General features: G+C 38.4%; 2 protein-coding genes across 5 annotated transcripts in view; one reads left to right on the top strand and one right to left on the bottom strand.

Annotated features, from left to right (window-relative positions):
• The window catches only part of CNIH4 (cornichon family member 4), a gene marked incomplete at its 3' end in the record, with an annotated part of 17,570 nt that extends 2,355 nt beyond the window's left edge, over positions 1-15,215 (top strand). The window contains exons 2-5 of one of the 3 annotated variants that reach the window (XM_082613259.1): positions 1,651-1,719; positions 7,107-7,219; positions 11,791-11,931; positions 15,022-15,215. In XM_082613259.1, coding sequence (XP_082469385.1) covers positions 1,651-1,719; positions 7,107-7,219; positions 11,791-11,931; positions 15,022-15,049 — 351 coding nt within the window. Of the gene's footprint in view, positions 1-1,650; positions 1,720-5,806; positions 6,097-7,106; positions 7,220-11,790; positions 11,932-15,021 lie in introns of those variants that run through there. The other 2 variants (XM_082613260.1, XM_082613261.1) reach the window with 2 other exon arrangements.
• A 7,568-nt stretch (positions 15,216-22,783) lies between these two features.
• Positions 22,784-65,916, bottom strand: WDR26 (WD repeat domain 26). Of its 2 annotated transcripts, none has more exons than XM_082615474.1 (14): positions 64,826-65,916; positions 62,878-62,977; positions 62,673-62,777; positions 56,932-57,068; positions 54,392-54,489; positions 52,534-52,690; positions 47,210-47,348; positions 41,161-41,301; positions 37,270-37,389; positions 34,973-35,118; positions 34,585-34,663; positions 34,181-34,310; positions 30,217-30,402; positions 22,784-27,539 (listed from the first exon to the last, which is right to left on the bottom strand). In XM_082615474.1, the coding sequence occupies exons 1-14, from the start codon at positions 65,245-65,247 to the stop codon at positions 27,514-27,516; spliced, it is 1,986 nt and encodes a 661-aa protein (XP_082471600.1). In that variant the 5' UTR covers positions 65,248-65,916; the 3' UTR covers positions 22,784-27,513. The 2 variants fall into 2 exon arrangements, with proteins under 2 accessions (XP_082471600.1, XP_082471601.1); XM_082615475.1 differs by having other exon boundaries at positions 62,721-62,777.
• Positions 65,917-72,089: the final 6,173 nt, after the last annotated feature.

The raw sequence follows: 72,089 nt of genomic DNA, 5'->3' as shown, positions 1-72,089 counted from the left end.
TATGTACATAGAAACATGTTAGGTGGAGTGTTGGACTTAGATATTAAGGTACATTCAGGATGTGTTTTGATGAAATTCAGCATATTGTATTATTGTATTTTTGGATAGTTGTACTAGCTTAATATTAGAGCCAAGAGGTGGAAAATCATCGGGTATACATTCTGTAGGGATAAGAGTTTTTCTGGACTTTGAACCAATAAGGAAACCTGCAGAGAAGGAAAGGGGTGGATATTCAAAATCAGACACAGGCAAGAGCAAAGGTGCAGAGAAAGGTGTGTTCATGGCATTTCTGGGTGATGGAGGAATAGGCCATCTGGAGCACAAGGTTGATTTTGGCAGCAGCAGGTCAGGTTTGGAAAGGCCAGATTAGATTAGATTTTGGAGGGTTTGAATGTTAAGGAGAGGAGGGCTTTCATTTTTATCCTCTAGGCAATAGGGAGCCATTGAAAATTTTTGACATAAACAAAGTGGTGTATTATGAAGATAAGTCTGTAGAGTGGGTTGGAAACAGGAAAGATTGGAAGGTAAGAAACCATTAGGGAATGGGTTCATTTGGATCTGGAATGGGATACTAATTGTGGACAGGTGAAAGAGGGATTAATGTGGGTGGTGTTAAAAAGAAATGATTGATAGGACCTGGTAACGATTGATTGATTCTGAGATACGAAACAGAAGGTAGAAATAACTTTCCATATTTTGAGCCTGGGCAAGTGATGCTTGTGTCATTGACAGAAGTAAAACAAACTGGAGGTGGAACAATTTGTGGAGAAAGTGATGCTTTTGACTTTGGCTGGGTTGGGGTGATAGGGGGACTATCCATATGCAAATGTATAGAATTTAGTCGAGGACATTTCTTTTTACCTATTTTATTGGACATTTTCGAACATAAAGGTAGAGAGAGTAGTGTAATAAACCCCATGTTTCTATTGCTCACCTTCAGTGATTTTCAACATTTTGCCATTCTTTTTCATTTTTTTCCCAACTATTGTGGGGAGGCTGGGGGTGCATTTTAAAGTAAATACCACACATTCAATTGAAGACTTTTTATGTCTATCTGTCCCTCACATTTTTATTTGTAAGTTTATATTTTGTACTAAAACCAATTTTTTGTTTAAGTCCAGTATAATATATGTTTACTATGGAAAGTTTGGTTATAGAGAAAAGTATTTGGGAAAACAAACCATCTGTAATCCAACTTTCAAGACATAACCACTGCTAACATATGACCAAGCTGAGTTTATAGTTTTGTATCCTATTTTTTTTCATATCTTAAGTCTTCAAAGACATTTTATGGATATATCATAAATAAACACTATTTTTCTATTGGGAAATCAGGTTTATAACATTTAAACTGTTTATATAGGTCATATTTTCCATTTCTTTTGGCCACTGTTTGACATTTGAGGAATCCAGGTTGAATGTTCTGGTATGGGTCACATTAGAATTGTGCATAATAAGAGGATTATTTTGTGAAAATCACTTGCTGAAGGAACATAAATGAGAAAATTTAGTTGTCTAATAAATGAACTTTAAGGAAATAACTTAATCTTTTCAAGTCAAATCTAATTCTGCTTTGCAACTGGGATTGCTTTCTGAAACTTAAGTAGTTGTTATAAAAGAAGTCTAATAATTCCTTATCTTGATTGTCAGATAATTACATTGTCTGATTTAGAATGTGATTACATTAATGCTAGATCATGTTGCTCGAAATTAAACAAGGTAAGACATTTCTTTCCTCATTTTCTGGCATTGAAGGCAGTTCTCCATTTTCTGTGTTAGAGATAATTATAGATAGTCAACATATATGTATTTGATATTCATTGGAATGTTTGTGGAACTACTGTGCTTTGCAATATTTTTAGATCATGAAACTATACCAGAAGACCTAACTTGAAATTTTGTTTCTTTACTCTTTTTCCTTGTCCGTTTGTCCACAATGGACAACATCATTACTCAGACTAGGTGAAGGTTCATTATCAGTTAACTGTTTTTGTCTTCTGTGTCCAAACCCCCTCCTCCCTGCTCATGGGAAAAAGCTCCATCTGTCTTTTGTTGAATGAAAGAGGACCTTTTTGTGGCTCCTTGAGAAATGGAATTAGTTGATTTGTTTTAAGGCCATTTTACCTTTAGTATGTAGTCAGAACTTTATATTGGCAATAAAACTCTGAATTTCCCAGCTCGTCTAGATATGGGGAAACCAGTTGGTCCTGATTCATTTTATGAGATGAGCAGACAGAAAAGTTTTCTGGATATAAACGTTCATATAAAAATACAGTACTGAGAAGTGCTTTTTGGCTTGACCTAAAAATGATTCTCATGGGTCTTTTCACATCTTCAGTCTACTTAAGTTTCTTTGGCCCATGACGGAAATGAAGTTACACTTGGAAAATTAAAATTTCTAGTAAATTATATTCCTCCTCTCCTCTTCTTCCTTCCTCCCTCCTTCTCTCCCTCCCTTCTTCTCTCCCTCCCTCCCTCCCTTCCTTCCCAGTTGTCCAGAACATGGTTTAATACAGTGATAGATTTAAATAAAAGATTTTGTTTATCTGCTATGCTTTCAGAGTTCTTTTTTTTCTTGAGATATAATTGACATGTAACATTGCATTAGTTTCAGGCCTCCTCATCTTTATTTTATTTTTAATTTTTTAAAGATTGAAATTTAATTAATTTTAAACAAATTGAGTTCCTGCTGTGTGCCAGGCAGGGCCCCCTGCTTTTTTAAAAAATTGAGGTATGGTTGATTAGGCCTCCTCATCTTCAGAAGAATGATTTTATAGTGATAGATCTATCTAATAATATATATATATATATTTTCAGATGGATGGTATTTCTTTTTATATTTCTTGCTTACTCAGTATTTTAGGTGGGTATTTTGTGGGTTTTCTTTTACAAAAGTACAAATCTAAACACACAAAAAAAGATTACCTGGATTCTTCTGTTGAGAAAGTTACTCCTTCAGTTTGAAGTTAAGTAGTTTTATTAACGTTAATTTTTGTTTCTGTGAAAGTTATACTTGCATACAACTAAAGGCAGAGATATTACAAAGCTTGTAGTGAAAAACAGCAGTCCCTTCCTGACCCTTTTAAATCCTATCTGTCTTGCTTTTTAGGGGCAACTGATTTCAACACTTGAGCTGTTAATTTTTTTCTGATATTTATATCCATATTTCTCTATGTGCTTGCACTACTATTTCTTTTTCATTTTTTTTGGCCATGCTGCGTGGCTTGCAGGATCTAAGTTCCCTGACCAGGGACTGAACCCAGGCCACGGCAGTGAATGCCCAGAATCGTAACCACTAGGCCACCAGAGAACTCCCACTATTTCTTTTTTATAAATTTATTTTTATTTATTTATTTTTGGCTGTGTTGGGTCTTCGTTGCTGTGTGTGGGCTTTCTCTAGTTGTGGCGAGCGGCAGCTACTCTTCGTTGTGGTGCGCCGGATGGTCATTGTGGTGACTTCTCTTGTTGCGGAGCACGGGCTCTAGGCATGCGGTCTTCAGTGGTTGTGGCATGTGGGCTCAGTAGTTGTGGCTCACAGGCTCTAGAGTGCAGACTCAGTAGTTGTGGCACACGGGCTTAGTTGCTCCGCAGCATGTGGGATCTTCCTGGACCAGGGCTTGAACCCATGTCCCCTGCATTGGCAGGCGGATTCTTAACCACTGTGCCACCAAGGAAGTCCCTCCCACTATTTCTTGATTTATCAATTTTACATATTACCTATTGACTTCTGAGTCAATATGGTAGATTTAGTTCTTAGGTACCCCCTTCTAAACATCTCTCCTATTTTTCTATTTTCTTTTTAAGTTCATATTGAGTGTTTATATCATTATGATGTACGATTATATAAACATTTTTTATTGCCGAGCCTTATGGTAGACAGTGATCATATTTTTCTTTCTAATTTTCATTTTCTGCATAGCTTTGCCTTTTCAGATAACATCTTTAAAGCCCTTCAGTACTATTTTCTGCGTGGTTCAAACATGCTAAAATAATCTGTCAGTTGTTTTTTTCTAGGTGACATTTCTCCTCAAGACCTACATCCTCTTGCTATAGTCTGGACTGGTTGCTCTTTAGGCCTGTTTCACAGCCTCCATCCTGGGACTCCTGGTTGGATCCCCTGATTCTTGGAAATCACGTCTTCCTTTCTCTTGGCTTATTACCTCATTTTGCTGGAGTCGCTTCTTGAGATTTGGTGTGTGGGAATTAAATTTTGAGAACTTGCATGTTTGAAAATGTCTTATCCTTTCCCTTGATTGATAGTTTCTCTGAGTATAGAATCCTAGGTTAGAAAAGATTTTTTTTCAGAGTTTGCTTGGTCAAGGTCTTTTAACTTCTAGTGTTGTTCAAGTTGGGAAGTCTGGTGCCATTTTGATTTCTTATCCTTTTGATGGGATCTCTCTCTTCCCTCTCCTCCCACCCCTACCTCCATCCTCTCCAGAAGTTTTAGAATCTTAACCTTTATCCTTGGTTGGGTTTATTTATGGTAATCCTTGGTGTTTGGGAATTTTGCAGTGGTATACCTTTGTTTAGGCCTTTTTCACTCATTGTTTTGGGCATCTGAGAGGTTCTTTCAATCTGGGAAATTTTCTTCTACTTCTTTCTTTGATAATGTCTTCCCCTTCTATTTTCTCTCTTCTCTTTCAGCAACTTGGATTTGCTGGATAATTTGTCTGCTGGATTGATCTCCCAGTTCTTCTTTTTTCTTATTTTTGTCCCTTTGTTTTTTTTCTACCTTCTTGTTTTAAGATTTCCTCGGTTTTATCTTCTGAATTTTCTTGTATGTATATCACTTATGTCAGATTTTTAATTTCTGAGAGCTTTTTGTTCTCTTGGTTCATGCTTGACTCTCTTCGTTCTCAAGGATATCGATTATAGTAGTTTTGAAATTTCCTTCTGCTTCCTACATTATATCTGTTTTTTTCCAAGTTCCTTTCTCTTTGTTTTTCCCCCCTTCTTTCATATTGAGGGCTTTCCTCAATTTCTGATACATGGCTATCTAGTCATACTTTAGGGTAAGGCACTAAAGTACTCATTGGAAGCTGATTGGGTGGTCCAGGCTGTTGACTGACTGGTAGGTAAGACTTCACTGAGGGTAGTTGGTGTCTACCTTTTTTGGGGGTACCTGAAATAGCAGGGTTTTTGTAGGTGTTTTCTCTTGTGCCATTAAGTTACTCCAGATAAGAATCTTTCAAACTCCTGCCTGGGTGAAATAAGCCTAGTGCTTCTTACCCCTAAGTTAGGGGAAGAACACATTATTAGGGAGAGAAGAGAAAGAGAACAGAGGGCCTGGTACAAAGTTAGTATCCAAGTATAATGAGGTCAAGTATCGCTTCCTGAAGCTTTTGTTTTAGGTTTTTGTACATGTAAACCAAAATGCAGCCCACAGTAAGAAATCCAAAGTTTGAAAGCTACTTCTGTGTGGGTCTGATAGCATGGAGGGGAGTAGTAGTAACATCAGCTAACATTTATTGAGTGCTTACTTTGTGTGTGGCTTACATATATTATTTTGTCTGATTCTCTAAAACAACCTCATGAGGTGTAAGTATTATTATCTCCATTTTACAGATGAGAAAATCATGATTTAGAGAGGGTAGGTAACTTCCTAAAATTGCACAGCTAATAAATAGGATAGAGCATGAGTTTTACCCCAGGTTTATCTGATTTTGCAGCTTACACATATTAGCATTATGTTAAATGGGTTACACTTTAAAAATGCATTTACATATTTTAAGAAGTTCTGGTTGATTGCAAATTAGGTTTAAGGCCCTTCTTCTTTGTTTATTAAGAAAAAGTGGGATAACCCTGGTGGTGCAGTGGTTGAGAATCCGTCTGCCAATGCAGGGGACACGGGTTCAAGCCCTGGTCCGGGAAGATCCCACATGCTGCGGAGCAACTAAGCCTGTGCACCACAACTACTGAACCTGAGCGCTAGAGCCTGCGAGCCACAACTACTGAAGCCTAGAGCCTGTGCTCTGCAACAAGAGAAGCCACCACAATGAGAAGCCCGCACACCACAACGAAGAGTAGCCCCTGCTCGCCGCAACTAGAGAAAGCCCACGCGCAGCAACAAAGACCCAATGCAGCCAAAAAAAAAAAGTATCTAAGGGAATTTCCTGGTGGTCCAGTGGTTAGGACTCCATGCTTTCACTGCCCAGGGCGTGGGTTCAGTCCCTGGTTGGGGAACTAAGATCCTGCAGGCCTCGAAGAGTGACACCCTCTCCCACCAAAAAAAGAAAAAAAAAAATCTGAAATCTAAATGCAAGAGACCTGGGGCCAGTGTGTCTGGGCTTCTGTTATATAGCTCTGCTAAGTAGCTGTGTGACCTTGGGCAAGTTACTTAATCTCTCTTGAATTTTATTTTCCTCATTTCTATAAGTTGGGAGTGCCAGTTTGTGGCTCCATAAACACTAGCTATTAACTTCCATTAAAAGAAAAATCTCTACTCATAGGAGAGGAAAACTATTGGTGAATTGAGAACCTGCCACAACAGCTGTTGATATATGAGAACTAGAATATTGCACAATAAACAAAGAACATAGATAAGGGCACTGGGTGCTATAAAGCCAATAGTCTGGGATTCTGTTATCCTGGTCCATTATCATATTTGTTTAACTTTGAGCTGATATTGTAAGCTGTTAAAGTACTTTTTTTTTTTTTTTTGGTGGATGTGAGATGATTTCCCTCAGGGTTCTGGAGCTTGGAAATGTTTAGGGTCGGTATTCTGACCTGAAAGGCAGCATGTATGTGGATATAAACCATCCCAAATTAGAGTAAGAGGCTTTAGCACAGATATTGGAATAGAAAGTAAATAATACTCTATTTTTTCTCTAGTTGTCATTTGTACCTGCTTAGAGAATGAATCTGAATCTTTGCTTAGGATAAAATGTAATTAAAGACTAAGTGTATTATTTTTAAGCCGTGTCCTGATTTATTTGCACTGGGTAAGCAGTGATAGCAGTATGCAAACCTCGGACATCCGAGCCTAAAAATAATCTTGAAACACTAGCTTGGAAGTTCTCTGTACTTTCTCTGATTTAACTTCCAGTAACGTGTACATTCCGGAAGGACACAGCAGTGAGATGTAATACTGTGTTCTTCCCTTGCAGTGGGTAATTCCAGAATTGGTTGGCCATACTCTTGTCACTGTACTAATGCTCATTTCATTGCACTGGTTCATCTTCCTTCTCAACTTGCCTGTTGCCACTTGGAATATATATCGGTGAGTACAGTTTGTTTATTTATACATATGAGTACTGGTAGCATAAAGTTCACCCATTTAAACTATACTATCCAGTATGTTTTTGGTATATTTATAGATGTAAGCAACCATCACCACAGCGTATTTAAGAACATTCTCATCACCCCCAAAAGAAGCCCTATGTCCTTTAGAAGTCACTCCCCTCGCCCAGCTCTAGGCAACTGCTAGTCTACTTTCTGTCTTTGTAAAATAACCTGTTCTGGACAGGCATATCATTTAAAAGATGGCTTCTTTCACTTAGCATAATATTTTCAGGGTTCATCATGCCGTGTCATGTATCAGTACTTTATTCCTTTTTATTGTGGAATAATATTCCATTGTATGGCAATACTACATTTTGTTTATCCATTTGCAATTGGCGGGCATTTGAGTTGTTTCCACTTTTGCCTATTATGAATAATTCTACTATAAACATTCATGTGCATTTTTTTTCGTTAAAATTATTCTTTTAATTTACCAAAAGGCAATGTAATCATGTGTCTTTTTTTTATTATTAATGTCTTTATTGGAGTATAATTGCTCTACAATGGTGTGTTAGTTTCTGCTTTATAACAAAGTGAATCAGCTATACATATACATACATCCCCATATCTCCTCCTTCTTGCGTCTCCCTCCCACCCTCCCTACCCCACCCCTCTGGGGGGTCACAAAGCACCGAGCTGATCTCCCTGTGCTATGCGGCTGCTTCTCACTACCTATCCATTTTACATTTGGTAGTGTATATATGTCCATACCACTCTCTCACTTCGTCCCAGCTTACCCTTCCCCTTCCCCATGTTCTCAAGTCCATTCTCTACATCTGCATCCGTATTCCTTCCTGCGCCTGGGTTCTTCAGAACCATTTTTTTTTTTTTAGATTCCATATATATGTGTTAGCATATGGTATTTGTTTTTCTCTTTCTGACTTACTTTACTCCGTATGACAGACTCTAGGTCCATCCACCTCACTACAAATAACTCAATTTTGTTTCTTTTTATGGCTGAGTAATATTCCATTGTATATATGTGCCACATCTTCTTTATCCATTCATCTGTTGATGGACACTTAGGTTGCTTCCATGTCCTGGCTATTGTAAATAGAGCTGCAATGAACATTGTGGTACATGACACATGACTCTTTTTTTTTTTTTTGTGGTACACAGGCCTCTCACTGTTGTGGCCTCTCCCGTCGCGGAGCACAGGCTCCGGATGTGCAGGCTCAGTGGCCATAGCTCACGGGCCTAGCCGCTCTGCGGCATGTGGGATCCTCCCGGACCAGGGCACGAACCCGTGTCCCCTGCATCGGCAGGTGGACTCTCAACTACTGTGCCACCAGGGAAGCCCCATGACTCTTTTTGAATTATGGTTTTCTCAGGGTATATGCCCAGTGGTGGGATTGCTGGGTCATATGGTAGTTCTATTTTTAGTTTTTTAAGGAACCTCCATACTGTTCTCCATAGTGGCTGTATCAATTTACATTCCCACCAACAGTGCAAGAGGGTTCCCTTTTCTCCACACCCTCTCCAGCATTTATTGTTCGTAGAGTTTTTGATGAAGGCCGTTCTGACCAGTGTGAGGTGGTATCTCATTGTAGTTTTGCTTTACATTTCTCTAATGACTAGTGATGTTGAGCATCCTTTTATGTTCATGTGCATATTTTTGTATGGACATATATTTTCATTTCTTTTAGGAGTGGAATTGCTGGGTCATATGGTAACTCTGTGGTTTGACCTTTTGAGGAACTACCTGAGTGTTCAAAAGCAGCTGCACTATTTTACGTTCCCACCAACTGTGTATGAAGGTTACAGTTTCTCCACATCCCTGCCAACACTTTTTGTTGTGTCTTTTTTATTTTAGCCTTCTTGTTGAATGTGAAGTGGTATCTCATTGTGGTTTCGATTTACATTCCCTAGTGACTAATGACGTTGAGTATTTTTTAATGTGCTTATTAGCCATTCATATATCTTCTTTGCTCTATATGTTTTTAATTAATTTCTTTTTTATTGAATTATAGTTCATGTACAATATTATATGTTACAGGTGTACAGTATGGTGATTCACAATTTTTAGAGGTTATACTCCATTTATAGTTATTATAGAATATTGGTTATATTCTGTGTTGTACAGTATATCCTTGTAGCTTATTTTATACATTTGCTGCATATGTTTTTGATTAGCTAAGTTGGCATGATATAAATTATGCTTTGGGAAGATTTTTCTGGAAGCATTATATAGTATTGATTGGATGGAAAAGAGGCAGGAGGTAGGGAAACCAGTTCAGAGACGGGGGTGATATAATATAGTACTGGAATAGAGTTGTGATAGTGGGAATGAAAAAGGTAGGGCTAGGGCTTCCCTGCTGGCACAGTGGTTGGGAGTCCGCCTGCAGATGCAGGGGACATGGGTTCGTGCCCCGGTCCGGGAAGATCCCACATGCCGCGGAGCGGCTAGGCCCATGAGCCACGGCCGCTGAGCCTGCGCGTCTGGAGCCTGTGCTCCGTGACGGGAGAGGCCACAACAGTGAGAGGCCACAACAGTGAGAGGCCTGCGTACTGCAAAAAAAAAGAAAAAGAAAAAAAAAGATAGGGCTATATAAGTGGTGATAGGAAGGAAGAATGGACAAGAGTTTAACCTACTGCCTGTGAAAAATGAAGAGAGAAGTCAGAATTGAGTAAGAGAAAGTTTTTAAGGACTACTGAGGAAGTGGTGACACTCCTGTTAGATAAGCTAGCAGTCAGAGAAGGATAAGACTCTTTGAGACTACAGATGGTCCTCGATTTACAATAGTTTGACTTTTGATTTTTCGACTTTATGATGGTGTGAAAACGATATGCATTTCAGTACAAACTGTATTTCGAATTTTGAATTTTGATCTGTTTCTGGACTAGCGCTATGCAGTATGAAACTCTTGTAATGTTATAAAATAGGCTTTGTATTAGACGATTTTGCCCAACTGTAGGCTAATGTAAGTGTTCTGAGCATGTTTAAGGTAGGCTAGGCTAAGCTGTGGTGTTCAGTAGGTTAGGTGTATTAATTGCATTTTCGATGGGTTTATCATGATATAATACCATTGTAAATCGAGGAAAATAGGTATTGAGTTGAGATGCTTCCAGATATTAATTTGTAAATACCGTATATACCGTTTATTCAGCCATAGATGGGCTGCTAAGATTTGGGGGAGAATTTAAGATTTGTGAAACTCAGAGAGCCATTTTCATTTCACAGAAGTCATAATTGAGAAACCAAATGTGTGGTGAGAGTGAGGAACCCAAGGTTGGACTAGAAGAAGCTTGGACATGAGAGAAGGAAGAGGTCATGATCAGTGCTAGGTTAGGACATGCATGCTGTGCAGATGGCACAGTCGGGATGCGGAAGCCTAGATGCTTAAACTCACTGATCCTCTCAAAGTAACCCAATTTTCTTACCTGTAAAAGGAATCATTTCGGGAAGAAGGAGAAGATTATCATATGTAATACTATATACACAGTGGTATTTAATAAATATGAAATGTTATGTGATATCTCAAGAGGCCCAAGACTCTATAGTGTGTTAAACACTGTATCTTCAAGATTTTTTTTTTTAAGTTTGAGTCTGAGTCTGTGGGAGCACTGAGTTGAATTGGTCTGGATTTGGAACTTGGTGTGTGCTTACTGTGCCCTTTAGGTTCCGTATTGACTTTGTAGCCCTGTTCTCATTCCCTCAGTGTGGTCATACCTCCATCACTATAAAATGTACATCTCTTATTTGTCAAAATATTATTATTTAATTTAAATTTACATTAAAATAAAATTAATATTTTAATTAAATTTAATCTGTATTTTTTAAGAGTCATGTAAAGTTAGGCACTGTGTTTGCATCTGAACTCTCCATTTATTGTCTTAACTGAAGAGGAGTTTTATTTTACCACAGTAGCATTTATTCTAAATCATTTCTGTCTTCTTTAAATTGCTCTTTTAAAGTAGGTACCGTTTATTAACCATGCAGATTGAGACATATCTGTTGATCAGCAGGAGCACCAAAGATGAGGATTCTATTTGGGATATAGAATCTCTCTTTTTAGTATCGTCTGTGAAATGGGAATAATTATGTTTGACACAAAGATGTAAGTGTTAAACATAAAGACAACTTGCAGAGATGTTGTGAAGGTGAAGGGAATTGCATTAATTAAGTTAGAACCTTGTAGATAAAGAAGTTTCTAAGAACTTGATAAAGTTGGTTTGGTTTTGGGGCCCCCTTCATTTGTATCTCATGGAAGACAGCTATAGGTATTACCGATTCAGTAGTTTTCTACAGAAGATGGGTAAAAGGGTCTCAGTGCATAAAATATCCTTCTCTAGAGTGTTAATGTATTTGTTTCAGAGGGCAGAAATTACACCTAAAATTAATAGTATTGTATTTTCAAAGGAAGACTAAGTCATGGCCTGTGACATCATTATAATACCCTGTCCATTGGTCATATAAGGCTGCTATGATTGGTTCATTTCTGAAGGTTGAATATTTATGCTGATGATTTGATTTTCCTTCTGATGCGTGTGCATCCTTTAATTTACCAGGTTCATCATGGTGCCAAGTGGTAACATGGGAGTGTTTGATCCAACAGAAATACACAATCGAGGGCAGCTGAAGTCACACATGAAAGAAGCCATGATCAAGCTTGGTTTCCACCTGCTCTGTTTCTTCATGTATCTTTATAGGTGAGTTTACAGTCCTGGCGTTTTCCTGGATGCCATATGCCTGCTTTTGATGGGTGAGGTATTACTATACCGTAGGATTTTGTATTAACATTGCAGAGCTTTTGGGGACTGTGTGAATTTCTTGTGGCTGTGTAGATTTTGTATGTCATGTCACTGAATTAGGATTCCATTCTGTCTGACCTGGAGTAGAATTACTCCGTGTTATTAGTTATTCCTTAGCTGTTGAGGCTATCAACCTGCTTCAAACTGTCTCTGCTGTTCTTTCTCTCCCCTGGTATCCAGCTGTGAGGTCCCACTGCCTGTTATAAACATTACTATGTGTACCCCCAGAGAGTTTCCCACTCCTGGGTCTCCTGGGGATCGGAGCACTGGCAGCAGCTCTCAACAACTTATACCCACGTTGGGCTGATCTTTCTTGGCATTAAGGAATTTAGGTGTGATGCCTTTTCTCCGGGATGCAAGTGGTCTGTTTGGGTAAAATTTCATCAGTCTTCCAGTTAGATTGGAAGTAAGAATTAATATGAAGGATTGGCTATCAGACACTGGAAGCCTCATGCAGTCCTGTTTAAACTTACATTTATTACCTTAAGTTTTAGAGATAAGATGCCACCTTTTTCTTTACCCATTATAGACCCACAGAATACAGCAAAGAAGAGAAAAAGATTGTCATGTGTGTATGATTTGATTAAGCCTTTAAGAGGCTAAAAGTCAAGCTTAACTTTTGTATCCAAGCTTAATCGTATCATTCCTGTTTTTTTCTGAAGTAAATTTTAATTTTCACATGGGCATAAGACTAGTAGGAAAAAACTTGTACTGAACTAAACTTCTGTCACTCAAAAAAGTCCTAATAATTAGAAACTGTACAAAGATAAGAGTTTTTAAAAAAACTGCTATTTTGTCTGAAATAGCTTAGAAGTCAGAGCCATTTTAGCCTCTGCCTGAAAAAGCGGGCTTCCTAAAATCCTTTTGCTATGCTAATTCCACCCACAGATTAGATTGAAATTAGAGTTTAGGTGGTTTCCTTTTTTACTATTTATCTTATTTGCTTTTCTGTATTTTAAAAAATAGGACAGAAAAACCACGCTAATAACAGTTTCTGGTTCTCATACCGTACCTCATTGCTAACGTGCTTAATTTTTAATCCTAGCATTAAAGATGGAGAATAAAGAGCAAAATTTAACATTAAGAATACAATGATGCACCTATTCTTATTTTTATTACTTTTTAAAGTCAAACCATATGAAGGTACCTTTCCCATCATATATGTTCCCTTCTACTTGTCAGAGACAAAAAGCAAGGTGGTTACCCTTTCTTCATCCTTCTCTCCCCAGGTTTTATGCTTTGGAGAGTAAACTAGAGTGGACATCCCCTAGGTCTTGATAACGTGAGCTTCTTGAGACATCTGGGAGCAAAGCTAATGTAGTCACACTTTTGGGTGTCAATGTAGGATTAGGGAGCAGTATCTTGCTTAGTAAGACCCAAAGTCTTAGGATTTAAAAATGGACAGGAGTTTCTTACCTCTCAGTTGTTGAATTTAAAGCAGTGGGAAGATGGACTGAAGACTGGGGACTGGAGGAATCAGGAAGCAATTTTGGGGCAGGTTTAAGGTATGGTTCTTTACAATGAAATAAAAGGTAGGCAACCAGTATAACTGGTTTGCCTGAGTAGCTGCATTGCTCACTGGAGGCATCCTTTCTTTTTCTTTCTTTTCCCTTCCCTTTTCAGCTTGTCATTTTTAGCCATGTTGCTATTTCCTTCCCCCTTGGCGTTCCTTGTAGCTCAAGGGATCAGGATGGAAGAGTAATCGCAGATGTTCTTGTAACACTTTTCTCTTAGCTTTGGTTGCTGTTTTTAAAAAGTGTTTACTATTCTAAATCATCCGATTTCTAATGTAGGGATTTATGCTGCTCCTTCTGTATCGCCTGCCACCACTTGCATGGTGCCTTGCACATAGCAGACATTCAGGGTTTGTTAAATAGAATTAAAGGAAACAATTCCCATCTTCTTTAGAGATTGGTGGAATCTATGCCTTTGGTGTTTGGTTAGGTGCCAGCCTGGTGGAATCTGCCACTCCCTCACTGTGTGACCTGGGGCAAACTTCTTATCCTCTCTGTGCCTCAATTTCTTTATCTGAAAATGGGATAATAATAGTACCTGCCTCATGGGGTTGTGATGTGGATTAAATGAGATAATGCACATAAGGCACTTTGGTTTGTGCTGACCTCTAGTGAGCTCTAACAAAATGTTCCAAAATATTGGTTCCTGCCATTCATTTGTGCTGCGCACCGCGTACCCTTAGTTTGTTTAGATTTGGACAACGCATCACTTATACCATTAGTCGTGTAAGGGTACCTCTGTGTTTTAGTCATTTGATCTCAGCATAGCAAGGCTGAGTTCAGTAAAAAAAAAATGATAGTCTTGTTACTCTTGTTAAGTGTGGTGGTTTTAACAGAGTATTTACTGAGTGACCGCCATGTGTCAAAGACACTGTAAGGCACTGCGTGTGACACAGAAGGAGCAGCGCAGAATCCCTGTGTCAAAGCTGGGAGCCTGCTGATTGCAGCACGCGGGTGTCATCCTGGAGAATGAAAGTGGGTATGAGCTGAGGTGTGTGGCAAGAGGCGGGGCAACGGCCCTGGGCCGACAGGCTGGCTTCCCAGGAGCCTGTTGGAGCCTGCCTGGATCCTGAAGTCTGAGAGGAAGTTACTGGGTTGATGGGGGATGAGAGGAGGGGTTCCAGGAGCAGGAACAACATGTGCAAAGATCTCCATGGAGAATTAAAGTTTTTTCCTAAACACAGCTTGTTTTCTCTAAGCCAGAGCCCAGCAGTGCTTTTAGCTTATGCTCCCTACCGCCACCTCTACCCCGGTTTTCTTTCTTTCTTTTTTTTTTTTTTCTTTTAGTGAAAACGTTAGGGCCTCTTGATACCCTAATATAGATATTCTTTCCTTTAGGTGTAAATGATTGCTTTTGCTTTTTACTTAAATGAGTGTTCCTTGCTGAGCCTTAGGGATGCAAGTCTGGACAGACCAGACTCTGTAGGAACATTCCTAAGGAAACATTAGTAACATTAATTTCTTCTCTCCACAGTATGATTTTAGCTTTGATAAATGACTGAAGCTGGAGAAGCCGTAGTTGAAGTCAGCCCACACTACAGTGCACAGTTGAGGAGCCAGAGACGACTTAAATCATCCTTAGAACCATGACCATAGCAGTATATTTTTTCCTCTTTGAACAAAAAATATTTTTGCTGTATTTTTACCATATAAAGTATTTAAAAAACATGAATTGAGTTTTTGTAGCTTTCTGGTTCTCAACTTTAGCCTGAACCCCCAACATGTGAAGGTGTTTTTCATCATCTGTATGTTGAAGATAGTTATTTGTATGTAGGAACAGGACTGTCATTCCAGCCTTGCATGCCAAAGAAATAGAGGACATGCTTTAAAGGGAAAATGTAATAGATGAGCAAAGTGGCTCTTCAGGTCTACTGAAAAGTCAGAGTACAAAGCAATACTGTTAGTCTGGGCAAAGGAAGAAAGAAACTAAACCACCCTTTTGTCTATATTGTGGCAGCTTCCTGTATTTAATATGGTTTACAGATTTATGGGACTGTAAGCCAAATGTCTTTTCACAAGAATGTTAACAGAAAATGACATTTCAAAAAATATATATTTCTTTGCTGAATTTGTGAACCCTTATAAGCCATTACACGTACGATGTAATTCCTGCTTATAGAAAGGAAAATAAACCAAAAAAGCAAAACTTTATCAAGAGCTTTCATTTAAAAGCCACTGCCTCCACAATCGCCCTCAAACCCATTTACTCCCACTGGCTCTAGCTGCGTCTTGGTTTTGTATTCTCATTGGTCCAGTTGTATTTGATCTGTCCGATATATTTTTTAATGGGTTTGGAGAGGTGATTTGGTAGAAGATGCTCATCAGATTAGAAGCAGGAGTAGCCAGTCATTTGGTGTCGGTGAAGCTGAGCCTGTCAGCGCTCTGTTTGGTGCCTGATTAACCATAGTGCTCCTGTCCTGCTGCACTGACCACTGTCCATTTCATGGACATAGCAGTATCCAACCAGACTTGATTCCTTGTAGGTATATTTGCCAATTCTTGCAGTGGTTGAGAGCAGTTAACCTCTTCGGCTCTGTTTGCTGGGTGAAGTGAACCTGGCAGTTTATTCTCAGTGCTCGTTTGTGTTTTAATGTGGCCATCTTAGGCGCTGGCATTTAGGCAAAACATGGCTGTGTTTTATGGCAGAGTCCAAAGAGGTTATTCGCTCTGTTGAGGCAGAATTGGATAGTCACATAAGGTGTGTGGTCACCAAATATCAAATGTTGCATGTCCTTTCGGCCCTGGACTGGGTCTAGCCTCAGCAGAATCCGAGAGGCACTAAGCAAAACTCCCTATATGGATAGACCCCCATTTTGAGGATGCTGGTATATCCTGGCCACATGTGAAAGGAAGGGTGAAATGGTAGGCAAAGTAAACTTGGTTCTGTTGGCCTCTTTGGAGCTTCAGAAATTGCTCCTTGAGGGTATCTTGTATTTCTCCCAGGCAAAGAGCCAAGAAGCTGTAACATAGAAGTTAGTTTGATGCATCTCTCTTACCCTTTCCTTCTTAGGCATCTTCCTCTATTTAAAAAAAAAAAAGTCACTTAACTCTGACTTTATCCCTAACTTCCAGTGCCTCTAAATGTTCTGCTCAAGCTTTAAAAGCAGTGAAGCTGTTGGAGAACTTAAATCCTTAGAACTGAGAGATAAACAAGCTACTTCAGGAAGCTGAAAGGTGGTGGAGGACTGTTGACCAAAATGTTTTATCTTCTCATTCAAGTATTCTTTTTTAAAAAAATTGAAATATTCACAATATTGTATTAGTTTCAGATGTACAGCATAGTGATTCAATTATTTTTTCAGATTATATTCCCTTATAGGTTATTACAAGATCTGGAATGTACAAGTATTCTTAGTAACCCAAATAGAAACCTGTGTAGTTGAGAGCATCTGGCTGTCAGTTTACATATCGTCAGGCACATATGTTGGTGAGGCTGAGCAGATCAGAAAGGTGCCTTGTTTATGACGAAAGACAGGAGCTCTTAACTTCTGAAACATTCACCGTGGTTAAAAACAAAACCACCTTTCTTGTATTGCTTGTTTGTAATCAAAGGCAGGAAAGGGGGTAACTCTAGTTTTTTGTTTGGATTTTTTAGGGGCTCTTCTACAAATTGTGAAAAGAGGGAAAAAGCACTGACTTTAAAAGCTGTGGTTAAGATGCCGAAGATTAATTTTCTGTGCTTTTAACTGATTGGAGAGTTGCAGAGACCCTTAGAGATCATTTGGTCTAACTTCATCTTAGAGAACTGAGCTCTGGGGATTGCACCTGGAATCCTCCTGGTTAGTCCAGTGTTCTTTCTCTCCCTTGTCACTTCTCGTCCCTGTCCATCTGTGAAGGGAGTACCCTGGGCCCAGCCAGTGCAGACTACTATGGCATGCTCCTGGGTGCAGAGTATTTTTATCTGTGTATCCTGTCATTTTCCTTTGCCCTTTTCCTTCCATTCCTTCAGTGGTTAGCAGGTGCGCTTGCTCATCACTGGACTCTCAGCTGAGAGAGCCGAGGAAGAAAGATCTAAGGTGCAGCTTGGTGCATCAAAGCCTGACAGCCACCTTTTCGTGCCACACAGATGACAATGGAATAATAATCCAAATCTGCTTCCTCTCATCTGAGCTTACTTTGAATTTGAGGGATAAGAAAGCTCCCCATGGAACTTTTTCTCCTGTGGCACTTACCACTTTCTATCTGGCGTTACGGCTATTTGTATGCAGTTAATCTCTCCTACTAGACTGTACACTCCTGGAGGGCAGAGTCTCCTCTTATTCATAATTTGTATCATTTTCCTATTGCTCCTGGCACCTAACGCAGTCCATGCCTTGCACACGGAAACAATACATGACTGTTGAATGAATACATCTGATTGTGTTGTTCTGTTGCCCTGTCGGCATGAAGTCTAACTAATGTCCTCTACATCAGGGAAGTAAGAAGCAATGGAGCAGCATAATCAAAGTCTACCATCTGTTTTCAGGCAGTCACATTATGGAATGTTCTAAGACATGCTAGGTTAGGGAAGGAAACTGCTGTATTTGGTGTACTGGAGACGTGTGAAGTCAACTTTACTCACAAGTGATATTTTGTCAGAAGGAATTGTGATGAAAACTATTATGTACTGGGTATAATTAATTACCCCCTGCGTGTAAGTAAAATTGTTCTAATACATGGAAACAGGCAGCAAGACAGAGAAGGGAAGTCTTGAAACTCTATGCCTATTATCTAGATTGCTGCCCCCTGAGTTTGTGTACTTTAAGCCAAAAATACTATTTTGCAATGTAGTGTGACAAAGATTGAAATATGCTCGGTGTAGTGAAACTGCAGTTAATAAGGCTGTTCAAAGAATGGGCTCTTCTATCTGAGCATTTGTCAGTGAAGCCTTTTGGTTTTAAGCCATACTTACCGTGAACATTCTAAAAGGTAGTAGTCAAATTGTTTTGCTCTAAATATAATCTAAGGACTGAGGGTCATTCAGAGCCTTAGGGTTAGCATTGTGAACCCAGTTATCACAGTGATAATCACTGTCAGGACATAGATATTAAAGGGATTGATCACTAAGAGCTCACGTTGCTCTTTAGAATAAAGTCCTTGATAAAAGCTGTTTTTGTTTTCAATGGCTTCCCTCTGAGGCTGGGTGAGGAGTGGGTGGTGGGTGAGTGGTCAGAATCAGCTAGCTGGGAGCTCAGAGGTTTGACCGTGGCTTCCCCTGCTGTGTATTTGGTTTGCTACATCCGTTATGGAACAGTCTTGGTTTCACCTGTATTAGTTCCCATTCAACATTAGCGCCTAGTCAGAATGTGAGTCAGTCGAACAAATACTGAAACTGCTGTTCTCCAGTGGAGCACCTCGTGTGTAGATGTTGAGAGGACTAGTAAAGATGCGGAGTTACACACTGCTATACCATCAGTCTCCAGCCATCTCTCTGATTCCTGGTTCCCTTCTAAGCGCCCGGTGCTTTGTCAGAATCCCCACTTTGTTATTTATCCAGGGAACTTGGCTCATCTTCAATCTGCTATTCTAAGTACCATATATTCTTTGGGCAGGAGGCTGGCACTTGAACAAGGAAGGAGCTTGAATCCTTCGTCTGTTTTCACAGCTCAATTCATTCAGATTGATAATCTCTGAAGGAGAGGATGTAACGTGGAATCACGTTGTAGAGCCTGATCTTATGACTTTATCTGATCAGCAGCCTATTTCACAGGTTGGATGCAAAGCGGGTGAGGGTTGAACTTGACAGCTCAATTAAAAAGCAACAAGTTTGGCTGCCACTGCATCTACTGTATCAGAGTGACCTGCAGGGCAAGGCTAGCTTCTGGTGTAGCTGTGTATAAAGATACTAACTTTTTGGAAGACAATAACAGGACTAATCCGTGTCAGTTGGTAATCTTCTATTTTACCAGTTACAATAATCAAACTTACGGGCATTCTTGTTTTATCTATAACCTACTACCTTCCCTCCCCCACACTATTTTGAAGCCGATACCAGACATCAGTACCTATGTAGTATTTTTACACATATCTCTGTAAGATAAGGGTTCTTAAAACACACAGTCCCAGCATCATACATAAATTGGTAATTACTTAGTACTAAATATACAATGGATGCTCCAATTTCCCCCATCGGCTCAAGGTTTACAGTTGGTTTGTTCACATTGGGATTCAGCAAAGATCTGTACATTTCATTTGGTTAATGTCCTTAAGTCTCTTAATCTACTAAATTCCCTATTATTTTCCTTGCAATTTGTTGAAGAAACTGTTTCATTGGACATAGCAATCATTTGTTGTGTAGAACCTCCAGTATTCTGGCTTTTTTGCTGACTGCCATAAACTCTTAAAAATCGTTTGTGATTTTACTATGTGCATTCTCACCCATCACAATGCTGTCTGGTAAGAAGATACTGTTAGCTTCTTTCATAGATGAGGGAACTCTGACAGATAAGTAATTTGTCTAAAGTGACACACCAAGTGATAGGATTTATATTTAAATCCAAAACCACTACTTTATAAAACAATTTAAAGACATTCAAATTTATTGTAGAGGTTTTCTTCTGTGAAACGTCATGAGTCTGTTTTATTGGTTGCTTTAATTGTATGCAGAAAAATCTGTGTAATTTCAAAAGTGTCATTTTCTTCTATGAATTACACAGTTAACTAGAATCAGTAAAGAAGTGTGCCCATAAATGTTTTACCTATCTTTGACAAGTTTTTAACAGTCAATTTTTAATCTAGGGTAATAAGTGGCCATCTACAGACCAAGGGAGGTTTATGTGTGCAGTGGCTAATAGCATAAGCTCAGGGGCACCTGGCTTAGAATCCCAGCTCCTTCATACCAGTTAGTTTATTTAAGCCTACTTCCCTCATTTGTAAAATGGAAATTAGAGTATTTGCCCCATGAAGGTACCTTGAGAATTAAATGAGAATGGAACGAGTGGCCCATCCACAGTGACTGGCCTAAAGTAAGCACCCAGTATATTAGCCCAAAGGAATACCTGTTCTGTACTCATGTTACTCAATGACCAAATAATGTGTGCGTTGTGGTTAGTCCCTCACATTACCATTCTTGCTCCTGCTTTTAATTCTTGGTCTCATTGCTGAAGTAATAACATAGTATAGTCCCACTGTTTTCAAAAACCACCAGTAAGTGGACCAGTGTCAGCTGACAACATACAATTACCTGACATGTTAACAAATCTGACTTGTGATCTGGAAGGTGGCTTCGAAATCTAAAAGTTAAAAAAGCCTTCAGTTGAGTCTCACATGCCCTTGGATTTAGGAGTTAAAAGCACAGGCTTTGGAATCAAACAGGGGTTTGAATCCCAGTACTACCATCTATTAACTGTATTTCAGTCTCCTTAAGCCTGAGTTTATCATTGAAAAAAAGTGAGCAATACTTGCTTACAGAGATAGAAGTTTAAATAATGTATATAAAGTGCCTGGTACCCAATAAGCACTCCAGTTATTTATACAAACACTAGGAGAAAGCATAGAAAGAGAAAGGAAATTAAAACCAAACCAGTTGAATAGTATCAGTTCTTTGTGGACAAGAAAACAAAATGTTACTGAAAAGTTTTTTTCATGCAAACCCATTAACAGGGGAAAAAGAAAACAAAATCTTACTGAAAAGTTTTTTCGTGCAAATCCATTAACGGGAAAAAGAGCCCATTAACACATGGTGTGAAATAACTTTTAGAACAAGTTTTTCATTGATAATAGAATCAAGACCCCTTTCCTGAATTCACAGGCCACAAACTGATATTTTCCCATTTGGGGGATGAGGGAAAGTTATTCAATATTTGGAAACTATTTGGTATACAACTTCCAATTCAATGTGTAGCTGCATTTTAAAATTATATTCAAAATGAGGAAAAAGCCACACAGGAGAACTTAAATGAAGAACATTAGCACATTCATTTATTTGAATTCTAGATATGGCCTATCACCATGGCTAATTATGTCTTGAATAAGATGTTAAAAGTCTTAAATTGTGTATGAGCGACTCCAGTTGCATCAATTTAATACAGGGACCAAAGAAGCCACTAATCCTCACATCAGAAAAGGAAATTAAAACTTGCTGAAAATTTGTTCTTGTTCTTCCCTGTTTCCAGCATTAGCTATACATTACATGCTGATTTAACATTTTGTTAATTACATGATTGTACTGTTTCCTATACAGCAAGCCCACGTTACCCACGCTCGTCAGGTCTGAGGGAGAAGAGCCCACTGCCACAAAACCAATGGCAGACACTTAAGATTCTTGGAAGTAGTGATAGGATGATGGGGTCATTTTGTTTGTTGAATGTTCTTTAACAGTTTTAAGTTTTTCTGGGAAAAATTTCAAGTAGAAGTCATGAAATGATGTAACTGAAGACCATCAACTTTTCTTTTGCTTAAATGAAAGGGAATTGAATTGTGTTTTTAAAATACAACTCTCAAGATTTATTAAGGTTGGGAAATTTTCTATACCTGGGGCTGGGATCTGGCATGAAACTTTAAGCTAAGTCTGCAAAGTATAGCTGTATTTAAAGACTCCAAGTAGAAAAAACTTCTCTCTTGCCCGTTGACCAGAGGAAGTGGCAAACTGTACCTTTAAGGTGGGGAGCAGTAGTGTGGAAGCATTACCTCTCTCTGCCTCATCAGTGGATCTGCTATCCTAAGCTGAGTCTCCATTGATTGCCTGCCAAGTACTAGTTTTTCACATTTGCACTTCCTTTTACTGTGCAGACCACCACTCTTAGTAGTAAAAATCATAAAGCCTACTTCTGTAATAATTCACCCTGATGGGCAATTGGTTTTCTTTTCCTTTTTTTCATAAATACAAATGTACTATATAGGTTTGTATACATTGAATACTTTCTCCAAGGGTATCTTTAAATAACTATATATTTATTTGTTATGAAATAAATTTTAATTTCAAACTGGAAATATATTTTCTCCCCTTGTCAGCATATCCACTGCCTAAACGCATAATTTCAGACGCAGCAATACTTTTGAACATGTGGCATATGATTCCTTTAAAAATGCAAATGTTCCTGAGAGTTTTCTAAATTAATCCATGATTACACACAATAGCTCTTTAAAAAAAAGATTATCTCAACTGGCAAAGCAGTGCTCCGTTAGACACCACTAAAAAAACTCCAGGTACATCTATGGATGTCAAATTCAGCAAATCAATTATTTTAGGTAAAAACAGTACTAGTTAGACACTCAGGCTAATGGCTATTAGGAGAATTTAACACAGCAACAATTACTTAATTATTCATTCTGTTTATTGGATTGAAAGGGAATACAAACGATTGGTTAAGTGCTATGCACTGACATGGAAAAGGTGTATTAAAAAAAAAAAATCCCAGGAAAGCAAATCAAAGTTAATGTAGATTCAATTGAACAAAAATTTAAAGACATTTAATATACTACACATTTATAAAATAAAAGTTAACAAAGGGTGTTTTGTAAATAATTAGTAGAACAAGTGAAAATAAATATATCAGAGACCTGAAGTTTCTTATGCTTTAATGAAATAATAAAGCAAAGAAATTTAAACTACTAAATATAATCTGAGAGGCAGTTAAAAAAAAACCCCAATATTTAAGAACACAATCCTTTGAAACATTTAATCAGTCCATAGCAAATAGTTATTATATATCAAAAGCTCTAAGTTTTAACTAGTTCCACCACAATGCCATGTAAATCTTGACAATTTAGAAATCTTGAGATCAACACTTAAGTTCTTTTCTTGATCTCTACAGCTTGGTTTGTAAGTACATACATGCTTTTGTGGATCTATTCCCCTCGCCACACACACACATTTTCAAGGAGCCAATAACATTTTTTTCCATCTGTGCCTAAAAATGTTCCGATTCAGTTTTTAGCACATTGACCCTGATGATGAAAATGTTTTAAGTTAAAGATGGGGACACAATTTCAGTCTTATAAAAATATACCAGTATTAACCAAACCTTCAATTCAGAGAGGGCACTTCACATGTGCACGAGACTTTTAGTGAAACTGACAAGAACCCAGAACAGCTGTTTCCAGGACTTTTTATGAACTAAGTAATCTCTTTCACACAGACACACAACACACACACGCACACATTTTTATTCTCTTAGTTTCATTAAATCCAGGCTATCTGGATTAAGTAGATAAGGGAGGGGTTTTTATAGTTTTTGTTTTTGCAACTATAGGGCAGCTACTATAACAATAGCTTAACAACACTGAAAATTTTCAATTAAGTTCACCCTGTTTTTAGAAAGTGTCTAAGTATAAATGCAGATTCACCTATTCTTTTAAAGTTAGCGGTTTAAATTAAATCCGATATGGTTTTTGAAATGGAAGTAATATTTTGGAGAACAACCCCGAAAGAGAAGTTGCTAAAATCTAAATGAGAAATTAAAATGAAATAAAGATATTTATACACTTTAGAGATGGGACAAAAAGGATATTAAGAAAAATGTCTTCTTTCCTCCCCATTCAAAAGTAGCCATTCTTCTGCTGTGAAAGAAACTGACATGGATATTTCCCTTTCAAGAGATGTACGTTATATTTACCACTGTGAGCAGAGGTGATAGGGTCAGTTCTTGTGTGCAGGAACCAACATCCTAAAAAAGAAAATTTCAAGATGGGGAGGGGTGGGGGAAAAAAGGATTTTCTATTAATGTCATGAAATGCCACTCCAGAGGGAGAACACTCCTAATAATAAAAATTACCATACTACTACATGTGATTTCAAATTAAGGAAATACTGATAAAAATTGATTTTCTTCCTTTCATTTAGCAAGTTATTTTAATTACTTAAGTTTATTTTTAAAGTTAGGTAATCCCTTTCTGTTCTCCCACCCACTGAAATGGGCCAATGTGTAGGGGCATTTGCAAAAAAAAATTTCCTCTGTTTAAACTACTTACCTGGTTAAATATAACATTTACCTGGCCAATAAGAGCAAAAGAAATGTAGCTAGCTAGAATGAACACTAATAACATACAAAAACCCCAACTGAAGCTTTGTCATCCCTCCCAGCTAATTCCCCAACTCTAATTCACCACCCACACACCAGTCTTAGGAATCCCCAAATCCAACACTGTACTACTAATAACCAGTTATTTGGAGGAAAAAGACATTTAATTTCATACGTGCTCTAGCCCTTCATCAATGAATAGTAACAACAAAAAAACATTTTTAAGCACATGGAAATGAGCCTACTAACCTGATTTTTGGAGCCAAAATTCTCCACTCTATTTTGATCTATGTGCAAAAAGTATTGGTACTTTTCAGTTTATACATTTGTTAGTATCTTGCAGCTGGCTTGGTAGTATTCTCACTCTGTATATTCTCACCTCAAGCCTATATAGAGACTACAACACTGTCAGAAGTTTTCAGTTAAGAGCTATGAGTTAGACCATCCTGCTTTCAGGTTCTTTGTACCATAAAATCCTAGGCATCTTCATTCATTTTACCTTTCTAGCACAGTCGCTGCATGGCACATGCATGAAGTAGACGTTGACAGCAAATTGGCACAGTAAAGTACCAGTATATATAGGAAGCTGCCAGTTAAGACAGACTTGGAACACAAACTCACCTAGCTGCTATAGAAACCTTTGCATAGTTGTTACTCCGTTTTAATGGAGTTATGTTCTTGTAAAATGTGCCTCACTTTTACTCCACTTTTTTAAAGTGTTTTTAACTGTACTTCAGAAGCACTCTGAAAACTCAGATCTAGGGGTGGCTGGGTGAAGTATAGTAGACTCTGAGCGCCAAATTGCCCCTGAATGGGCACAAATCTCCGTGAATGTTACACATGTACCATAGCACACTGTAACCAAATTTGTAAACAGCTGTGGAGTTTCTATGCCCACATTTTGTTAGTGATGTTACCATAGAGACTGGGGTGTATTAACGGCTTCAGGGTATACATGAATCGCTTAAAATATGAATGGATTTAACTGTACTGAGGTAAAGAGAAGTTGCCACTTAATTATATACAGTTACCAATGAAGATTTTATTCAAGCTTAAAGTAAAAAGTAATTTTAGTTAAGAAAAATGAAGTACCAGATAAACTGTAACATAGTTATTTTAACTTAGAAGTATCAAAACAGGAATTCTTGATTCTCTAAGTGGTGGTCTCTGCAAAATGGAGCTTAAAGAAATCTTTTACATTACCAATTTGATAAAATAATCTGCTGACCACGATCTATCATTTTCGCTTACTATGAGCTTCTGGGAGAATCCGAGCTATTTTAAGGCCAATTGTGTTTTTCTTTCTTCTCCCCTTCCCTGACTTTACCCATTTCTCCCTGCTACCTTCCCCTACCCACCCATCCCCCGATGGAAGAACTAACATCCAAGCCTTTCTCTTCTTTGTGGATCCTGAAGGAGTCTACTCATGGTAGTAATATATTATAGACTTGGCTGGGCCGAAAGGGAACAGTGTTAAGACTTTTTCTTCACCAGAATCTTATTTTGGGGGTATTCCCAGTCCTCTTCCCGACGTAACAGCTATGGTCACCATATTTATATCCTCTACTAAAGAGGGGAGGGAATTTCAAAGGAGACTAAGTATGTTGTACTCAGCTGTTACGGGGTTTAAAAGCACAACGTGAACATCAGGCTTTTGGCTTATTTTAAACGTGAAATCCTCAAAATTAAAAGTGCTTTTCCATGAAGGAAACCCTTCCTTAAACTAAGAGGGGAGGGGAGAGGGAGACTATCCACAGCACCAGTTTAGAATGAGGTTCAGTATGGCAAAATCTGAGAAGAAATATTCTTTAAATTTACGTATCCCTATATGTCAAAATATTAAGGGCAATTAGAGAAATGACTCCTAGGTTTTAAACCCAGTTTAAGTATGTCTGTAACCTGCTGAATTCTTCTAACAAGCTCAATTATACTATGAATTTCCAAAGTGGTTATATCTGCTGACTTCTACTCTCTTGCTAGATCACACCAAAATGATTCCCCAAGTTGAGAACAACTTGGAACAAGCTTTGTTGAAAACCTAAACTGACCACTGATCTCTCATGTTGGTATAAATTTAAAATTCTCGTTATGAATCTTGAATTTCTTGAACATCAGGTACTGATGTTCCTTCGGGAATAAAACAAAAGGGGGAAAATCTTCAAAGCACTACTCTGAACTTCCTGTGTGATGTCCTTCCAAGCACTGTTTCTGACCATGTCTCATGTGGTATTCCAGAAGAGCATCAGTTATACTGCGTATCTAAGTCATAGAGGAAACTCTTTTTAAGCTGGTTTAGATTCCAAATGTATACAAATGAAGTCACTTTAATCCTATAAATACTTCTTAATTTATTTTTAAAAAATTGTGCTGTTAACCCTTTTACGGGGCAACAAGCCATGTGAAAAGTACAAAACTTTTTGTCAAATGTAATATTGAGAGTGCTTTTGACATAGTTCACTGGTTTATCATCTGGATCAGTATATACTGCGCAACGGGCAAGGCTAGAATCCATGAACCAAGCTGCAAAGATCTCAAGCTAAATAAGGCGGAAAGATTTGGAGAAACAAAAGAAGGAAATTCTTTCCTATCCAATGTATACTCTTCAGACTAATGCACTCTTTCTATCAAGCCTTCTAAACTGTTAAATAAAGTTTTCCAAACAAGCATTTAAACTTCATTACACAGAAGAGCAACAAGAATGGATCCTGCCCGACAAAAGGCAGGAGGGAAAAAATTATATATACTGAGTTCAATGGGTAAGCCTGAATGTAGCACAGTTCTTCACAACCGATGGGGGGATAATTCAACATGGTGTCCAACAACGTTCTAACGATGTGCTTCATCTCAACTGGTTACTATGAAGCAAGGTGTAAATGTTTGGCCCCAGTCGGGCTTCAGAAATGGTTCTTTTTTCATGACGAGCATGTCTGTCCAGCTATCAATCATGTTTGTTTGCACCAAATCCCAAGCCATTAAAATACGACTAATTTTAAGTTAAACAGAAGTCGTCTGCTCCAAATTCGCCATCAACTATCCATGCTACTGCATTCCTCTGAATGAAGACAAGATGACATGTGTATTGGGGGAAAAGAGGAAGAAGAGGGGAGGGGGAGAAAAAAGTTACCAGTTAGAAAGTTTTACCATCAGCATCATGCCATTACAAAATATCGTAACATTAGAAAACGATCACATCAAGGCAAATTCTTGAGACTTTCATCATTACTCTTAAAACTGGGTCCACATCACATCTTAGGCTATATATTACAATCTAAACTCAGGATTATTTTGAATATTGGAGAACCCAAGAGAATAATCACATTGGAATCTCATACTTTAAACATGAACCTTGAAATACTTAGGCAGAATAGAAAAATCTTCATGGTAGTTTACAATAGAAGAGAATAAAGATCTGGCAGTCCAAGGTAAACTGTGCATTATAACTATGTATTTAATTCTCCTTCCAGTGGCTCAGTTTGAAATTCTGCAATATCACCCTACTCTTCTGTGTGTGTGTGGGGGGTAATGTGTCAACAGCTCTACCGATACAAATTCACACACTCTACAATGCACCCATTTAAAGTGGACAATTCAATAGCTATTAAGTATATTCACAGGATTGTACAACCATCATGACAATCAATTTTAGAATATTTTCATCACCATTAGCAGTTGTAAGCAAACCCTCACCCCCCAATCCTAAGCAACTACTAGTCTACAATCTATGGATTAGCCTATTCTGGACCATTTCATATAAATGGAACCACAGTAGGTGCTCTTTTGTGTCTGGCTTCTTTCACTTAGCATATTGTTTTCAAAGTTCATCCATGTTGTAGCATGCATTATTACTTGATCCTATTCTATTTTATACAGTCCTCAAAAAAAAAAATGCAGTATGGAACTTTACTGTTATAATTAAAAGGTCAGCAATTCTCTTTTTTGAAATTGAGTTAAGTGAAATATTTTTACTTCAATGACTTATAGTATCTTAGGATATCATGATTTTTGAATGTCATTTCCTTAGCTTCATCTATATTTTTCCAAAACGTCTATTCCAAACAGGTATTAATTAGAAAAAAAGTTTTCAAGTGTGGGAAAAAGAACCCAGAAGATGCCTGCCTAAAAGGCATTACCCAAATTTCTAGTTATACAGAAGCTGTTTTCCTATTTTAGGTATAAGAGAAATTTTAGGGCTATACCTATGTTGCAAAGCACAACTGAAAATTGCTGAATTAGACCCAGTTCTTACAACGGGGCCAAGTTTGGCTCACCCACAATAATGAGTATCCACAATAGTTAAGTTACCAAATAGCAGTGTAACTTTTGTTTTACAGTAGTAGAAGCATAAACATACCCTTAAAGGTATGTCTAAAATAAATCCACCTACAAGGTAAGTCTGTTACTATATACCTAATGTTTTCCTACTTCTTCAAATCAAATGTTTATTTGAAGAAATAACTTCCAAAATGACTAATAAAATTAGAAAAGCACATATAATCTCAGTTATAGATCTCTAAAACATCTAAGAGAGTGGGGCTTGAAACCTAAAAACGACAACGAACAATAGGAGATCAACCAGATTTTTAGTTTTAGCTGATCTCACAGGGGAATGTTAGAACGTCATGTAGTGATGTACAAATACAAAAAGGTCCTTGAAGGTTCTGAATAACTGAACAATAATTCTCAAACTTTTTGACCTGTGTGCTCTTCATGCTTTTTACTCTCATCTTTGGCTGTACATCCTCACTGACAGGTGAGATCCGGTCAAGTCTTTCACAGTTTGTACCACAAAGACAAAAGCACAGAAAATATGCTTTTAAACCACACATGCTACCCTGACAACCCTCCTCCTCTAAGAATAACTTAACTGAGAACAGTTGGTCATCTTTCTTACTAAAAGCATTTAGGTGGGACACACTGTGAACAAAAAAACCTGTTTATCTGTTTCTAGGTAAACTATGTCTTTCTAAGCAAACTGAATATTTTTGCTCTCGTTATCTCCTCTCTCTAGTACCAATATCTTGCTCAATTAAGCTATGTCCTTAACTGTTAAGCTTTTTGGCTTTCTTCAAGTATCTGAAAGTAGGGGAAAAAACCTTTCAGACCTAGATTTGAAGACCTGGCAGCTCTCAACAAGTTAACTAGTCTTGCCATGCTTCAGTTTTTACATCCACAGAAATGAGGATAAAAACACTTCTTCTACTTCTCTTACAGGGCTGTGAAGATGTTACGCAAGACAGTGTATATAAAGGGCCTAGCAGGCCGCCTGGCACATAGGTACATGATAAATTTTAGTTCCCTTCTTTTTCTCTATTGGTATTAACAGATATTTATTTTTAAGGGTAAAACTATAATCAAGATCATTCTAAAGTTGTTCAAATTTCATATACTAGCTAGTTTTCATGGGTATGAAAGTATAAAATACTTCTTGCTTGATGAAGTGAGATTTTCAATAAAATTTTGAAAGTGGCAATACTAACTGGATGTAAATGAGGTGGCACATTCCAGCTTATTCTCCCCACTGTCACCAATAAAACAAACAAAATACTGCTGTGTCTTAGATTAATTAAACTTCTGTGGAGTAAGATATAGTGTACAATCTCTAAATGAGGGAAAAAAATCGATTGTATCCTACACTTTAAATAAAGTACCGCTTAAAAATGCTACAACTTTATGATAAGCAGGGCAACGTTTCGTCTGGAGAAAACACAGGGATACTGTATGATGGTTACCTTCAATATTCTGGTGGTCTATAAAAGGCGCTGGTCCCCATATTCTAACGGTGCCGTCATCTGAGGCGCTGGCCATCATGGATGGGATCTGTGGGTTCCAGCTCACACAGTTTACGGTGCGTGTGTGCCCTGTCAGCTCCGCGATTGGCAGTTCACTACGTTTGTGCCAGATGTAAACCTTGTGATCTGAATAAACAGTAATTCAGAGAAAAGTCAGGGAGTTGTTACATATTAACAAAACCAACTGATTTTAAATTTATTGCTCATTACACATGGAACGTATAACTTATTAGAACTTGAAAGGACAACAAAAACAATGTGAACAATTTAACAAATTACCTTTTGAAAAAAGCCATTTTAATAAAATACACATTTTTTTCCCTGTTACTGATGACTGACTAGCTTGCAAGTCACCACAAAATCTATCTGTAATATTCTGTAATACATAATATATAATCACAGTCAAGATCTTTGAATATAAACAAATCTAGGATAGAGACAGATTTTATGGAAATGAGAGGTGATAGAAAAGCAATGTATCCAAATTCAAATATAGCAATTATGATAGCTAAATATTGAGTGCTTATAATGTACTAAGTATATTACTTAATCTTCACCACCATCATGAGGTGGGCACTATGCTTATCCCTTTTACAGACGGCGACTGAAGAACTGCAAGTTTAAGCAATCTGCTCATGGTTAACAGCCGGTAAATGGTGAAACTGGGGTTGAAATCCAGGAGGCCCTGCTCAAGAGTTTACTTGTGAGGCTAGACAGCATAATAATATGACTTTGTAGTAGTCTATTTGTAATCTCATGAAGTGACCATAAAAAACAAAAACCCTGACAACTTTGTGATAAACTAATCTTCAAAAACAAAACAACGGACTAGTACAGAGTAGAAGTTCAGAGTACGGGCTGTAGAGTCAGACTACCCAGTCCACACGCTCCCTGTATCACTGACCAGCCATGTAACTTTGGGCACATCACCCACTCTTTGCAACTCCTCTGTAAACGGGGATCTTACTTACCTCATCACGTTATGAGGATAAAGTAAGTCTGTACATGAAGAAGTGTTTTGAACAGAGTCTAGCACGTATTAAACAACATGTATTACCACAAGGAGTTAACGAAATAGAAGTGATTGCTTTTCAGCAGAAGGCAGAATCCCAGGGTAAATCAGAAAAGTGTCCTATCTGGAGATCTGTCAATCAACTATGTGATCAATGTGGGAACTTTCAGTGGATGTGCTGCCAACTGAGGAAACTTCAGAGTGGTGAAAAGGTAATAAACTTGTGGTAAAAAAAAAAAACAAAAAAACATGCCCTGGTTTCAACTTACAAGGATAAAAAGTTGGAACTGTTTCTGAACATTTTTTTGAGTATGTGAAGCAAAAGCTAAAAGGCACTCACTGAAGTACTGAATTTATCTTTCCTAGAGGGTACTTATTGTTCAATCATTTCTGAAAATAATTTTCTTCAATAAAATAAAATTAGCAAAAGAAAAAAAAAAAAAAAAGCCCAGACTAGCTATGTTTCCCCTTGGACAGAGCAAGTCCAGAAAGAAAGATTACAGGCTTGAAAAGTGTGACTGCAACTGAAATCTACCTACATTTGGATTTGTGAACACATACCCGAGGAGGATATTTGCTGAACAGTCAGCAAAAATTAAGATTTGATGTAGTCAAGGTCAGAATGACAGGCTTTACGATCAAGCTCTGCTTACTGTACCAGTTTAGGGAATCCAGTGCCTATGCAGAGGTAAAAAATAAGTTTTTCTATATATTTCCAGCACAATGAAAAGGCTGGAGTAATGGCATAACTTTTAGGGGGAAAGTTTTCCTAATTGCTCTATTTTATACTGACATTCATATATTTGGGGATTTGGAAGGTTCTTGGAATATATTTCTGACAATAAATGACAAATGGATTACTGTGGTCATCTTGGGAGATAATATAGTTGCTATATCCACTTGGTGTTGAAAACACTTTTAGAACCATTCTAGACCACCTGAATCATGACAATGCTAATCTCTTTCCATCATAGTTATGTTTCATTTTATCCCTAAGCAGAATATAATGTGTGGCTTAATTACATTATTCATCAGGCTTAATTCTAAAGTTTGGGCTTAAAAAAAAAGATTGGCATCACTAGGGACAATGGTAGCAACACATATTTTTAAAGCACTTCTAGGCTACGTATTATTTTTAGAAAGAGCTATAGGGGATTGTGAGGCATAATTAAGAGGCAACCGCCCCCCGCCAGGAGCAGGATTAAATAGAGCAAGGGGAAAGAGATCTTTGAGTAGGAAGAGCTAAAAAGCAAGTAGAAGGCTTATTAATATGTTTAGATCATATCAAATTAGAAGCCAATGGAGAACCTAGAAAAAACCAACATGATTAAACTAACAGAGAAAAAAGACTTTTTGACGGGAAAGAAGTGAACTCCCAATTGTTACCTAGCAAACCACTCTTCACTTTTCTCAATCTTATCTGACTGATTTTTTTGGGGGAAAGAAAGGATAAATTCATATGCTTCATGTTAAAATCTAAATCCCTAAATGTCTCTTTGTCTTAATCCTTAAATACACTGTATACACAAAGGAAAAACACATGTGTCACTTTGTGATCCTCTTAGCTACTGAGATCGGTTTTTTGTCAAGAAAGGGATAACAGAAACATCTTACACAGTAACTGAACATTACCAGGTGTTTACCAATATAATCCAGTTCCTTGGTCTACCTTGGAAAACTAGATTCAGTTTTTTAAAAAATGACTTAAATAATTTGCTGCTGTAGTACTAGAACAGTATAGTGGGTACTCAAGAAAATGTGTTGAATGAAAATTTCCAATAATTTGCCATTATTTATGTTTCTATCACCTTAAAACATACACCAACTTTTAATACTGCCTCACTTACTTGTGCTTGCATATTTTAAACCATTTCTATTTTAAATCAGACTGACTAGTTTAGGCACATGCCTGCCTGAAATACCGACGTTATTAGACCAGAGAGTAAGTTTATTCAAAAAGGTAGTAGACACAATTCTATAATTTCAGCTTCTCTGAGACCATAAGCATCCTAAATTATCTAACTATAGTCAATTTTGTCCAAGATCAGGTAAAACAATTAACCTTGATTTTTAAGATACTACTAACATCTGAAAACCATCAGTCTCATGAAAAAAAAAGTCGGGGCTTCCCTGGTGGCGCAGTGGTTAAGAATCCGCCTGCCGATGCAGGGGACATGGGTTCGTGCCCCGGTCCGGGAGGATCCCACATGCCGCGGAGAGGCTAGGCCCGTGAGCCATGGCCGCTGAGCCTGCGTGTCCGGAGCCTGTGCTCCGCAACGGGAGAGGCCACAACAGTGAGAGACCAGCGTACTGCAAAAAAAAAAAAAAAAAAAAAAAAAAATCCGCCTGCCAATGCAGGGGACACGGGTTTGAGCCCTGGTCCGGTAAGATCCCACATGCCACGGAGCAACTAAGCCCGTGCGCCACAACTACTGAGCCCACACGCCTAGAGCCCGTGCTCTGCAACAAGAGAAGCCAACACAACGAGAAGCCCACGTACTGCAATGAAGAGGAGCCCCCACTAGCTGCAACCAGAGAAAGCCCGTGTGCAGCAACGAAGACCCAACGCCAAAAAATAAATAAATAAACAAATAAAATCTATTAAAAAAAAAAGTCAACATACAAGAGAATAAAGATTTAACTAAATCTTGATTTGACACATGCACCAAACACACCTCCACATAGCCAAAACAGGCACTATTAATTTGTGACAACAGGAGGACTCAAACCATTCCAAGAAAAGGAAATTAACAGTGCACTGGATAAACAGCTCATACAATTTTTGATTTAACATCTTGAATTTGCTTGGAGACATGACTATGTTCACAAGTTGAGAGAATTATAGAACTTTCAGTCCATCAATATATGTGAACCAACAGAGACACAATTTACCTTCACTGCCACTAGCGATGAAGTCTTCATTATGGCCTCCAAAACATGAATGAATTGTATAAAACCCTTGTGTAACACCTTGATACTTTCTTACTAAAACTCTGTCTTGCAAGTCCCATAAATGAACTCCCTGTAAGCAAAAGAGAATTTAGGTATTTATTCTAACTCAACTCAAAAGAATTTTAAAAAGTTACCTGTGACTATCCCTTTGCCTGATGAACATTTTCATTTTCTATTTATGCGAAATGCCAACTGAAAAATTTCTAGTTGACTCTGCAAACTTAAGGATCAAACACATGCAGTGAAATTTAAGAATTCACAGAATCACTTGTTTATATATACTAAAAATCACAATAAACTTTAACTAAGCTAAATTTTTCTGAGAATTATCTTAATAAACTCACCTGAGTTGCTACATTTAACAAAGCTAATCGGCCGTTCTTTGAAATAGTAAAAGACATAATGGGATGATCTTCTTGTACTCTGTAACCAAAAAATAATTTGTCAAAAGAAACATACTAAGAGTCAAGACATTCAAATTATCAAAATACAAAATGTTCTAGCTTAAGTATCACAAATTTTGTCTGTAATCACTATTATATACTATATTTCAATCAAGAAAAAGAATGTGAGTTAATAATTACTAAGCACCACCTGACTATCCACCCAAATTACCAATCAAACCAAAACCAAAAACATAATAACTCTTTTTCTGAAGAAGCAAGTTCCACTACACTTTTATTTTAACATAAATCAGATAACTGTTGTTTAATGGATACAAAATATAGTTACATGTTCCTATCTGTAAGGTCCTCGAAGTTATATCCCCGAATTCGCTGGTGTGTATCTGATGCCAAAACAGTCTTCCCGTCACTCAAGCACCAAAGGCATTGCACTCTCACCCCTTCCCAGGAGTCAAGGAGATTACCATCTAAATCCTGAGGAGAAAATTACTATTAACTCCATTATTTAACAGCACTCAGAAAGCAAACAAAACCAAAATAATCTCTTAGCATATCTTTTTGTAATGTTTGTCTTTTCCTGAGACTGATCTCAACCTAATTGTTCCATAAGTGTTTTTAATCATCAGAATTTGAATATAGGTCAAATTTCATTACAACAATACCTAAGGGGGAGGGGGAGAATCTTAGTAAATCTATCTTCCCTTCAATAACCTACCATGCATAGATAAGTACAATAAATACAAAGAAAGAAAGAATCCTTAAGTTTTAAGGTCTCACAACTTTTGGAAAAGAATTCAAACATTCCTTTAAAATTCACTATATTGGGACTTGTCCTATAATATTCACAAGTCGTGATATGGAAGACGATTACTAAAACATTAATTATAACTTTACAGAGCTTAGCAATCTGTTATGACATTTTTTAAAAAGTCACCAAATTTGTAACGTGATGAGCAAAGCTCTTAGGATCATTATCTTACTGAACATTCAAAGCTCTGAGAGGCATTCCCATTCCCATTTTACACATTAGGGAACTACCAAAGTCCTGTGTCCTGAAGGTTTAAACAGTGTATGGGATGGCAAAGTCAGCAGAAACATATATGCGTCTTGAACACAGGGAATTAAGAACTAATGGCTTAAATGCTAAAATGTACAGCATGGTGACTATAGTTAATAATACTGTATTGCATATGTGAAAGTTGCTAAAAGTAAATCTTAAAAATCCTCATCATAACAAAAAAAAATTTTTGTAACTATGTATGGTGATGGATGTTAACTAGACTTATTGTGGGAATCATTTTGTAATACATACAAATACCGAATCATTATGTTGTACACTTGTAACTAATATAATGTTATATGTCAATTAGATCAATCAATCAATGCAGTACAGTATTAGCCCATGGAGAGAAAGTCCAGAAATAAAATGCTAAATTAGTATATTACAATGGTATTGACCACTTGAAATAACTTTTTGAAAGAAATAGGGGCTTCCCTGGTGCCACAGTGGTTGAGAATCTGCCTGCCAACGCAGGGGACACAGGTTCGAGCCCTGGTCTGGGAAGATCCCACATGCCGCGGAGCAACTAGGCCCGTGAGCCACAACTACTGAGCCTGTGCGCCTGGAGCCTGTGCTCCACGACAAGAGAGGCTGCGATAGTGAGAGGCCCCCGCTCGCCACAACTAGAGAAAGCCCTCGCACAGAAACGAAGACCCAACACAGCCAAAAATAAAATAAATTAATTAAAAAAAAAAAAGAATTGGAAAATCATGGGTATATCAATAAAGAGTGTTGGGACAACTGGAAAAAAAACAAACAAAAAAAGAAAGAAATGGCTTACAACCATGCTGAGATAATATGACACTAGATTCCACGAGTCTAGCAGCCAGCTTAGTGAAATTGATAATTTGTAGTGGCTACATAAAAGTCTTTGTGTTAAGTGACCTACACTGAATGAGTTGATGGGATTTATTATCTTATTTTAGTTTTAAAAATCTAGAAGGGCCTACTAGAACCATGCTAGGTAGTGATATGAGATGTGGAATCTAGATACAGAGTAATGACACGGGATTTGTATCACAGTCTGCCTTGTCATAAGACTTTTTACCTATTAATTTTTATTATCCCAACACTCCAAGATTAACAGGGCAGGTAATGATTAGAAGATACCTCAAATAAAGACCGCAAAGTTTTCTGGTAACACTCATCGTCACTTTTATTCCTCAAATATTTAAAGACAGTCTCCTCGTGAAATTCAGCATTTTTTTTTTTGGATACAAAAAATTCCAAAGGGCTAAAAAACCCCAAAGAAATTAAATACTAAACCTTTTTGTCCCTATACATTAGAAACTTATTTATAAGAACAAAATGTTTAGTAGGACAATTTTTTTAATGTTTTAATAAACTCAAAGCCTATATTTTGTATAAGCACTTGAAATGGTTTAAAAAAAAAAAGAAATCCACAGAAAGTTCTATTGGACAGTGCCTTTCTAGAAAGATGGCAAAGTAGGTCTTCATATAGTATACTTTATAAAAGATATCAAGTGAAATGAATTCTTTATTTTTACAAAACTAAGTTTGCTTTTAAATAAACAAACATTTGAAAGAGGGCACTAAATACTCACACACTGATAGAACTGCCCACGCTGACCTCCAGTCACAAAGCGTTTCCCATCTGGATTCCAAGCCACACTTGTTAAACTGTCTTCATGAGACTGGCTCATTTTTGTCCTTAGCTCTCCCGTCTACAAGGAAATAAAACTGTGGATGAGATCTTCAAGATACTCTTCTAAAGGAAATGTACAAAGAAAAAAAAAAAAAAGATAGTAACTGGGATATCTGGTTAGTTTAATACTTCTAATTAGAGAAATAAACTGTTTCAATTGCCCTCATAGAAAGAGACTATAGCATTCAGAAGAGACATTAAGGACTGGAAGGCAAACTCAGGAGTCAAGCAATGCCTGGAGTATGTGCTCCAAAGAAGAGATACGAGAGAAACTCCAAGAGAACTCGTCTTAAATCAATTACATTCATAAATTAAAACATGTCATTTTTCCCAAGTAAGATAATGAAATGCCCAGTACTACATACCTATTCCTTCTGAGTTTCCACTTCTCCTTAGTTCATAGTTCTTTATAAATTTTATTCTAAAATTGCAGTTCGTGCAATTAGCAACTCCTTAAGAACATGATTAATAGGAAGAAAAACTATGCCCTTAAACTAGGCCAAGAGTGTAGGCAATCTAAATTATGTAAAACTTCATATTCAAGATGCTCAAAATGGAGTAGGGAAAGTGGGAAGAGAAAAACAAATTATTGTTCTGATACATAACTTTATTTCAATTAAAAGTAACAGAAAAGAATGAAGAACTTTTGTAGTGTTTAGCACAGTCATTTTAAAGCATTCCCAACTAAGCAAGACTATTTAGTTGATTACAACCCTCAGATATCCTCCTGTTATTTTTTCTAAGTTATCCAACTTAGAAGGTAGACACATACCATTTAATTTAGTCTTGATTCCATTTTGTTCATGGATTAGAAACAGGATCTGAGAGATAATAGCTGCCCTTGGTATAATAAAAAGTACATGGGCATAATTTTCCTGTGAGAAATGGGTAATCAAAAGTAAAAAAAAAAAAAAAAAAAAAAAAAAAGTGCATGATCAGGAAATGGGGCCAAGTAATAAAAGCAAAGAGGGCACAAAAACCAGAATGTCTTCCTTACACTGAAAAGAAAAAAAAAAATTCGGCAATCTTAAATCCTTCCCCCATATTGTTAACTGCTCTCAGGTCACTAGTTTTTGGGGTTGCTCGATATAAACAGGTAAAAAATAAAAGTTTAGAAACACAAATACACATGCAACAGCTAAATCCTCAGCATTTTCTATTCACAAATGTGTTAATACACTAAGTTCTGAAGGCAGAAATGGTCTTTTTCTCTGTTATGCTCAGAACCGCGAGTGTCTGAGGCCATTACAGGTATCCCCTGCTTTTCGAAAGTTCACTTTCCGCCAAGTGGCTTTCACAAAGACCTACATTAGTACCTGTTTTTGCTAACCAAAAGACATCTGAAGAGGATTTTTGCTTTTACAAAAAAAGTCCGTGAAAAGGGAAAATAGTGTTCAGTGTTTTGCCACGAGTTGTCACAGAGGCAGCACACACCCTGAAGAGTCAGAGCGGCACCGCAAAGTTCCTTCCTGGGAACTACACTCAGCATCTCAGCATCAAGCTGCCATGGTTTTGAACTATGTAAGCATCTGTGCTTTATCTTGATTTCTTTTGTGCATCTATTAGTAAGATGCGTCCTAAGGTAACTGCTTCTTCACTTTACGCCACGGGTCCCCAACCCCCAGGCTGCGCACAAGTACAGGTCCCTGGCCTGTTAGGAACCGGGCCGCACAGCAGGAGGTGAGCGGCGGGCAAGCGAGGGAAGCTTCATCTGCAGCTCCCCATCACTTGCATTACCGCCTGAACCATCCCCTTCCCCTACCTGCCCCCGTCCGTGGAAAAACTGTCTTCCACGAAATTGGTCCCTGGTGCCAAAAAGGTTGGGGACTGCTGCTTTACGCCATTTCAGCTCATGAAACATTCCACAGGGAACTTTTCAGGTAGCAGGGGAAACCTGTAATTAGGAGTCTACCTAAAAACACAAAGGAGCAATTTGAAAACTGACTTAAAAGGACCACTCTTTTAGAACAAGTCTATGTAACGTAATGCACAGTAAAACAGTTAAGCTAGAACATAGTTTAACTGTCCAGAAATTCAAAATTGACTCAAAGGAAGACTACACAGGCACTATAAATTGAGTCTCTATTATAGGATTATGACTATGTACCTCTCCTCCCTTTGAGGGGGGAAAAGAAACTTTAATGGAAAAAAAATTGTCTTTAGGTCAGATTCACTTCAAGCCTGTTTCATTGAGAAGCCATCCAATCTATTCTGTGCTTTGCCACCCCCCGAGCCCAATCAGAAATACAACACTGATTCAACATCGGTTTGATAAAAATGGCGTAAAGACATTTTGGGAACAACTGAGGATTTTTAAATTATGAAATGAATGTTAGACATTAGAGAATTAAAGTTAATGTTCTTAGATAAGATAATGGCATTTGATTATATAGGAGAATGTTATTTTTTAGGAGATACGTGCTTAAGTATTAAGGAGTAAAATATCATCTTAATTTACTTCCAGATGTTTTACTTCCAGATGTTTTGGGTATGGATATATATATATAAGTACGTAAGTTTGTATGCATGCATGCATAAGTATGCATGCATAAGTATGTACACACAATATGTAACAAAATGTTAGTAACATCTGTTGAATCTAGGGTGGCTGGCATACAGGTCATCACTGTCATCACTGTACTCATCTTTCAACCTTTCTCAGTGTTTGGAAATTTTCTTAATTAAAAGCTGGGTTGAAATAGAAATCTTACTGTAGAATTAGATTTATGGCACATCATCTTCAGGTACATCTTAGTATTCATCTGTCCTCTATACCATCTTATTGTTGGAGTCATTTCCATGGAGCTCTATCTTCACTCTCTTGGTAAAAATCAACTTACTTATAGGTCCTCAAACTCAAAACCATATCCCATCAACTTACACTTTTACACCCAAACCCACAGCCTGAACTATTCACCTGCCTAGAGGTTAAAAAACCAAAGAACGGGACTTCCCTGGTGGTCCAGTGGTTAAGATTCAGTGCTTCCACTGCAGGGGGCAGGGGTTCGATCCCTGGTCGGGGAACTAAGATCCCGCATGCCGCGCAGCGCGGCAAAAAAAAAAAAAAAACCAAGAAAAGAAACGGCTGTTACTAAAACAAAAACAAAAACAAAAACAAACCCAAAACAACCCCTCCTCCCACAAAATCACCTAACCAGTCACCTTATAGAAGTTTAAAAAATAATTTTAAATGATAACTACAAGGTTTCCAAAATAGAGTCTGTAGATAATGGAGTGAACTTAGTGCTGAGTTTTTCTAAAATGGGACCCTAGATAAAGTGTTCAAGTTTTCATTCAGAAACCGTAATAAAACCCTTAATAATAAGTACTGAAAACATAATTTAAATTTACTAAACGAGATTGGAACATTAAATATAGGCAAGGAGATGGTGCAATTGCCATCAGAATGGAAAATTTGGTATAATGTCGATGTTTTCACACTTGAAGGGGAGGTTTCGTGTACAACTGTGCAACTGTAAAACAACTGTAAAGTCTTTTTTGAGGTACAAAGTACTACAGTAAATAGTACAGATTATACACTACAAAGTACAACATCCCTAAAAATACCTACTGATCATTCTTTCAAAAATGCTACTATGCTCAACATAATATTTAAATTTAGTATAAATCTGGACACCTGGGTTCCATTTGACGAATTATTTTTTACAAGAGATACATCATGGTAATTTAGGTTGAATGATGCCGGTCTACAGATCATGAATAAAGTTATAATGAATACATGCAGTATGACTATACTTTAAAGACTAAACCAAGGATGAAACTTGCTCACTTGTACATTCCAAAGCCAAAGCTCAGAGCAGTCATCCGGGCCACAAGCAACAAGATAGTTGTCATCTGGACTCCATGCAATATAAGAAACACCGTAAGCATGTCCTTCTAAAGTTTTAAGCAGTTTTAGCAGGTGTGTATCCTAGGAGGGAAAACAAGACAACTTAGTTAACTCCAATTCCTGAAGTCCCTGGTTTCTGGGCACAAGAACTTAAACAGCTGCGAAGATGCACTTTGATAATATAATTTAATCCGAGGACATTTCCATGGATTTCACCAATTTCCCCCCAGCTGAAGCTCTAACAGCTTGCTTCATAAAGACTCGTTCATGCTGCAGTGTCTGTTAAGTGTCTACTACACACAAGGGCATTGTGAGCTAGATGGAAATAAAGATGACACAGACCTTGTCCTTATGAGGCTTTCAAGGAAACGGAAAACAGGTATAAGAGAAGCTAACCCCCTCCCTTTTTAAGACAGTTTTAGTGAGATATGACTTACCATAAAATTCACCCTTTTTAAAGTATATGATTCAGTGGCTTTTAGTATATTCACAGATTGTGCAACCATCACTACTATCTAACTTGAGAACATTTTCATCACCCCAAAAAGAACCCCCATACTCATTAGCAGTTATTCCCCACTCTCCCTCCCTCCAGTGCTGGCAACCCGACCTACTCTATGGATTTGCCTGTTCTGGATACTCCATATAAATGAAATCATACAACATCTAAGTCTTTTGTAATTGGCTTCTTTCACTTAGCGTGATGTTTTCAGGATTCATCCATGTTGTGGAATATAACAGTATTTTATGCCTTTTAGTTGCTGAATAATATTCCATTTTACAACTACACCGTATTTTGCAACATCTGGATTGTTTCCACTTTTTGGCTATTATGAATAATGTTGCTACAACTATGTACAAGTTTTTGTGCAGACCTGTCTTTATTTCTCTTGGGTCTCTATGTAGGAGTAGAATTGCTGCGTCATACGCCAACTCTGTGCTAAATATTCTGAGGAGCTGCCAAACTGTTTTCCAAGTGTTTGAACCGTTTTACATTCCCACCAGCAGAGCTATCACTTATTTAGTGCTGATCAGTAATAGCACTATCCACAAACAGTATCTCATTTAAACCTCATAAATCTAAAAGGTTAAGTATTAATTCTCCTCCCCCGTATTTCAGGGAAGGAACCGACGGTTCAGAAAGGTTACAAACTTGCCTTTGTTGATACCAGGTACCACCAGGGATTTGAACCTGAGGTGCCCGACTCTGAAGCTTTACAGGATCAACTATATATAGTGCAAACATTGAAGTGGCAAGTGACAAGACTGGAAAACTTGACACCATTATTTTAGGCTAAAGGGTTAAATTTTATCCTGTGAGTGAAGAGCCACTTATGATTTTTAAGCTTGGGAATATATAATATACTTGGTTTTAGGAACAGAATTCATACAACGGTATGGAAGATGAATCAGAACGAAGAGACACAGGATAAGGACACCCCTAATGAGCCAGCACAGCAGCCATATAGTTAAGACAAAAAAATGAGGCCCTAAACTAACATGGTCAGGACTGAAAGAGGTCAGATCAAAATATACATGGGACGTAAAACTGACATGACAGGATGAGACAAGAAATGTTCAAAGACCACCTCTAAATTTCTGTTTTAGGGGATAAGGATGGATACGGACAGTGAACAGAGGAAGCAGGAATTTGGCTAAAGACTTATGGAGACCAGTTTTGAGCCTGGGGGAAATTCCAATGGTGATGACCCACAAGCAGTTAGAAACGGGTCTGGAACTAGCCTGCTAAAACAAGACTGGGAATTTGTTTGACAAAATTCAACAGTTCAGGGGCTTCCCTGGTGGGGCGGTGGTTGACAGTCCGCCTGCTGATGCAGGGGACACGGGTTCGTGCCCCGGTCCGGGAGGATCCCACACGCCGTGGAGCGGCTGGGCCCGTGAGCCATGGCCGCTGAGCCTGCGCGTCCGGAGACTGTGCTCCGCAACGGGAGCGGCCACAACAGTGAGAGGCCCGCTTACCGCAAAAAAAAAAAAAAAAAAAAAAAAAAAAAAAAATTCAACAGTTCACAATGCAATTACTTCTGATTCTTCTTCGGGAAGATGACAATAGGTATGGAGTATCTGATCACAGTATCATTAGGTCAAAGTGGCTTGCATGATCTAATAAGCAAGTCAAGTCTTTTGGACTAGTTCAAGATCTTCTAGGAATAAACTTTCATTCATAGTGGTGCTTTAGAAGATTTGCTTCTAAACTAATGACAAACTACTACTACTACAGAAGTACAGAAGTATTTAACTCAAAAACTAAATGTCCATCGACAGATGAACAGATAAAGATGTGGTACATATAATACAATGGAATATTACTCAGCCATAAAAAGGATTGAAATTGGGTCATTTGTAGAAATGTGGCTGGACCTAGAGTCTGTCACACGAAGTGAAGTAAGTCAGAAAGAGAAAAATGAATATTGTATATTAACACATATATGTGAAATCTGGAAAAATAGTACAGACGAACCTATTTCGAGGGTGGGAAGAATTGGGAGATTAGGTTTGACATAAATATACTACCATGTGTAGAACAGATAGCTAGCGGGAACCTGCCGTATAGCACAGGGAGCTCAGCTTGGTGCTCCGTGATGACCTAGATGGGCGGGATGGGGGGAGGGGATGGGAGGGAGGTCCAAGAAGAAGGGGATACATGTATACATATAGCTGATTCACTTCGTTGTACAGGAGAAACTAACACAACATGGTAAAGCGATTACACTCCAAAAAAAAAACTAACTAACTGTTTCATGCACATTAATTAAAAAATACAACTCTGTAAAACAGGGGTCCCCAACCCCCCGGACCGACACCGGTCTGCAGCCTATTAGGAACCGGGCCGCACAGCAGGAGGCGAGCGGCAGGCGAGCCAGCGAAGCTTCACCTGCCGCTCCCCATCGCTCGCATCACCACCTGAACCATCCTCCCCCCCCCACCCCCACCCCGGGGAAAAACTGTCTTCCACGAAACCGGTCCCTGGTGCCAAAAAGGGTGGGGACCGCTGCTGTAAAAGAAGAAGGTGAAAACAAATGAGAATATTAATATTGTATCTTCCGAAGTACAATATCTCTATAGTAAGATATTCCAAGTGGTAATACTGTGTTCATAGAACCCACTTAACTTTGCTTGGATTTTGGGCAGGGGAATGGGTAAAATTCCTTTTTGGGGGCAAAGGTAAGAAAACCTGTTAAAGGAAACTAGGCATTGGAATCAGATCAGTTGAAATCTTAAGGTTCTCTATACATTCTTTTTTCTATCCATTGAAAGTACACACACAAAACACATATTGCAAAAGAGCACCAATTTTCTTAACAAGTTTTTCAAATAGTATTTGACATAATAAAATTTCATGATACCAAAGTCTATGAATGTAAGCATTAACTCTGCATTTCCCAAGCTAATCTGGCCATAAAAGCCCTTTACATATAACACCTATTAACATCTTGCATAAGCAGTATTCTCACAGAAACACTTTGGGAAACACTGGCATAAAAGTCTGAACTCCTTAGTGTACAAGATCCTCCTCGATCTGGTTGCTACTTACTTCATTAACCTCATTTCCTAGTCTACAAAATCTCTTTGCCCAAATGTCCAGCCACATTATCTTTCACGCAGGGACCAGGTGTAACTGGTTTTGCCTAAATAATTATTTCCTTCTCCTTCACCCAAGACTAAACTTGTCTTAACTTTCCCTTGCTTTCCAGTTCCAGTACACTGTATTATCAGGAGCCCAGTGTGACTTCTCTCTATCAAAAGGCCTGGCACATAGCAGGTGCTCAATAAATACTTGCTAAACAAAAGGGACTCTTACACACTGCTGCTAGAAGAAAAAACATAATTAAAAAAGTTTTGATATTGTTGCTTTCTTTTCAGACACCTTGCAAATAACTACTGAACAAAAATGCTCCTCATAATAGTATTCAAAGGCTATGATTGGATCCCAACCTATTTTTCTAGTCATTTTTCCCATGCTTTGCCTTAGTCATCCTATTCTCCTACTTGGGGGTGGGGAGAAAGGAAGGGAAGGTCCCTCTCCTCCTTTTCCTGTCTCCACCTGTGCTATGCACAGCAAGCCGCAAATGAGGTACTCCTAACCTGTGAAGCTACTTGGTGCTTTCACAATACTTTACATATATTGTATGATTCTTACTTCAATGTATTTAATTTCCCTTTCTAAACTGTGCATTCCTTTCACAGAGGTTCTTAACCTGAGATCTAAAGGAGTCATCCAGGGATAGAAGCAGCAGTCCTTGTACTTGAAAATGCACGCCTTTATTTTCACTAACCACAGACTGAAGTTCAGTAATTCCTTCAATCTTGAATGCAGGCAGTTAACAAGCAAGGTAGTATCAAGTATTATATTAGGTCGTATTAGGTGACTGTTAATAATGGAAATCTCAAATATCTTCACATCATATTATAGTTGTTGCAGATATCTCAAAATATTATTTATGCTTGTCACTACTTCAAAATTCTTATAGCTATCAGATCTGCTGCTAGAATTTGTTACTTAATATGTTAATAAAAAAGCAGCATTGGGCTTCCCTGGTGGCGCAGTGGTTGAGAGTCCGCCTGCCGATGCAGGGGACACGGGTTCATGCCCCAGTCTGGGAAGATCCCACGTACTGCGGAGCAGCTCGGCCCGTGAGCCATGGCTGCTGAGCCTGCACGTCCAGAGCCTGTGCTCCGCAATGGGAGAAGCCACAACAGTGAGAGGCCCGCATACCGAAAAAATAAATAAATAAATAAATAAAATAAAATAAAAAGCAGCATTATTACTATACTGTATCTGTTTCTGTACTATTTTGATAACTATATTTCAATATAATTGGGTTTCCTTTGTAATTAATATATAATATATGCTTGGGCTTCCTATGTGTTTTGGTTTATGCATTTAAAAACATTATTCTGAGGAGGGGGTCCACAGGGTTCAGACTGCCAGAGGAGTACATAGTACAATAAAGGGGAAAGAATGCCTGATTTAAGGCAAAGAGTAGATCTTATTTACCTTTCTTCATTCATAGCATATTGCAGGTACACAAGAATTGATGTATGCTCTCAAATTTGATTCTCTTCTTTTTAAAATATTTCCTTCTATGGCCCCCTTTCTCTATTTTTTTCAACACAGGAGTTCAAAACTTTATTGTGGGCTAATATCATATTCTAATTCTAAATTTTAAAATAAGATTATTTACAATTTCTGATTTTAGGTGAATGACTCCTATACCAAATACATCTCCCTAACCTATTCGAAGTCATGTACTTCCTTGATTGCTCGATAAATGTTTAATTGGCTGAAAAAAATGGAAACACTTATTTCTACAAATCTGTAGGCCACCTGGTTATAAACAAAGACAAGTCTAATTTTAGAGAGAACTTAGAATTTTAAATCCAGAATACAATACTTTTCGTATGTATCGCTGGCGGGGAAAGAGATGGGGGGGGTGTTTAACAGAGGTTCCACAAATTACAGAAGATAATGAAGGGTTTCAGATGGCAAAATGGTAACGAGTCTTTTCTAACCTGTGACAGAATGGACATTGTATTAATCTGTAAATCAAGTATTAACAAAGATAAACTGGCAGAGACATTAAGAGCAGCAGGTCTGTAGTAAAAGTATTCCTGGATTTAAGTCTAACTCTGCCATTTATAAGCTGTGAGGGCCTGGGCATTTAACTTTTATCTTGGTTTCCTCATCGGGAAACAGGAGATATTAGAATCTCACAGCGTTATTCAGAGGATAAAACTAGATAATGCACGCACAGACTAAGTACAATCCTTGCACATAACACTCAACAATTTTGATTCATCTGTATGTATTACCTAAACAACATAGAAGGAGATAAGACATGACAAAGATGACAAAAAATGCTCTTGGAAAAGAATGCTATTTATATACACATACTTTAAAAGTATGTACTCAATCAATTAGATTAAAAACTACTTTTTGCAATCTAAACACTCATACTGGAGTACATACCGGATCAACTTGCCATATGATAACTGTCGTATCTTTTGATCCTGTTGCTAGTTTAGTGCCATCGTTAGAGAATTTACAGAACCACACTTCATTACAATGCTCCGTAAGTATCTGCTGAGTATAACATGGGAACTGCCTCCTAAAACAAATAAGTCCACAAATAATTATTCTTTTAAAATAGATAAGAGTAATAATAATGAAAAAGGTTAAACAACTGATGAAACTTCTTTGAAGACCAAAAACTTTCAAAATAAGATATGAATGCATTTGTAAATCCTAAGAATCACATTTATATTGGTTACATTGAAAAAGAAAATATTATAACATTAGTCAAGGCAATCTTAGGGGAAATCAGTAACCTAAAGTCTGCTTCAATTTACAATTTATCCTTTCCCCCCACCCTCAAGATTATAGAGAATTTTTGGTCTGATGAAGTCAATTCATGTAAATAAAAATTAACAATCAGGGCTTCATGTTTGTCTGTATAAGTGGGCTGGCATCAGGTTGTTCTAGAAGAAATAATGTACATTTTCATTTATATAAAAGGAACTTGGCATAACAAACAGAACAGGCACTGTAGCCAGACAATTTTGGGTCACAAGCGTGAGTATCTTTAACAAGTCATTTAACTCCTCTGAGTCTCGGTTCTCTCACCTATAAAATGAGATGAATATATACCTAACAAGGTTCTTAGGGTTCCTGTAAGGATGAGAAACACATCTGAAGTTGCTGGAAGGTAACAGCTATTCAAAAGTGATTACTAGTATTATTTTGGGGACAGCACAGGAGAAGTGCAATACATGGTAGAGGCTGTAGTGGTCAAGAGTAAAGCCTTAAGAATGGGAGCAGTAGAGTCTGAGAGACTTAGGTTCCAATCCTGGCTACTTACTAGCTGTGATTCTGGGAAGCTTACTTAATCTCTCTAAATCTCAATTTTTCCAGCCATAAAATAAAGACAGACGGGTAGTTGCGTTATGGAATTCCTTTTACAAGGATGAGATAATGAATGCAAAGCATTTAGACTGAGTCTGACACTTGGCCGGTACTTTGTAAGTTGCAGTTTTTATACATTAAGGGTAAAGAATTCTATGATTAACTTTCCTAAGTTAAAGAGGATAAGGTTATCCTAAGAATGACTATTCTCATTGAGCACTCACTTTTAAAAACCATTCTATCCTTTTCCAGTTTCTACGTCAGGACTGTCCAACAGAGCTTTCTGTGATAATACCAATGTTATGTAAGTGTACTGTCCAATCTGATAACCCTACCTGTATGTGGCTATTGAGCACTTGAAAGGTGGCTAGCACACCTGAGGAACTTAGATTTTTTTCATTTAATTTTAATTTGAATAACTTTTCCTTTACATTTAAATGGCTACATGTAATTAATGGCTACTATTGGGACAGTACAGATCTGTATTGTAAAAAAGTTACTTAAACATTAATGGGTAACTTCTAAGTCTGTTTTAAAAAATGGTCTTCTCTATTCTTTTCCCCCAACCAATCTATAATTTAAAAACATATTCTGTCAATTCACCAGCCTGATCGGCAATATGTATTTAAAAGTAAATTAACATTCTTTATCTGGCACACGTGGTAATGTACCTTAGCAACTGGCTACCTGAAGACTGCTTTAAACTTTCAGACTGTCTAACTATAAATTGCTTTAATATTAAAATATTAGCCTATATCTGAACTGAAACATAGTCAATTCCAGTTTACATTTATTAAGCACCTACTAGATGCCAAGGACTGCGCTACATGCTTTACATACAGTAGTGTTAATTCTCAAAACTACCTTGCAAGGCAAGTAATAGCCCCATTTGCAGGAGGCTCAAGCAGAGCAAGTAACTTAACAGATATCAAACTGATAAATAACTGAACTAGGATTTAAACCTATGGCTGACTCCAGGGTCAGTTTTCTTTCCAAATATCATTTTTCAAATCATATTTTTCAAGACACAGCTGGATACAACTTCAATCAAATAAGTACTTCTAAATCAAAAATGATTTTTCCCCCTCCTATGGGGTAATAGTCAATATTTATTCAGTGAGAAACACTTTATACCTAGGCATAAAATACACAATAATTCAAATGGCTAAAGTTGATCATGAATGAAGATTTATCTAAAATCAGAGCAGCAAAATGTCCTTAAGGAAGGAATGATTCATAATCAAAATTACAGGGTGCAAGGCAACCAGATAATTGACAGTCAGTTGTATCTGAATGTCAAGGTGGTATTTAAATTGTCATTATTTTATTATTACTTAATCTTTTAAGAAGACTAATTAACAACCCCTAGTTTATTAAAAGGCTAGTTTTAGAGTATATAAAGTGATAGAGTTTACATGTCTGTGTTTTCAAGTAAATTTAAAATTTTAAGATTTGTTAAAAATATTAGTACCTTCCCAAATCAAACTGAAAAAAAAGTGGCATTTTAATCAAGCTAAACCTTAACATTTTATAAATTTTAACACTCTATAAATATTTTATGATCCTTTACTAAGAAATAATACTTATAAGCAGCTATCTGTGGAAACATTCTTCCACTGTTTGCTGGTGGAAAAAACCCCACAGAATTATTTAACAAGAAAATTCCTGTCCCTTACTGATCAAATTTCACCAAAAATATGTATGCATGAATTGTGAAAAATATAATTAATATACAATCTAATGAAATTTCTTCAGTGTTGATCAAGATAAAAAAAAGTTACAGTTCACATTTTCATAATCAATTCTTTATTCTCCAGAGTTTAAAGAAGGCCGGTATTTAGATTTAAATGCTAAGATTTAATTCCGAAAATAAAGTTTTCTAGTTTCAGTGCTAAAATGTAGTTTCTAAAAGGGAGTAAAACAAACAATAAAAAATATCAATTTTTATTTTGAAGACTTTCAGATGAGTCAGGAACACCAGCAATTACATAAAATTTAGGTTCTATTTTCCCAGTTCAGCAATAAAGGGCACAACTCACTCTAAAGACTATATATACTGACTTAGTGCCTGACATCTATCTCCCCACTTAGTGTCTCCCCAGAGTGAAAAGTCAAGGCTGACTCCCTGGAGAAACTGGGTAGATGGAAGCCTTTCACTGAGAGAGGGAATTCAATAGGAAAAACAGACTTTGCAGGGATAAGTGAGAGGAGAGGGAAATTCTTGTTTGAGATGTTGCACTTACGGTACTTGAGCAATACCCACATTGCTGTATTATGGTCTAAAGGCTTAGGAGATAGTTCTGTAGCTCTAGCCCAGACCTAGGGGTCATTAGAATCATGTAAGTATAACCTAAACAGGAAGAGTAGGGTGAGAAAAGAAACACAAACTTATTAAAGGGACAGGGAAAGAGGAGGAGCCTGAGGAGTAGCCAGGAGTAAAACGGAGTCTGGAGTGTTTTGGAAGTCAAAGGAAAAGCTTCAAGGCAAAGCAGTCAAATGCTATAGAAATGCTAAGATGTAGGGTGGAAAGTAGCCACTGGATTTAATAAAGATGTTGTTCTTTACCAACATCAGGACCAGTTCTGGTGTTGTGTTGGCTGCATAAACCCTAATACTACAGAAGTCTGAAGGGTGAAGAAGTAGTAAGGAAGGCAACTATTTTAAGAAGTTAGCTCTACGGAGGGGGGAGGGGGGCGTGGGCAGTGATAACCAGGAAGAGCACAGAATCAAAGTTTTGTTTTGTTTTTAGAAGATTATAGGGAAGACCTTCCAATCGTCAATGGTTATTTCTGAGGAGCAAGAACTCTTTCATTCTTATGTAACACTTCAGAGTGCCCTCTATGCAGGTTTATAGGAGCTTGATCCCTGATCTGACGGTTGGAAGAAGTCAGACTAAATACTGTCCATCATTTACTTTCACAGGTACTGGTATAGAAATTAAAGCACTTGAGAAAAATGTAGGTCACGTGCTCATAACACTGCAGTTTCCAAACAGGAAGGCAAGCTCTCAACTTACTGACACCTCTTGAACCATGAAGTCTACCATATGTATCTTTCAATGTATTCCACCAGCAATAAATTCATGAACCAAAAAAAATTCGGGTTCACAATCACGTTAATTTTAACATTGATCTCAAATTCCCTAAAGGAACTATAAAACATGAAACCAGATAGCCTTTTAATCTATTATCTCCTCCTACCTCTATTCAACTTAAATGAAAAGACTTAAAAATTCTCATAAGCAAATCAGAGAACAATGTAAAAGAATAACAAGGGATAAAGGAAAAAAGATCTCTAATCACTTTCTTTAAGTGCACCAAGTAATTATCCAATACTTTAAGATAACGAAGACTTAAGTAATTTATGGCCAATAGTTCAATTATTACTATTTTTTAAATTGCATCGGGGGAGGGTGAAGTGAGAATTCAACTACATTTGAAAGTAGTTTATGCCCAAGTAAAAGATGATCTTAAATCATAGTGCATACATGCACACATATGTGAGTTTTATGGTTATTCAGAAATTCCTTGTTTTTCCAAAGCTCTCATACTTATACACTTTTGTTCTTCCTATGCATGTTATTTTCAGTAGTTCTCTGAGGACATCTGACGAAAGAAACGGAGCATGTGCACCGCAGCTGTTATGTCTGGTTCACCAGACCCAAAGAATTTTCTTCCTGGAGTTTGAAAGATTTCACAATTTGTTTTTCAGTATCTTAAAAATTAAAGCTCTGCTGAAATTTTGGAGATCATTGTTCAAATAGTAGGGACTTTTTTACTCAAAACACTCCTAACATTGAAAGTGAAGCCCGAATTCTTCAAAGTTAAATTATGTGGATGGGTAGGTATGATAAAACCCAAGCCAGAAAGTTAATACCTGTTGCTCTAAACATTTCTAGTTGAAAGGTCACTTTCAACTAAAAAGCAGAACTTTCATTATGAAAAAAGTATTTCCATGACCTTTACGAGCAGAAAATAATTTGGGCCATAGTTAAAACAGCCATAATGTCTGGGGGAAAAAAAAAATCACTAAGTGATCTCTGGCATCCAAGGACAGTAAACACTTCAATCACTGGCATTCTTATACAACATCACTTACAAATCCTTAAAAAAATGGCCAGATACAGAAAATGACCAACCAAACCCACAGGCAAATAAAGGCAAAACAGGCTTTCCAGCTTCAGTTCTCAAGGACTGGTTTCCTATATAAACATATACAAATTTCTCTTAATTGTCAACTTCAAGAGTTCTAGCTGTACTTGTGAATGCTAAAGCAAACATGAATTGTTTTATGGTGACAGGATAAAACTCTAAAAAAACATTTTAATAAAGTTCATAAGCGAGACCACGAAAGGTTAGCCTACTTTAGAATGTAAGAAGTTTTTCTCTTACCTACTACAAACATGATCTATAAGCAGAGACACAGAATCTAGATTATTATCAAGTTTCGTATTGTGATATAGGCACCGATCCCTTTGTAGTTCCACCGCCTGCCGCAGGAGAGTCTGTAAACGCCGTGGAGGAAGCATCACTGATGGTGGCAAATAGGCTTTAATAGAAGATATTTTTAAAAAGAGAAATAAAAATTAAAATTAAAAAAACAAAACAGTTTACTTTTATTTAGGACATCTGACTCGTCTTCTGCTGTACTTGCCCTTTCTGTAATAATATCACGTCCTTTAAATAGAGCAGTTCTGGGCGATATAACATGTAAGCTTCATGAATATCTGTCAGCTAGGTTGCCACTAGAATGGAACACACTTGGGCAGGAGGGCTTTAATTTGCATGTGGATTCCCCAGAAAAACAACAAAACCCAAGAACAACAACACAACAACAACTCAGCAAAAAATAAAAGGGCAGTGATGACGAAAAGAAAATCTAGAGATAACTGTGTCCCAGAGGGAGAGGAGGCATCACTACAAGTACAGGAAAAATACCCACTTAACGAAGAGCGGGCCAAAATGTTGGACCAAGTCAAGTTCCAGGTCCCATCAAATTGCTTCTAATGCCAAGGATACTGCGAAAATTCAGGGAATATAACTGGAGTTTTGATTATAGATACCCATCCATTCCAATCCTTCAAGGCTTACACCTCCACAACCACATAGTCCTCTGATTCTTAGGATCTCCACTCCCACCTCAACATGAAAACACAGAATATGGCCTACCCAGAGAGGGAAAGAGGGTCTTTTATTATAAAGATGTGGCAAAAATGAAACCCCTACTCTAATTTGGAAGTTATATAAAATATTTGGAGGGAGGGTAAAGCATTTTACCTAAAGAAATCTGTGCCTTACTGTTGAAATCAACAAAAAACAGGCATACCTCGGAGATACTGTGGGTTCAGTTCTAGACCACCGCAATAAAGGGAACATCACAACAAAGCGAGTTACAAAAACTTTTTGGTTTCCCAGTGCATATAAAAGCTGCGTTTATACTACATTGTAGTGTGTTAAGTGTGAAATGGCACTATGTCTAAAAAAAATGTACAAGCCTTAATTAAAAAATACTTTATTGCTAAAAAATGCTAACCATCATTTGACAACTCAGGGTTGCCACAAACCTTTAATTTGTAAAAACTGCAGTTATCTGTGAAGCGCAATAAAGTGAAGAGCAATAAAACGAGTCTCCCTCTATCTAAAACACTGTGGCTTAAAGCTGTGGTTTACATGTTTTTTTCTCTAACCACAGCACTTCTCCCCCAAACAGAATCTTAGGCGGAGCATCACTACATAAAAGAAATGAAAGGAGACTTGCTCTGGGACCGGCATCCTGTCACTGACTCCTGAAGTTAGCTTCTTAGGCTCCATGGCGGAATTTGAAGTCTCTGGTTTAAAGGGCCTCTTACACTGACATACATATACTACCAAATGTAAACTAGACAGCTAGCGGGAAGCAGCTGCATAGCACAGGGAGATCAGCTCGGTGCTTTGTGACCGCCTAGAGGGGTGGGATAGGGAGGGTGGGAGGGAGACGCAAGAGGGGATATGGGGATATATGTATACGTATAGCTGATTCACTTTGTTACAAAGCAGAAACTAAAATAAAAATGTAAAGCAATTATACGCCAATAAAGATGTTTAAAAAAAATAAAGACTTATCAAAAAAAAAGGGCCTCTTAATGGATTCCCCCTCACTCCTCTTACATAACCACTTGATAAGAGTATGTCTAGACACAAGTCTTCCTAATTGATTCGTAATATCATTTCTAAGAGAAAATACAGAAACATCAAAAATTAAGACTCTTACTCTGAAGTTTGTCCAACAGTTTGGATCGTGAAGCTGTTCCTTTGCCTTCCCATTCTGCTTTTGCACGTAGGTCTTCTGCATGGCTACACATCAGATACCTAAAAATATGACAAGAGAAAACACCGAATATCAAACCCTTTTCTCTGGATTAAACCTAATTGAAAAATACTGATTATACTTTGGATATCTAGTTCTTACTAAGAAATATAAATCAAGAAGAAATTTCTACAGTGGACCCAATTCATTAATACAACCTGACACCTGAATATAACAATAATAGAATAGTAGATAATATTATTGTTATGCTACCTATTAACAAAATGCCTCCTTATATTTACTGTTATGTATCATTATACATATGTAGCTCTTATTGGGTGCCAGGCTCTGTTCTTAACTAAGCACTCCACATATATTAGTTCATTTTATGTTCATAACAATCCTGTATGAAGTAAACACTATTATTCTATTTTTATAAATGAGGGAACCAAGACACAGAAAGCTTAAGTAACTGACTTCGGGTTAAGCAGCAAAGTAGAAAATGAACCCAGGCATTGTAGCTGCAGAACTTTCTCTTAACCAGTATGCTAAACTAACTGCTCCTCAATAAACAAAACGAAACTCAAAAAAAAAAAAAAGAAAAAAAAGAAAAAACTCTTCAAAGATATTCATACTCAGTTACAAATAACTCCTCAATAAACAAAATGAAACTCAAAAAAAAAAAAGAAAAAACCCTTCAAAGATATTCATACTCAGTTAACTAAACAAAAACAACATACCTTCAAAAGTTTTTCATAAATGCCACTCAAGAAATGGTATAATTGGATAATCATCCTTGTGCCATCTTGTGAAAGGTACTGAGATCCCAAAGCAGAACATTTGGGAACTGTTTTATTACTCACTATATGTGCCGAAGGAGGCATAAATGCTAAATTCATGGATTCTGGAGAATACATGAGGGCCCCCTGCTGGAAGTGTGACCCTGACCTGGTTCTGGCTCTTCTCAGAAGAACAGGCTTTAAAAGTAAAAGAAGTGAAAGAATTATTCAAACCTGGAGATTAGACCTGGCAAGTAACTCTCCTATTTCGCCCGGTACTCTGGTCTCAGACAATCTGTTCTTCTCATTTGTAACAACGGTGTTAAGTAGGGTAGTGAGAATTAAATAAGATGGAGTGTATGAAGTACCTGGTCTACTACCTGGTATATAGGTAGAGCTTGATAAGTGATCATGTAACTATCAGAAACCTCTCAGTTAACTTGAGCATCACCACCTCCTTTTCTTAACTGCATAGTGCATATAGCATATGACATTTAGCATCTAAATAATTTAATAGCCTCTTACCCAACAGCAGAACTACTTGTTCTCTTGCTATTTACTAACTAAATAGTGCCTTAGCTGATGAGAACTTACTTTTGAATATGTAAGTAATTACACTCACAAAACCCTATAAAAGAAGTTGGACAATGCAAAACTTTGGCTTCTAAAGTAACTTTTGGGGAGTTATCATCAATTTTACGGGAACAAGGGTTCACTTTTAGAATTTTGCCAAAGTTACCCATGGTTGCCCTGCTCCCGTTTGAAAATACACTTTAAACCCTGAGGTTTCAAATGCGTGTCTGTTTATGGGAAGTCATGTGGTGTAACTCAAAAGGACACTGGACTACGAGGAAGAAACCACGTCCATTCGACATCTTGTCATCTCTGGGCCATTTCCTCACGTGAACAATACTTGTCACGGTTAAAAGGTAAAAATGCAAGGATGAGGCTTAAGTGTTTTGTTGGAAGAAGTGGGTAGAAGGTCTCACCATTTACTAAGATGAGGAGGAGCAGGTTTGTGCGGGCTGGGTGGGTGGAGGGACAATGGGAATTAAGCATTTCTGTTCTCGACAGGTAACTCTGAGATACCTTTTAGACAGCCGAATGGAGACTGTCAAGTAGGCTATCAGGTATATACGCTGGGAGTTCAGATGAGAGGCTAAGTTTAAGAGTCACTGGCATGTAGATGGTATGTGAAGGCATAGTATAGAATGAGATCACCTAGGAAGCGTGTGTAGACAGAGAAGAGAGGGAGGTCCAAAACCAAGGGTCTGGGCACTCTAACATTAAGGGATTGACACGAGGATAAAATGAGATTGTGTCTATGAAACGCTTAGCAAGGACCTGGTACATGACAAGTATATGTTAAAAAAAAAAAAATGTCTGTATGCATCAACACTAGAAACTTTATTGCTTATTTCTTTTTTAATCGAAGATTATGCCACAGGGCTTTTACAGAAGATCATGAAATGGCATTTCACTGTTAATACATATTTCTTCTCCCTTCACCCACTTAAGCATCTCTCTATTCCAATATGGAAAGCTTCCTAGGATGACAAAAATAGTTTGTACACACATAAGTGAAATTACCCAGACAAATATTACCCAAGAATTTAGCAATACTCACATCTTGGGAAAATATTAAAAGAAATGCAACTCTGGAATGGTAACCTTGATAAAAATAGCTCCTTCCTCAACCTGGAGCTAAGAACTGAGCTTTCTTACCCACTAAGAACATGAATGCGCTCTGTATTGTATTTCAGTGGCGTCAATTCACAGCGTAGAACTTGAAGTGCCTCCAGGACCTTGCCATCCTCCAGGTATTCCAGGTACTTCTGCTGCAGCAGCAAAAACTTCATCCTCTGACATGACAGAAAGCAGCAGTCAGGGGAAAAAAGTTGATGGAAGTTTCAGAAAATGTTTGTGCCTAAACAGAACAGTAGAAACCATTCTACTATGCCCTTTAAAAATAATTGTTATAAAGCTTTAAAAAGACTCAAAATATTTTGATTTAATAGGGTCACAGCAGATTAAATGTGACCCTATTGCTCCATTTCACATATTAATAAAAGTCTGCTTTGAACAAATAATCTCAAATTAGAAAAGATCATTAGTGACCAAGGCATCAACACAGGAGAAAATTAATTCTGCCCTCAAAACATTCACCTAGAATTTTACTTCTTGTGTGAAAAGTTAGAACTATTCCAAGTATTCTAAATTTGCTTTTTAAAAAGTCTGACTTCTATAATGGCTGTTGGGGGGTTTCATGCAACAAGTTTTAAAAAGACAGCAGAAAAACCAGTTAATGGAGGAATTACTTAAAAGCCACAATGTGAAAGAAGGACTACGTAGACCAGAAAGCAGAACTGGAGCCACTGGGTCAAAGTTACAAAGTGTCATATTTTGGCTTATCAAAGGTAAGAAGAGCTGTCCAGCAACTGGATTAGAGGCTGGTGTGCAAAGTACTGTGTTTCCTATGACTAAAGTGGACAAGCATGAGCTTGATGGACTCACTGTCTCTAGGTGGCAATAAAGGGACGCCATAGAAGGTTGAACAATCAATCGAAGGTTGAACTCAAAGGTCTTTGTGTATTGGTAACTATCTGAACACTGATGCATTTCACTATGAAGCACAATTATTATCAACTCTTTTCCCCCAAAAGGACAAACCATTTCCAGCTTATTGTGAAGCCCTTTCACATTTAGTTTTTTTCTGAAATGTGTTTAGCTTCAATACTTTTAATGTTCCTTTACTCTGTTACTTTACTTTTGACTTGAAAGTGATCATCACAGTTTTAGCAGCTTTTTGCTAGACAAAAGAGCTTTTACGAATATTAAGCTTGCAATTTCTTTTAAACCTTAAACCTAATTAAAGACACTGCTTGGAGGGACTCATTTATCAAATCTGCTACTTGTGGCACTTGAGCAAGTCAACTGATGCAGGTAGAAAATTTAGTAGGCAGGAAATGTTAGTCGTACTTAAGAGATTCCAAGGAACATAGAGGTAAAGATTTCAAATCTATTTAAAAGAAAACCCCAAATGACAGCCTTTTCTTCTTCATTAAGATGCTTACTTTAAAAGACATCAAAAATAAACTGCTGTCAAAAATGGTGTGGAGAAATTATCGTTTATTCACAAAATTAAGAGTATAACGAATTGCTCTGTAAGATTTTCTTTTAGGGAGCATTGGGAAGGCAGTCATAACCTACAAGCTTATAAAAATGGTTTCTAGAGAAAGTAAACCAAACAAACCCTCCCATGTAAGTTAGGCATAGATTTAAATACATCTTTTACAAGATACATTGCTTATGTTTGGTAATAATCTAATCTTAAATCGATAGCTAAAGAACAATAGAAAAAATTTCAAACTATGAGGTAAGCTCCTATAACTCTAGAAAAATTACACTTACCAAATTTTACACGTAAAGTTAGATTTACTAATGAATGTTTTGGAAATAGGTTACCGAGATGCCCTGAAAACACGTTACTGCACATGTAACCTAACGTTAACCTCTAGATGTCAAATAAAAAAAAAATACTTTAAAGTTCATCAGGTGACAAAAACCAAAAACAAAAGACTAAATAGAACAAAATCTAAAAATCAAATATTCAAAGTTATTATGGATATTCTCACCATTTTATCTTCTGAAAAAACTTCAACTCTTTACGAAATGAAGAGTTCATATACTTCCATTTATCAATATAATGTTAAGAGTTTCACTTTACCTAGGATTTTTGAATCAAACTTGAGTATCATTTAGTTGCAGAATTTTTTTGTTTAAATGCCATTGGCAGCATGTGTATTTAATTTCTTCACTGAATTTTCTTAATAATTGGGAAACTGGGGTAAAATTCTGTCTGTTTTTATTCAGGGCAAGTCTTAACTTTGGGGGTATCAATCATTAAGTCCTATGCACGCCCCCTTCCCCATTCCAATGTGTGTAGGGACAGTGCCCCAGTTGCTATTTCCTATTTCCCCCTCACTTTCCCATCAAGATCCTACTAGAACATGTTACTCTCTTTCTACGGAGCAGAGGCAGGGCAGGAGAGAAGAGGAAGGCGGAGTAAAACTTTGAGAGAAGCCAATATACACACGTATTTCTGTATATACAGGGAATGCTATAAAAGCAGCACAAGAACATTTCCCTATGAGTCATTTTATCCAGATTAAGACAAAGAATACCCTCAAACAGATACCAATTCCTGGTAGTGTGCATGGCAACTAATAAGCTACTGGCCAAGAACAGCTAGATATTTGGTTGAGAAACTGTTTATTCTCCTAAAAATCAGTTCAATTCAAGTATTTGACACATATGATAAAGATGGAGAAAGTAAAGCTATGTTTTACTTCCCCAAATTTAAAGCGCAAAAATGTAAATACAGTTTCAAGAAAATGAACATCTGTCACAAAAGACGTTAATTATGTACTGAAAAAATCTAAAGAATCAGGCAAAACTGAATTTTGCTGAGGTGGGGACAGGGCTTTACTATTTTTTTTTTTTTAAAGATCACGAGCTTCTTAAATGAAGAAAAAAAGAAAACAGGTTGAGATAATAAACTCTCCTTTGTATCCTTCCCCAACTCCTAACTAGACCTCTGTAAGAGATTATTCCTGATCTCATAATTTTTCAGCATCTTTGGGCCTAGCAGTAATTTTTTCTCTTTTACTATCTGATAAAAACTTGAAATTGGTAAGTGACTAGGTAGGATAGTTTGAAAGATAGTGCACGTGGTAAATCCTGCTGTTGTCCCCCATCACCCTACCCAATATTAGGATTTACTGTTTCCTCCCATATAATTATACTGAACTCAATGTGAAGCTCTGAAACTCAGAAGTTATGATACACAGGAAGTCTGGTTATCAAGGGCAGTTAGCTCCTAGCTAACTTAGCAGTGGTTCTGCCTAACTCTGAGATAAGGTTATAACCAAGTTATATCAATTAAATCATGACTCAGAGGAAAGTGGAAATGAATTATATTTAAGCCATGGCTTTCAAAACTCCTCCCTATTTGACCTTTAAATATACTAGTAAATTTTTGTAGATCAAGTTAATATTTGAACACTTTTGTTAAGCAGGTTTCTATTCTATTAAAATAAGAATCAGACATTTTTAGACATATAAAAGTTTTCTGTTATTGATCTCAAATACCCACCCAAATTCCCCAGACATGGCTAAGAATATCTGAACCCAAACTAAAATATGTTGATTCATAAGCTCATTTTCCAGAAACTCTAGAAAAAATTCTGCTATTCCTAGTACATTTGACTAGAAACCATTTAAAAATACGGGGGTCGAAGGGGGGGAGTGGATTGGGTCAATAGAGACATTCAGGTTTAAAAAAGAAAATACAATTTTAGTCTAGACTAAGTTATCAAATGTGTCTGGGCATATAATTAAAATAATTATGCTAAACAAAAGCCAAATATTTGTCTTCTAAGGTATTATGACAAATTTACGCTTACATTAGATTATCTTCTGGAGATGGGAGTGGGGGAGAGGAGTAAATCTAAACACAATTAGGTGAAAAAATGCTGACCTGAATCTTTAAAAGCGATTGATTCATTAATGTTTAAAGTGAGATAAAGTTGGAACCCCTTTCTGTGTATAAATACCTTAACAGTTTGATGGTGTGAGGCTCAGCCAGAGATTTAATCTTCATCTCTTATTAGATCCTATAATGTTCTACAGACTGAACAGGCTGTACAAAGAAAGGATTCCTCCTTATTATCTACAACTACCTCTATTCAGTTTACATGTTGCTTCTAATGACGATTTCTAATGAGATAGTTATAATCTAAATCCAGTACAGAAGTCTCAAATTACTATAATCAAATAAGAAAAAAGTGTGCCTAATTAATAATTTTTACTACTAAATTACAGATATAATTTGGATGAAGCTTAAAAAAGGATAATGATCCTCCAAGAAATCACACACTTATTTTAAAATAGTCCATGGGCAAGTTCTCTACTCTCACCATATAAGCAGTGTTAACTTGTCCAGTGGGAAAGGAAACCCAATTCTTATTTTGGCCTTGTAATTGTCTTTATATTAGGGTCACCTTCCATTCTGTCAGGGCTAACAATTTACAAAAAACTGCCCAATAAAAATTTACTTAGGTTTTTTTTTTTTTTTTTTTTTTAAAAAACCCAAACATATGGATTGGGGAAAATTTAATTACTAGAAAATTTGTAATCCTTTTGAATATAGATGTTTAACTTCTGTGTTTTCATATTAAAAATTTACCATGGAACTGATTATTCCATGAGTTACTACTGAATCAGATGCCTGATAATAAGTTACAAATTTTAGTATTTTAAGTATTTACAGAACCCCCCCCCATACAAAACACTAGACCGTCAATTTAACTGAATCTGTATTTGTTCATATTGGTTGCTCCTTTAATTCACCTGAAGTCCATTCTCTAGGATATTTTTGTAAACAGTTATATTAAGAATTTGAAAACTCTTGTAACTAAGATTTAAAAAAAAACAACCCCAAAACAGAAACAGGAGAGTCTATTAGGTCTATAGACAAAGATTAATGTTTGACCCAATTAAAAAAAAATCAAAATGTAACAGGCATTTACTAATATTTAACAAACAGCTGATTTCCCTACTTCACTTCCTATTTGCCTTCTTTCCCTCCCCCACCAGACAGGAAACTGCTTTTGACAACAAATGAATCAGCTAGAAGTTAAAAAGCCAGCAGCCAGCAGCTGATTCTTCATGGTTTCCAATCACAAGGACTTAGGAAAAACTCATCCCCTCCTCTCCCTCACCAACATCTACTGAAGAATTAAAGCCTATTAGTATAAAAGATTCATTAAGATTTATGAAAGAGGCTAACAGATTAAACTACTAAACTGATCTTGTCAGGAAATAAGGCCAGTAAGCAGAGCCCAATGGTCAAATTTGCATACTAAACCTCCACCAGAGTGATATCTATTATACAAACTTAGACACTGTCAATTCACACAACTGGAATGCAAGAATGGAAAATGGTGAGCACACCAATGGAGCTGGTTTGAATTAACTACAATTCCCAAAGATTTGTTTTAAAAAAAGATAATTAATATGTCAGCTACTTAAGGCTATGTGGATATATATACACCCAAACATGTTTTCTTTACCAGCTCATTCAGTATTTTAAATAATAAAAGTATAATTTATTCCTGATTCTATAAATATTAAACTCCTATTAATAGTACCAAAAGCATAAGGATCTTGCAACATAATTTAGCAAAAGCTTAAGTTATAAACTCAAAGGTTCAAAGGACACATTTACGAAACATGATTTTAAAAATATAAAACTCAAACTTTAAAACATCAACACTCATCCTAGTTTACAAGTTTCATTATTTGAAAGTTAAGGCCTTATCTTTTATAAGAGGCAGGAGCCTAGAGTTATCAATAACCTACTAAAATAAGCATAAATGTGAAACTAAGAACAAAAGTGTATTTACCACAATTATTCCCAACAACGTTTGAGAGATTTCAAGTGCGCCTCTTACCACAATAGCATGAGGAGAATGCACTAAAGGCTTTAGTTCGTTCAGGTCGTTTTCTGCCTGCAAAAATCGGTATAAGAGAAAAGCAGAAATGTCACAAAATGCACATCAAATATACAATTTTAGCAGCAGTTACACAGCTCTATATGCCCTACTTTACCTTATCCCAGTCTCCTTCCATGACATGATTTCGGAATTTGGTAGCAGAAGGATGTTCTAAACGACATCCTGACTCTTGCATGAGGAGATCAACAGTCTGGCTGCAGGAGAGATACAGTGTAAAAAAGACCTGACCAACTTTAGGGTTTACTCTTCCAAATAAACTACTGTCTATGAAAACAGTTGCAAAAGTTCTTAAGCTAACCTCATGATGAAGGAAAAAGAAATAAATAGCTTTGATGTGCTTGGCTAAACAAACTTGATTTTTAAACTGCCACCTAGGTGTACATCTAGTCAAGTCAAAAACGTTCTTGAAACCAGAATCAAAATAAATTCTTCCTCCTTTTCCATTTAATGCCTTTAATGAAGTATAAAATTTCTAAAAATGTGTTCTAACCAACCTGTTAAAAAAAGTGAAAAACCATGATCTACATACTAACCACGTTACTACATTTGGAAAGATAAAAACTGTTAGTTACATACAAGGTGATGGAGATGACCTGTATTAGGTAAGAGCCTTACATCCAGATATTATGTTTGCAAAGAAATTCTAATAGGTCAATCTTTAAAACTGAAATAAATCCAGCATCAAAAAATCATTCGCTTTCTCTCTATACTAAAAATAGCAAATTTACTATGGTGTAGGTTCCAAACAGTCACGAGTTATTTCCTCCTGCTGCTGTCAGCTTGCTTCTTGTCTCAGTAATATGTTCTGTTAGCATTTAGGAAATGCTTTTCCTTAGGGAACAAAGTGAAATCTTCCTTCGATACATTTCTTTCAGAGCTTAAACGATTCACCACATGTGGTTTCTTCCATCAGATATTTTGATATCTAAGAATCTTTATCAGTCTTACATATTTGCTTATGTTTCAATGCTTTCTTATTCAGCTCCATTTATTTTTCAGCAAAAAACAGTGCAATAATCTGCCTGAGAATCAAAATACTTATGTCACTTTTAAAAAGTGCTCTTTCTCTCTCTCCCCAGAACAAATCTATAAATCCAAAAAATACTAAGAGCTCATTTTAATCTATGCTTTGAAGCTGGAAACTGTTGCATGTTGTTCTCTAGCCTTATTCTCTCTGGTTCTGCTTCATCCTCCATCAAGCTCCACGGCACTCCCACCAATCCTACTTTCCACCCCACCTTGGTTTTCCTTTGTGTGTATACAAAACGGGGGTTTGGGGCCAAGGTCGTCTACCTTCACCCTACTTTAGGTACACAAGGTCATCTAAATTGTATTTGAAAATAAATGATTCACCAGATCAGATGTCCCTTTTTCAGAGGCAGTCACCTTCTTGGTATTACAGTGGGATTTCAGACAAGTTAGTGGCAGGCCTCTTGTACACACACAAGGGCCTTTAAATGACATCAACATGGTAACTTACTCCATTATTCCCATCAGATTTATTCAGCAGCCTCCTTCCAAATTATCCCAGCCCCTCAGTTCCCATAAACACTTGTAAGTGATTGCCTTTCCTGATTGGTAGTTTGCCTGGGTTGTCTGTCATGGCTGGGGGCGGGGGGGGGAGGTGTCCCACAAAGATGCCTCTGAGGTACCCTTGAAAAACAAATCCTCCAAGGTTCATTATTTCCACCAGCCCTAATCCACCCTTCCCCCAACACACACACAGACACACTCCCGCATCTGTCTTTATTGACAGACAATTACGCTCTGAAGGTGTACGGGGAGGGGTGACTCTTTTGGTTTCTACGCCCCCTGCCCAACCCCCAACCACACAATTTGTCAGACTGATTGATTTCCCCTTATTTCCCTGCAGGTGGGCTCCTCCTCCCCGGTCAGCCTGTCTGAGCTGCGTCCTCCTGTGTCCTGGGCCCAGCAGTAATTCTCTCTTTGCCTGAGCTCTTTCCAGCCACCCCCCGCCCTCCCCTCCCGCCAGCTTCCGTCCCTCGGTCCGTCCACACCAGCTGCCTGGAAGGGATACTTACTTGAGCCCTAAGCCATTCAAGTGCTGTCCTATTAGCCTAATGACATCCTCATCTGACTGGGAGAGCCGCTTCTTCTTCTTGAGGCTGCTGCCCAGTTCTGGGGTGGCCAAGGAAGAGGAGGCGGCGGTGGTGGCGGAGGCAGCTGCAACGGTGGCGGAGGCTGCGGCGGCGGCCCCGCCGGGGACCCCGTTATTGACATTCAGGCTGTTGCTATTGTTGCTGGCGGCGGAGGGGGCGGAAGGCAGGAGCCCATTGGCGTGGGCCAGGTCCCCCGCGGACGACGACGACGAGGGGGACGACTCCCCGTTCTGGGCCGACAGGCAGGCGAGTTCCTGGGTCTGTCCCTGGCCCCCGCCGCCCCCTCCTCCTCCGCCGCCGCCGCCGCCGCCTCCTCCTCCTCCTCCTGCCCCGTTGGCCTGCATGATGCTGCCGCTGACCAGGCTGTGGCCGCTACTTCGGTGGGGGACGGCAGCGGCGGCGGAAGGGGCAGCCGGGGGGAGTCCCACCACTACCACCACGGAGGAGGAGGAGGAGGACGACGAGGACGAGGACGACGAGGACGGAGGGGAGAGGCCTGCTCTGCCTGCCGAAGCCCCGGGCTCTCCTGCTCCCTCCGCCGCCGAGGCTCGGGGTTTCTTCCGCGGGGGCGGGGAGGCTCCGCCGGTGTCCGAGTCGGAGGAGGAGGAAGCGGAGGCCAGAGTTTCCTCGCCGAGAGAGGCCGTGGTGGGAAGCCGGTGGGGCGAGGCGGGGGAGGGGAGGCGGGGGCCGGGGAGAGGGTCGGGGTGAGGGGGGGCCGGGGAGGCGGGGAGGGGGTCAGGGTAAGGGGTGAGAAGAGGGGGAGGAGGAGGGAGAGGAGGAGGGGGAGAAGGAGGATCCGGGCCCTTTCCCCCCCCCCTCCCGGAGGCAGCTCGGGGTGCGCGGCCCGGGGGTCGGGCCGGGGGGCGCCGCGGGGCGGCTGCGGGGGCGTGGGGCCCGCCGCTGGGCTGAGCCCCGGCGGTGGCGGCGGCGGCGGCGGGCGGCAGCGGAGGCAGCTGCCGCCTCTGTCCTCGGGTCCGCTCCGCTCTGCTCCCTGGTGTGTTGATTCTTCCCCCAGCTGCTGCCTAATGGAGTCCAGGCGCTCGCGTCACAGGAAATGCCTATACTGCCCTCCTCACTCACTTCCGGTGGCAGGTATGGAACCTATAGGGGGCCTGTCACCCGGCACGTGCGCCGGGGGCCGGCTGGGCGCGAGGGGAGGGAGGCCGGCGGGCCGGCGGGGGCAGACCCCGACCCCGACCCACCCCGACCCGATCCACCCCGGAGCTCGGGCCTGGCCGGCTAGGTCTCGCCCCCAGCGCCCTGGCTGGGCTGCGTCGGCGAGAAGTAAGTTTGTTCCGTCCCTCCGAAGCCGGGCGTGCACAGGAGGGCGGCGATCGCGTGCGCGAGTGTGTGCGTGTGGACCCCAGGGTGACCTAGAAACGCCAGGCGTGCGGAGGGCCTGCATATTTCCATCCCCGGCCGAGGATGGGGTCGAGCAGGTGGCGAGGTTTTGTCACGAGAACTCCCAGGCACAGGGCTGTGGCAGTCCTTGTCGACTCACTTGATGGTAACAAGGACTGACCAGCTCTTCGTTTGAGTGTGAAAAACTCGAATTTCCACAGCCAAGTGCCACACACAGTTGTCGTGCCCGGGCCATCCCAGGAGGTTTGAGATGATGAGCCTAGGAGACCCTGTGCTCCACCCCGGGAAGGTGGGATAATGGATAAGAGCAATATCTGATGGGGACAAGGAGTCAGAAAAAGACTGTGGCTGTAGTGAGGCGGGACTTTGCTGAGGGGCTTTCACTCTCTTTTAAGCTATTGCCCAGCACCTCCTTCCAGCTGCCTCTTGAGTCACTGCCCAGTTTAGGCAGCAGTAATACAGACCGAGCAGTTGCCTCCAAAACATGCACCTTAAGGAGAATTCATACTCAACTTGAGATCCAGACTTGAAAGGTTTAGGTGAACTGTGAGGCTTCGGCGTCGCTGTAATTTATTCTTTTATGTGGATGTAGAAATGCGGCAAGGAAGAGCTGGGCTGAATCTTGATCATTGGTGAATAGTCTCCATTACCCCAAACAATTATTTACCGGTGTGTGGTCGATAGCGTATACACCGATATGTACAGACATTTTCTCAGAAATTTAAACAATCTTTCTCTGAAGAAGTTTTCCTGTGGAAAAATATGGACTCAACCAATGCATCTTTTTTTTAAGATTTTTTTTTGATGTGGGCCTTTTTTTTTTTTTTTTTTTTTGAGGTACGCGGGCCTCTCGCTGTTGTGGCCTCTCCCATTGCGGCGCACAGGCTCCGGACGCGCTGGCTCAGTGGCCATGGCTCACGGGCCCAGCCGCTCCGCGGCATGTGGGATGCTCCCACACCGGGGCACGAACCCGCGTCCCCTGCATCTGCAGGCGGACTCCCAACCACTGCGCCACCAGGGAAGGGAAGCCCCAACGTAGACCATTTTTAAAGTCTTTCCTGAATTTGTTACAATATTGCTTCTGTTTTACGTTTTGTGGGGTTTTTTTGGCCTCGAGGTATGTGGGATCTTAACTCCCTGACCAGGGATCGAACCCATACCCCCTGCATTGGAGGGCAAAGCCCCAACCACTGGACCGCCAGGGAAGTCCCTAATACATCTTATAGCTCTGAAATTGCAAATTTTATAGCTCAAAGTAACTTTGAGGTCTTTGGTTACTTTTCAAATTTAGAAAAATAATTTAAAAAATAATGCTTATGAGAAATTATTAAAGAATCCTGAGCTTTATTGATCCACAGGCTAGAGGAAGGGAGAGGAAGACCATTGCAAGATCTGACAGAGATTTAGCTTTTAGTCTCATCTCTTAAATATGCTTCCAGGTGGCAGTGTAATTTTAAGGTGACTCACATTCAATTTTATTATTCACCTGAGAGACACCTGAGTTCTAGCTAAGTTTCATAGGGCACTGCCACCGTATCCAGCGGAGCCTGAATTACTAGATAGTTAACACTTCAGAGATCCCTGTTTGTATGTTAACTTTAGGCTTCTTATTAAAAGCGTTGTTATTGTTTATACAAAATTAAATTTTGCAAAGTCGTTTGTAATCATTTTTGAGGCCCATAGCAGTACTGAGGACAAGCTTCTGAATAAAGTCTGTAGCTTTCATAAAGGAAACAATGACTTAGTGGTAGCCACAGACACGGCTCACACTTCATGAACAAAAGTAAAGGATGAAAGGCAAAAGAAACTGGTCTCAACTGGTGTCTAAACTCAATATATATACCCCAGCTTTTCTATGTTTTATGAGACTGAGACTGCTGTTACTAGAATTCTGAATTTATGAAGTCCACATGTGCACACATTTTTCTCTAAACTAAAATACAGCTGGAGACTCTGTTGTCTGAACTCTGGATTTTTTTAGAGCCAGGTTTCAAGTCCATTGCAGATGAATAATTCTGAAATACCACTCTACATACACTCAGAAACCTTCAGTAACACTGTATTACCTAGAGAATACAATCCAGAGTTTATCTTGCTCTCTGTCGATTGACCTTTCTCTTTGACTTTGTCTTTTACTACCCCCTTTCTGAACCCTTCACTGCTGTCCCCCAAATGTGCTGGGCTCATTTCTTCTGAGTCTGACCATACCTCCTACCTTCTCTCCATCCTTCTGATCCAAGACTTGGCTCCTTTCTCACCTCCTTGGGGGAGCCTTTCCTGACTTCCAGCCTCCTTGCCCTCCTTCTGCATATCATTTATTTAGCCTTCCAATATTGAATTCTGCTTGCAATGTTTTTTTTTTTTTTCTTTTTTGTTTTGTTTTCTGCGGTACGCGGGCCTCCCACTGCTGCGGCCTCTCCCATTGCAGAGCACAGGCTCCGGACGCGCAGGCCCAGCGGCCATGGCTCACGGGCCCAGCCGCTCCACGGCACATGGGATGTTCCCAGACCGGGGCACGATCCCGTGTCCCCTGCATCGGCAGGCGGACTCTCAATCACTGCGCCACCAGGGAAGCCCTGCTTGCAATGTTTTTTAACTTGCTAAAACCCCTTCTTCAAGTCATCAGAGAGGAGCCTTTCTAGATTGCTGTCCCCCTGATTTGCCTTCCCCTTTTCACCCTCATCCTGGAAAAAACTGAGATGCATTTATGAATAAAGGTCCAAGTTGTCTTTTAGGGGGAAAAATTGAATGTATATTCAAGTATTTGATTCATTTATCTTGTTTCTGTGCTATTTTACCAAGTCTTTATATGACCAAGCCTGTGCTAGGTTCCAAATAAAAGGCAACTTATTGTCCTAGAGATATTCAAGCAAAGGCTTTCAGGGATGTTACAGAGTAGATAGTTGAACTAATTGATGTCTAAAGACTTTCCAACTACAAGGTATCTGTGAGTTATGTACATATGCATCTCCCAACTAGAGTATAAATTCTTTGAGGTAGGATCTGTGTATTGTTCGTCTAAGCCAGTGCTTTTAGATTTTGGGTCCTGACCTATCTGTGAGTCCTGAAATCAGTGTATTGGTCATGATTACAATTTTAAAAAATGAAATGGAAAAGTGAGAAAGAGTAGAAAACATCCAAGTCAGTCACCCATAGGAAGGGTCATTATTATTTTGTGGAAGTTCTGTTTCAAAGACAGATATATATCTATGCTTTACAAAGTAAAATATATCTCTTCTGTAGGCCATTCTCAAAAAAGTTTCCAAAACACTCACCTAGGACATTCCTGACTGACGAAAAGGCAACTCAGGAAATTGGTGTTAGATATCTAAATGACAAATCACAAGTTCTGTCCTCGGCAGTGTCTTAGCTGTAAAAATTAAAAGCTACTAGATTAAAAAAAGCTGAGACAGTATAGGTGTTTATAATAAAACATGAAACCAAATTTTCTCAAAAGACTTTGTAAAAAAACTAGAAGAGACTATTGTTCTTCTGTCAAGTTTTAAGTTTGGTGTCTCAACCTGGTACTCAGCAACATCAATATTCAATTTATTAAATTTCTACTTGAAGAGGTTGTTTTCAGAATCTCAGGTATCCCTGGAGAGGGACATATTTGTGTTTACATTTCTAGCTTCATTCCTAGCTTTTCTTTGTTTGGGGTTCTAAAATTGGGAAGCTGGACTTGTTGGATTTGGGTGAACTTGGGAGAATTCAGGAAAGAGCACTATTCTTCTTTTTTTTTTTTGCGGTACGTGGGCCTCTCACTGCTGCGGCCTCTCCCGTTGTGCACAGGCTCCGGATGCGCAGGCTCAGCGGTCATGGCTCACGGGCCCAGCCGCTCCGCGGTGTGTGGGATCTTCCCGGACCGGGGCACGAACCCGTGTCCCCTGCATTGGCAGGCGGACTCTCAACCACTATGCCACGAGGGAAGCCCAGAGCATTATTCTTGAAGTCAGAACACTTAGTCAGCTGATTGACATTGGGCAAGTCATTTAACTTCGCTGCCCTGCACTCATTTCATGAATGAAGTGGGGATAATGGCACTGGCCTACCTGCCTCAGAGAATTGATCTGTGAGTCAAATGAGATATCAAATATAACAGATCGTTGGGAAAAGACTATCTTGAAAGGTTTCAAAATATAACTTAAATCCTCCATCATTTCAAAAAGGATTTGAGGCAATGAAGTTCAAAGATATAAGAAGATTTTATAATTACTCATATGTCTGAGCTGTGGACTCTAGTCACTTATTAACCCCAACTCTGCCACTCAACTGTGTTCCTGTGTACCTCCAGCCAGACAAGTCTGAATATTGTCTTTATATTGGTCTTCCATGGACAGGGAGTTTCCAATACCAATATGTAGTAGAGTGAAGGGTACAGTGACCTGGCAGTTTTACCCACTGTTCCATACATGTCTCTCCAGCGCTTGCTTATTTTACCCCTTCTACAAGCATTCCACTCATGCCACAAGAATCTAGTGGTCCTCCTGTGAGTGGAGAAGGGGTGGCACACTGGGTGGATCTAAGTGCAGAGACAGGAGCCTTATATTCAGAAGTGAACAGGTGGAAGTCTTCACTATCCTCTAAGCTGAATACGGCCCTTTTCTCCAAGAAAACTAGATTGTTCTTCTCCCGCCACACAGCTGGGATAGACTGCTTGGAGTAGCTTGTTCTTGCTGCACTGACTGTAACAAAACGCATGTAACACTAAGATGGGTGTGCAAAGATGTTCACTGAAGCACTGTTTGTAGGAGCAAAAAGAATGTGGTCATCACCATGTGCTGTTATGGAAATAGTATCAAGATATATAAAGTAAAAGATGCCTATAACGGAAGTGTGCAGAATATAATTCATTTGGGTAAATAAATGAATATATGTACATACATTTTTTTCTGGTAGGATAGAGGAGCATAAGACAGTGGTTTACCTTTGAGTGAAAGGACTTGGGTGGTTGAGGAGGGAGGTTCCTGTTTTTCCATTTGATACTTTTCTGCAGGGTTTGCATTTTCTAACTATATGTAAGTATTTTTTAAGTGTCAATAAGAGTTATTTGGATTTTGCTTTTTTGGTATTAATAAGTATCATGTTTTTAAAGCACTCATGTTCTTAAAAGCACACTCAAAACCAATCAAAATATTCATGAAAATTAATCATAATAAAAAATGCCAGAGGGAAGCAGTGTTGTGTAGAGTTGATGACATTAAATATATTTGCTTTTTAAACATCTCCTTCTTTCCCATTACCTGCACCTCTTCTATTCTCAGGCTGCAGATGCTGCACACACACACACACACACACAGACACACAGACACACACACCCATATCTCATTTGGTTAAATTCATCTGGGGAATAAAGGGCAAAAAGACATTCCTATTTATTAACTTTGAAAAGTAGATAAGTAATTAATAGCCCCTATAGTCTGTGGACAGAGGACAGCAGGCCCTTTGGGCAGTCTTCCTTTTTCTCAGGTTCCTATATGTGGTTCATCCCTCTGGCACTATGATAATAGTAAATAATAATCAATGGGAAAACACAATTATGATTGTTAACAAACAAATGCTAATTATTATGAGAAAATATGTGTTCTGATTAGGTATACACAGCCCATATAGAGGTAATGGTCTAATGACTAGACTTTTAAAAATTAAAAATGTTAAAGACTGTAGTAGGTGATTATTCATAAAGTTGAAAAGCAAACTGTTGAAAGGGTCCCTGCATTTCTTCAATTAATTTTATTTCAAAATTGTGCTCTTTACTAAATAATACTAAATGTATACGCAAATGTGACTGACATAGTAGCCTAAATTTAAAAAAAAAAAAAAA

This window comes from Mesoplodon mirus (genome assembly GCF_964341445.2).
Source record: "Mesoplodon mirus genome assembly, chromosome: 3".
Lineage (NCBI taxonomy): Eukaryota > Metazoa > Chordata > Mammalia > Artiodactyla > Ziphiidae > Mesoplodon > Mesoplodon mirus.
This window is presented reverse-complemented; position numbering and strand designations above follow the sequence as displayed.

Excerpts from the sequence above, each read along its gene's own strand:
- WDR26 (XM_082615474.1), bottom strand. The coding sequence starts at position 65,247 with ATGCAGGCCAACGGGGCAGGAGGAGGAGGAGGAGGCGGCGGCGGCGGC. Across the intron at positions 62,778-62,877 it reads TGGAAGGAGACTGGGATAAG|GCAGAAAACGACCTGAACGA; the intron begins GTAAAGTAGGGC and ends CGATTTTTGCAG. Across the intron at positions 34,664-34,972 it reads GACCTTACAGATAGGAACAT|AGTACAAGAAGATCATCCCA; the intron begins GTAACTATATTT and ends TTTTGGTTACAG.